The 70,220-nt window shown below is 48.1% G+C and overlaps 3 protein-coding genes across 3 annotated transcripts; all 3 read right to left on the bottom strand.

The window, feature by feature from the left end:
• Window positions 1-3,419: 3,419 nt before the first annotated feature.
• WDR73 (WD repeat domain 73) lies at window positions 3,420-10,367 on the bottom strand. Its single transcript, XM_075720572.1, has 8 exons — window positions 10,303-10,367; window positions 10,036-10,103; window positions 8,582-8,670; window positions 7,784-7,872; window positions 6,762-6,829; window positions 5,808-5,972; window positions 4,401-4,775; window positions 3,420-3,811 (listed from the first exon to the last, which is right to left on the bottom strand). Exons 1-8 carry the CDS (start codon window positions 10,365-10,367, stop codon window positions 3,573-3,575), a joined length of 1,158 nt encoding a protein of 385 aa, XP_075576687.1. The 3' UTR covers window positions 3,420-3,572.
• A 3,580-nt stretch (window positions 10,368-13,947) lies between these two features.
• LOC104027456 (disintegrin and metalloproteinase domain-containing protein 9) lies at window positions 13,948-47,912 on the bottom strand. Its single transcript, XM_075721730.1, has 21 exons — window positions 47,798-47,912; window positions 46,238-46,320; window positions 45,981-46,045; window positions 45,801-45,879; window positions 45,230-45,306; window positions 43,326-43,521; window positions 40,639-40,655; window positions 39,981-40,035; window positions 39,824-39,895; window positions 38,401-38,570; window positions 36,180-36,255; window positions 35,620-35,774; window positions 33,218-33,383; window positions 30,910-31,002; window positions 30,026-30,218; window positions 28,142-28,247; window positions 25,776-25,959; window positions 24,454-24,531; window positions 21,720-21,831; window positions 20,149-20,260; window positions 13,948-14,065 (listed from the first exon to the last, which is right to left on the bottom strand). The coding sequence occupies exons 1-21, from the start codon at window positions 47,910-47,912 to the stop codon at window positions 13,948-13,950; spliced, it is 2,322 nt and encodes a 773-aa protein (XP_075577845.1).
• Window positions 47,913-57,660: 9,748 nt separating this feature from the next.
• On the bottom strand, window positions 57,661-58,632 carry OR2AT4 (olfactory receptor family 2 subfamily AT member 4). Its single transcript, XM_009492142.2, has one exon. The coding sequence runs from the start codon at window positions 58,630-58,632 to the stop codon at window positions 57,661-57,663; it is 972 nt and encodes a 323-aa protein (XP_009490417.2).
• Window positions 58,633-70,220: the final 11,588 nt, after the last annotated feature.

Raw genomic sequence — 70,220 nt, 5'->3', positions numbered from 1 at the left:
TCCCGCTCTTGCCGTAGCAGAATAAAACCCAGACTCGTGCTCGGTTTGAAATCCCATCTTCCCAACAAAGGGCTGAGGAGGAGCCAGGGAGAGCAGCGAGGATGGAGGCCCCGAAACGCCCTTCTCCTCGGAAGGATGCAGCAATGCCTCTGTAGGCGATTCAAGCCCAGCCCTGCACTGGGTGGGCGTCCCAGGGAGGGTGGAGATGTCCGCGGAGCAGCGTGACGGCAGCTCCAGGGCTGGACCACCCCGCCTCGGTGCGCAGGCAGCGGGGAGCTGATGCTGCTGTGACCTTCGCGTCCCCCCTGGGAGCAGGAGGAGCCAGGAATAGGGGATGAACCAAATAACCCCCCCCCCCCTCTCCATTTCTGGGCTGTGGCTTGTCCCCTCCCAGGCAAGGCAGGAGAAACCCCAAAGCTTGCTCTGGCCAGCATCCACAGCACCATTCCGGATCCGCTCCCTGCTGGGAAACATCTCTCCAGCCCTGCCACATCCAGCCCACTCGCTCGCCCCGAGGTTAAAGCAGAGGGGAAAGCTCTGCGGCCAAATTGCCTCAGTGAAGATGGGGTCCTGGAGGACCTTTCCGTGGTCCCACGGACAGCAGAGGTTGGACGCGTGCGTGTCCAACGCAGCTGCTGAGCCGCCCCTTGCCGCACTGATGCTGTGGGGAAGGAGGGACCGTCCTTAAATCAGCCCGTCTCGGGGCCGTCAGCATTTGTCCTGGGGACAGGAGCCATCCCAACCTTCCCCACCGAGGGCAAATCTGGCTCCAGCAAAGCCAAGGTCCCCACAGTCACACAACCGGAGTCTCTGGTCAAACGTTCAGGTGATGCCCAAAGGTCTGCCGTGGGGCATTTCTGGGAGAAATGCCCTTACCGCCCGGTGCAAGTTCTCCAGCGTCACGTTTCAAGGGAGATCCCTCCTCTGTGCGTAATCCCTCTCTACGGCAGCTGCAAGTACTTAATATTTTGGACATCTCCAGTCCCCTGTCAAATCTGGTTCAAGCTGGACAAGACAGCCTAAGTTATTTTGGGGAAAAAAAAAAAAAAAAAAAAAAAAAAAAAAAAGAGAGAAGTTTAGATAAGTACAAACTGTGCTATTGCTTAAGCCTCGTTTCTTCTGAAAGCCAAGCAAGTTTGCTTCCCTGTCCTCTCCGCACTACCTGCATCACCGCGACGTGGGACGGGGCCAGGCTTGGCTCTGCTGCTTCTGCTTGCCAGCTCCTCCACTGCGTCCCTGCAAAGGAGACAGCGAGGAAGATGAAGCCTGGTTGCTGGGAAGGCTGCAGCGGTCATCTCTCCTCCTCAGAGCCCATCTCCCCCAGGGCCAGACCCTTGCCCTGGTTGGGTGTTCATGTCGTGGAGGAGCCAAGAGGAGCCGCAGCAGCTGAGCTGTGCGCCTCAATTTGCCAAATCTCCCACTCCCAAGGGTGCTCCAAAAAGATCCCTTGAGCGCTAGGATCCCACCCGGGGAACCTGCCATGTCTGCGTACCCCTCAGCCACACGCTGCCCTTGCTGGGGCTTAATCATGGAATCATGGAATGCTTTGGGTGGGAAGGGACCTTCAGGGATCACCCAGCCCAACCCCTGCAGCGAGCAGGGACAGCTTTAACCAGAGCAGGGTGCTCAGAGCCCCGTCCAACCTGGCCTGGGATGTTTCCAGGGATGGGGCCTCCACCGCCTCTCTGGGCAACCCCTTCCAGTGCTTCACCACCCTCAGCGTAAAAAATTTCTTCCTTATATTTCTTCCTTGTCCCATCTTGCACCAAAAATGCTGCCTCCTGAATTTGTGAAGCTGGTGGTCCCAGTGCAGGGGAAGGGCATGCTGTGCTCTCCCACAGCGGGCAGGAACACACTCAATAGCACACGGAAATAGAGGTTGGAAAGCCGGGAGCCCTCCTAGCTGCCCTTCACCGCGGCAGAAATCCTCCCAAGCCCCCGGCCAGAACCCAGTCACACCAGTCTGACATCAGCACAGCCGGACTGGTTTTACTGGGGACCCTTCGGGGGTGGAAAGGAGGACCAGGTGTTGCCGCACAAGCGCTCAGCTCCTCCTGGGCTCAAACAGGCTTTTTTTCTTCGCCACGGCTGCTGATGGTGACACAGACTTAGGGCTTTGGTAGGTGACAAAGCATCAAACCGCCCCCGGCCTCGGGCAGGACACGCTCCCTCCAATCTCACACACGGAGGCAGGGAGAGTTTTCAGGTGGGGAGTGGAAGAGCCCACACAGCTCGCGCTGGGAGAAGACCCACGAGCCGAGCAGTAACGTTATCGTTACTGCATGGACGGGAGCAGGTTTCAGCCGTAGCGGCGGCGGCGGCAGGCGAGCAGCTGTTGCCATGACACGGCGCAGCTCTCAGTACATCGCATTCCCAGCGCCAAGGTTTCTCCAGCTGCTTCGAGCACCCTCCTCCCGAAAGTACAGCCTTCACCCCAACTCACCCAGCCTTGCCTGTCCTCAACACCCCCCCTCCTTCACCTCAGCTTACACCCAGAAAAGCAGGGAGCCCTTCGTAACCCCTCCACCGAGGGAAGCGCCGCGGCGTTTCCCCCGACCGCAGAAATATCCGTGAAAAGGCAGACAGAAGCACGAGGGGACAGCGAAGGCTGGGCGCTGGGATGCGGAGCAGAGGGGACACAGCCTGGCAGGTCCTGCGCCCGCATTTGCACTGCGGGATCCAGGCCGGCTGCTCCAGCGCAAGCCAGGGTCCCCCCCGCTTTGCAGCCGAGCACCCCCTGCCCGCATCCCTCCCCTGCCCCGCTGCCGGGCTCGGCCACGGCTCTCGACTCTCTCCCTCGATGAAACATGCTGTTTTTCATGTTCAGGATAAGGAGCAGAGAGTTTATTTCCCCCCCCCACCCCCCGCCACCAAGTAACACCTTGGTAACAGCGTAGGCGTTGCAAGAGTCATCGCCTGGCTTCCTCAGGCCGAGGAAATCACATTAGCTCGACCGAATTTAAACTTTTCGGTTGGTGGGAAAAGAGCCAAAAGATACCAAGGCCTTTTCCTAGACTGGGCGCTCTCCAGTTACGCAGGGGGAGGGCAAAGCCCGGAGCAGGCTGGGGCTGAAAAGGTTGTTCCTGTTCCTTTTGCGGGCTGCAAACAAGCTGCGTTTGCAGCATGACTTCCTGAGCGGAGGCCGCCGCTCGTGACACACACACACGTGATGAAACGCCAACGCCCTGCAAGGGGTTCAGCCTCACCCCCCGTGCTTCGGGCCTGGAAAGCGGCGGGTTAAATATGCCCCAGCGTAGCCCATTTCCTCAAACCACGCTTTTTTGTCTGTTTTCTTCTGAAAAGTATGGCGCGGACACAACATGGGTCTACGATAAAATGATGGCAGGATGTTCTCTGCTAGCGGACACGACCAGAACGACAGGGTACTATTTCTTCTTCCACAGGAGAAGGAATAACAATCAAAATTTTTTACTCTATTAAAATAGCCCTCTTTACAGTTGGTTCTGTTCACTACAAGTGTCTCAAAACAGTATCCGCATGCAAACTGATACCTCGCAGCCTACGCAAACGTGAACACAGACAGGAAACACACATCTCGCCAAAAGTACGATCTACCCACACTTCCCACAAGACTGAACCCAGTCCCAAACGTGCAAGGAACCGTCGCTTGCTGCTGACAATAAAGTTCTTGGTTTCTGTGGATGCCACGTGTGTACCGTGACCAGGGGAGGGCTTCCGCTGCTACCCGGTCCGCCGAACGCGTGGCCTTTGTGAACAAAGATCGGCTCCGCTTCCCTGCCAGAGCTGTCCCAGCTCCGCGCGTCATGGACGTGCACAGTTCCATCAAAACCTTGAATAAAAGGGAATCAAACCATAGAAATAAATTGCTTGTTCTAGTCCCACTGGGCTCACGCTCACTTCCTGGCAGGGCTGCTGAGACAGAAAGGAGGACAAAGGCCCAAACCTGTGACAGCAGAGAATCCAAGCCCCCGAGGAGCTTCTCTCAAGCTGCCAGGGAGAACGCGGGCCAGATCCAAAAAGCCTGTAAGTTCACTAGCCTGAATTTGCAATGTTTTGGCCACGAGGCCGCCTTCCTGCCCAATCAGTCTTATCAGCGCAGTATCCCTGCGGCCAGGCTGTCACCGGCACTATCAGGGCAGTGTTTGATAAGAGCTTGGGGTTTTTGTTCTCCCGGGAGGGAAGGGGGAGTCCCCCAGAACCCATCCAGGCCCCTCCTGTAGCTGTTGGAGAGAGGCAGCTGCAGAGGACGATTAGCTCGCATCTCTGCTGGCTCCAAGCTCTGAACAACCACCGCTTAACCGGGGTGTTTAAAGTAAGGTGGGGTGAACCAGGCCTCGATAGAAATACAGATAAAAAAAAAAAAAACCCAAAACCCCAAAAAACATCAGGAAAAGGAGATCTCTGCCCAAAGCACATACCCGAAATGGCAAGGCAGCCTTCCAGAGCAGGAGCCCAGGAGACACACAGGAACTCCGCACCGGAGCTGGGAGAGGGAACTCTGCACTTTGCTGAGGCCAAGGACTCCGAGGTTTTTCTTAGGTCTGTTAGGGTGAGGTGCCCTCCGCTCGAGAGGCGAGCTACGGGCCGGGAGCTTGAGTCAGAGCCTTGAGGTCCGCGCCCGACTCCCATGCACCACCGCTCGCCACACAGCGCCGAGGGGACGGACGCAGCCTCCAAGGGACTCCGCGGCTGCCGAACGTCAGCCAGGCACAGCTGCCCCTTGGCACAGCAGAGGAGAAACGCGTTGCAATCCAGGAACGCCAAGCCACTGAGCTCCTCGCTGTTTCCGGAGGCTAGAAAAGAGAAGCAGATCTCAGATGCCACGAGGAGCGTTTGCATGATTTCTCCGCTGCAATCTTACCTGAGAAAGCAGATTTCTAGCCTTGTCCCTGGAAATGGCTTTCAAGCAAGGCTAATTAGTTCTTCCAGAGAGCCAGCAGCAGAGACTGACGCCCTGCTCGAGAATTATCTCTGCACAGGATCCACGCGGAGCGGGGACAGCCTGTACCCCTCAAAAGAGGAGAGAGGCAGGCCCACGACTAACGCCAGCTCTCTTTGAGCTCCCATGGGGGACCTGACACGGACCAGGGCTCCGACAGCAGATGCATCCAGCGCTACCCTTGCGGCAGCGGGAGCCGCATGAGTCCCTGTGGCACAGGGACACAGCAGAGCCCTGCAGTGACAAACAGATTTGCCCTTCCCTCCTTTTGCTCGGCACACCAGGTGAGAGCTGCTGGACACACACATTTGCCTCACCAGGGAATGAGGTGTGTGGGGACTGAGCGTTATTGTGTAGGTGAAGGCAGGTGGTCTCCAGGACCCCTTCAGGACTCCCAAAACCAGACCTGGATTCACCACCTCGATGTAAGGCAGGGCTGGTTTAACGAGGCTGGCGTGATCCCTCCTCTCACCCGCACGGACAGATGACAGAGTAACACACAGCTTGCTCAGAAGTTGACGCCGATTTCAACGACCCCAAGCGATGCGACTCCGGGGCCAGCACCTCCCTCGTTTGGGACAACACATACGGCAGCCCTCTGCTAACCCAATTCTTTGCACTGAAACCACCTATGGAGCTCTTGTAGGGCACGGATCTGGGGCAGAAGCCTGAGAAATCACTGTCATGGGAGTAGTGAGAAGCTGGAGATGGACCAGAGCATGTAACCTCTTTCCTCGATACAACGTACTTTCTGCAAATATCTTTATACCCTTTGGCGCACGTCTGAAAGCACCCACCCTGGGAAACGTTCGCCACTTGAGCAGTTACCCTTGCTTTAAGCAAACTCCAGCTTTCCAAAACCAGACATTCGACTTGGTTTGAATACCTGCCATGTAGACATTTTTCCTCGATTCAACCTCTGTAATTTGGACGCTGTCGAGTCTTGAGCCATGAAGGACCCACGGGGCTCTGGCCGAAATGGTTGCAATTTTAGCCCAAGGTTGCCCAGTGCCATTTTCGGTAGGTATGGCACTTACAGATTTAATAACATCTATTTGAAAGAGATGTAAGCAGTTGTAAAACACATCAGGAGTCAAGTAAGCCACAAGATTAAGCTGTTTCACAGAGGTGCCTCGCAAAGCTAAAAGTGACCTACTAAACCAGTAAGAAATCCAATTATGACTAACCCCCTCTCCAGAATAAAACCAATCTTTCCAACACATCCAGCAAGGATTGACAAGAAGCCATTTAAAAATCTAGCAAAACGCATGGGAAGTTGTGAACCAAGGCGCTTCTTTTCAATGCAGAAGAATAAGAAAACTTCTAATACCATTTTGCACTTCCTTTCTGGTGGCTTCAAAGTATTTCACAAGAGTAGACCAAGCAATGGCAATCCTTTTCTAGAAGCAGGCAGACATAGGCTTGGAGAACTGAGGTGGTTCCTGGTATATCCTGAAAGGTGATGTGTGGAGCTCTTTATTTCTAACCCTTGGAGGTATTAAGGGAACGTTGTGCTAACTGTACGATCAGGGTTTTTGTTTGTACGACTAAGAGCTCACAAATAAGTGGAAAGCCACTGTGACAGGCCTAAACCTACTAATTCCCTTAACGAGGTTTGTGCCATCGAGTCCGTTTCTTTCCAAGCCACCAGAATCGGGGCAGACGCTTGCCTTGCACCCTTCTCCAGCCCCTGCCACACAAGGGCAGTCACTCAGGGGGAGTATCACTCATGGGACCGGCACTCCTCTCCTCATTTTACACCCAGGAAGGGGAAGTTAGAGATGCTTGACGCAAGGACTACATTGAGAAACTACTCAAGCTCAGAAACACGTTCCCTTACCAGAGTCCTCTGCTGACACCTGCCAGACCTGGAGGGAGCTGTCTGGTGGTCCACTCGTCACCAGCAAGCTGAGGAAACAAAAATAACCCCACAAAACCCTTCAGGAGCAGAGAACGTCCTTTTTTTCCCCCAGCCTGGGACAAACTCGTTACGATAAGCACGGCTGTGCTCTGCCACTCCTCCTGTGCTCAGGAGCTCCTGGCTCCGTTTGGAGCAGACACGGAGCCATAAGGACCGTAACGCCAGAACTCCTCATGCCAGGGTGCTCTACACAGCCCAAGCAAACACAGTCCCAGGCAATGGCATTTAATTAGCACATTTTCCAAAAGCGCTAGACTAAGAACAGTGCAAAGAGCCCCAAAGTAGCAACAGGGGCTTGCGTAGGAGGAGAGCTGAGCGAGTGAAATGAATCAGCCAGAGGGAAGCGTGTTTGCCTGGTCTACAATCCACAGCAGGAAAAAAACCTTCTGAACCTGCATACGCAGGGACTTACGGAGCGGCGGCAGCAGCCACCAGCATCCTGCTCTGCCTGCTGAGCACCTCCACGCAGCGCCAAATGCAGAAGGAAGGGATGGAAAAGGCAGAGCAAGGAAGCTCTACTGGCCCCCGTTGCTCAGAAGCGGGGTGGGGAGGGATCCCTGGTGAGCCAGCATCAACATCAGCAGCCCCTGCAGCTCACTTCTAGAAGAAGCTGAGGATTCAAGTTATCCAGCAGCAGCTTCAGTTTTCCTGCCAGCTGCCCCAAAGACGCACCGCTGCAGCTTTCAGTACCGCAGCAGCGGGGCGCACCCCGTTTTGCTGAGCATCCTGATAGATGACTCCTCTCCAAACAGCACGGCAGGGTTCTGGGAGGACCACTACGTGTCACTGGCCAGCAAACCCCCACTCAGCGTCACACTGCTCTCAGAGCTGGCAGGATTGACCAGCTGGGTTGGGAAGCAGGCAAGGAAAAGGCACTCTCTCTCAGTGGACAAGCCCCCTCTCCACCTCCAGTACACCCTGGAAGGAGCCTGTGGCCATACCTGGTGTCCGGCACATATTTCAGGCTGTACACCGGGCGGTTTGAAAATCCACCACATTCCACCTTGAAATCTCTCTCTGGACACAAGCCCTAGAATCAGAGACAAAGTCATTTCTTCACACTTTGTGGTGCAGAACTTGGTGTGGTCACTCACCACGAAAAGAGAGACATGAGACACGCTCTCGCTTGGTAAAGCTGTTGCCTGTCCAGTAATGCCTATACCGATAGGAGCTACAGGATTGAAGCATCCCAAAATAGTTAGAGGAAAAAAAATATGGAGAAAGCTCCTGCCAAGAGCTCTGCCTGGGTTCGCTGCCATCCATGCACATCTGGCTCACGAGCTTTCTGCTTACCCAGTGACCAAACACCACCTTCTACTTTAGGGTAGAGGTCCCCCATGCAAGGACCAACATCGCTGTTCAGCAGCGCGGTGCCCCAGGCTTGGCCATCTCAGCCAGCCCCTTCTTCGTTTGCCTTGGTGTCCTCATCTGTCTTATTTCCCCACAAACTGCTTTCATCCATGCATCTGGAGATGAAATTTTCACGGCACAAGCTGCCCGGAGAGCAGCAGGATTACGTGACCGGACTGCCAGCCTGCGCTACCTCAACTGGACAGCAGCTGGGTGAATTACGTGCTTTACCTCTTGACCAAAGCTGCTTGAAACCCGGCCAAGTCCTTGTCAGAGCAACTGAGACCAGGTAACAGCTTGTGAAGCCCAGCACAGCACAGCCCGGTCTCTGAAGACACCAGACCATGGAGAACAGAGCGACCTGGTGCCACCCTAGCTGCAACACCCACCTGGGTCTCCTTCGCCTGCAGCGTCGGTGGTGGGAGCAGCTGCAGGATCTCCTGCCTGCCAGACTGTCCGTACCCGGCTACGCAGACACCTTGGAGGTGAGGATGAAAAACCAGGGACAAGGTAGGGATCAAGAACCAGGGACATGGTGAGGGATGCCCCACGGCCTGGCCCACTCTGCCTGAGCCAGACACCCGAGGCATAGAATCACAGAATCATAGAATCATTTAGGTTGGAAAAGACCTTTAAGATCATCCAGTCCAACCAGTAACCTAACACTACCAAGGCCACCACTAAACCAATTCAGGGCAGAGTAGCAATTTCATGTTTCCTGCCTTGGGGGGCTGGGTTATTTTTAATGAAAGTAAAAACCGGGAATCACTAAGGTTGGAAAGGACCTCTAAGATCATCAGTCCAACCATCAACCCAACACCACCATGCCCACTAAACCATCTCCCAAAGTGCCACCTCTGCCCGTTTTTTGAACTCTTCCAGGGATGGGGATTCCACCACCTCTCTGGGCAGCCTGTTCCAATGCTTGATCATTCTTTCCATGAAGAAATTTCTCCCGATATCCAATCTAAACATCCCCTGGTGGAGCATGGTATGGTCCACCCAGAACCCTGAACCCAGAGCCCCGGCTGAAGCCCGGCACAGCCCCAGCCTCTTGGCCCTGCTCCCGGGGTCCTGGCCCTGTACCTTGGCCTCCCCTCTGGGGCCCTGGCCTGGACTGACCCCATGGTCTCTCTTCTCCCTTCTCCATTGCCCTGGCCCGTCCCCGTGGCCATTTTCTCTACCCCTGTGGCCCCGTCCCTGTGGCCATTTTCCCTGTCCCCATGGCCCCAGCCCCATGGCCATCTTCCCTACCCCCGTGGCCATTTTCCCTGTCCCCATGGCCCCATCCCCATGGCTATTTTCCCCAACCCCCGTGGCCCCGGCACCATGGCCATTTTCCCTAACTCCATGGCCCCAGCCCGGTGGCCATTTTCCCTACCCCATGGCCATTTTCCCATCCCCCATGGCCCCAGGCCGGTGGCCATTTTCCCAACCCCTGTGGCCCTGGCCCCGTGGCCATCTTCCTGACCCCCGTGGCCCTGGCCCCGTGGCCATCTTCCTGACCCCCGTGGCCCTAGCCCCATGGCCATTTTCCTGACCCCCGTGGCCCCAGCCCCGTGGCCGTCTTCCTGACCCTCGTGGCCCAACCACTGTGGGCATTTTCCCTGTACCCATGGCCCCGTCCCCGTGGCCATTTTCCAGATCCCCGTGGCCCCAGCCTGGTGGCCATCTTCCCTACCCCCGTGGCCTCGGCCCCTGGCCCCCTCCTTTCCCCCGGTGCCCCGGCCCGGCCCAACCACCCTAACCCCCCATGGAAGCCGGGCCCAGCCCCTCTCCTCCCCTCAGCACCAACCAGCCCCGTCCCATCCCGTTCCCCTCCGCCCTGGCCCGCCGCACTCACGGTTCCCCCGGGCCCATTCGATAACGCGGGTGGGCGCCTGGAGCTCGAAGGTGTGCAGGTCCTTGTACCTGCGGGGAGAAGGAGAGAAGGGAGGTGAGCGGGGCCGGGGGGAGTGGGGCGGGGGGAGGCCGGGCCCGGGGGGAGGCCGGGCCCGGGGGGAGGCCGGGCCCGGGGGGAGGCCGGGGCAAGCGGGGCCGGGCCTGGGGGAGGCCGGGGCCGGGGCCAGCCCGGGGGAGGCCGGGGGAAGCGGGGCCGGGGCTCCCTCACAGGCGCAGGGACTGCAGCAGCCATTCGTCCGCCTCCGCCTCCTCCCCGGCGCCCACCGCCTCCATGGCAACGCCCGCCCGCCCGGCGCGCCTCTGACGTCATCGCGGCGGCGCGCAGCAGTGACGCCGCCGGGCGGGGCGGTTCAAAAGCCGGTCGCCGCCGGTTAGAACCGGTCGGCGCCGGCGGCTCTGAGGGGAAGGGCGGGTGGCGGTCGCCTCCCTGAGGGAAAAGGCGGCGGGACGCGGGGCGTAGGAGGGAAAGCCGCGTTATTCCCGCGGGGATCACCCCTGCGGCGGGGCTGTTGCGGGTGACCGTGGCCTCTAGGCCGCGGATGCTCCGTGGGCACCGCCTTACCGTGCCGGGGGCAGCGGAAGGTTGGGGAAGCACAGTCAGGTCACGTTGCAGTGTTGTCTTCGATCACACTTCTTATTTTAGCAATTAGAATACGAAAATAGAGGTAACAGTGCGGGCTTGCGTGCAGGTTTGTAAGTGTGGGACAGGTAATAGCGCAGCGCAGGTCTGTGCATCTTCTCAGCTATACAGAAATAGCCGTGTGCGGGTGCGGTGGTAAATTCAGAAGCCTCCCAAGTCTTTGTAAAAGCCAGCCTAACCTCTGCCCTTTATGCTAGTGCCTCCCTACAGCGTGGTGGTTACATGCTGGTTCCCAACCAACCCTTACATAGGCTTTGCTTTCTCATTTTTGGCAATTAAACGTGTCATTCTTAGGTACTTCGCTATTTTCCTGACAAGTGCTGTGCATCATCGCATCGACTCTGGTCCCCTCTGCCAAGAGGATGCTGCTCAAACTGCGATTGCAGGGCTGGGCCTCGCCGTGGGCCACGTGTACAGCAGATGATCCCTCTTTCAGTGATACGTTCCTCTCTGTTTCTCTCCAGCGTAGGCTCAGACCAGGTGCTGGAGGATCGGTGTGGCTAACTTGCTTCCAGCTGTGGGCTTGCTGCCTGTTAACAGTGATGCTTCAGGATCAGTGGTGATAACAGAGTTTATTACAGATTATTGTCCTTTTTCTGCCTTCTGGCTGGGTTTCGGCTGGCATGCACGGTGTTGTGAGGCAAGCTGTGTCTGTTTTCTGTTAACACTGCAAGGTGGCAGCCTACAACTTCTGAGGTGGCTCTGGAGTAATCAGAAAAACGACTTGTTTTTACAGAAATACATCTGAATGTGAATCTTTAGTCTGTGCAGTGTCTCCTATGTTATCTGATACTCAGTGCTTTTTATTTTTCCCTCGCTTTTCAGTGTGCTGTCAGTGTCAGTCTTTCAGAAGTTGTCAGAGAGGGATGGAGATGCTTTGGACAGTTTTGTAGGGTGGTTTCCCAGGCACCTGCAGTGCTTGGAGTGGTGGTAGGACATTCTGAGTGACGTGACGAGTTCAGACTTGGGCTGTGCTGTCTGAACTTCGTGCTTGGGGCTAATTCAGGGCTGTCAGTACAGAAGTGAGCGAGAAAGAAACAAGGGCAAAAGCAGGTACAGAGGCAGAAGTGCTGTGAAAACAGGGATGGAAAGCCGGACCCCTTCCTTCAGCCAAGAGGCTGCGCGCTGCTCTAGAAGCAGTAACTGGGGCTGGTTGAAGCACTTCTCCTCACCGGTGGTTGCTTTCCTGACATCTTCCACTTTGTTGCTTCAAGATGTGTTGGTATTAGAACTGTTCAGAGAAAGGATGGCAAGGATTCTCATGAAGAGGTGTTTCGTTCACGTTATTTTTATGAAATAGCTCAACAGTCTGAAATTCACTAAAAGGCTTCTCTTAACGATTCTTTCTATGTACTATGACTCAAAAAGAAAGTGTTGAGTAAACATCTTGTGAAAAATCTGAAACAAATGGCAGTTGTTTTTTTTTTTTAACGCAAACCGTATGATTTTTTTAATATCTTTGATTGTTAGAAACCTGTGAGGGAAGTTGGAGTGAGCCAGGAAGTAAAGCTGTGGCAGTACCAGTTGCATGTGAGAATGCAGTGGTGTGGCACTCCGTGAGCTCAGAGCTAGGTCAGCCTTTTGTCAGCTTCTCCCGTTAACTCTTTTCTCATCTGTGTGCATTAACTGCAGGACATGAGCTTAGCCTGAGGCAGACAAGTGGCAAGACAGCGCAAGGTGCTCCTCCAGCAAGGCGTGAGAACAGAGAGAAGGAGAAATACCAAAGGAAGGGCTGGGAGCCAGACGTTTGGCTGCGAGCTGTGCTGCAACCTTGCTCTGATACTGCCCTGCATGACTTATAATCCACAAAGGGACAGGTTGTGTCTCCCCTGAACTCCAGAGACTGGTTTAGTGGGTGGTAATAACTGTTTGGAAATTATCTCCTGGTGGCCACTGTCTGAGGAGAAGGAGCATGAGGCAGAACAGTGTGGGGAGTGGCTGGATGCTGTGGATGTCAGAAGAAAAGAGAGCCCGAAGAAAGCGTTTTTTTCTGCACATTCTCACCTTTTATTTAATCTTCCCTTTATCTTTCCAGTGTACTGAGGGAGCAAAGTGGGGGAACAGAGTAAAAGCCCTACAGTCCTACAGGTAATGCAGGGTGTTTTTTAAGCACCAAGGCCTGAATGAAGATAACTGAAATAACCATTGAAGTTCAAACAAAAGAAACATTTTAAGGCTTTTTCAGAATCTCTCCAGAAAAGAAATATTTTAATCTCAAAATCTTGAAGAGGAAAGAGTAAAGCATGGGAACATCTGTTATGGAGTTAAATACTAATGGGATGAGCTGTTTCATTACAGAATCATTGAATCGTTTAGGCTGGAAAAGACCTTTAAGATCACCAAGTCCAACCTTTAACCTAACGAACCTAACCTACGAAGTCCACCACTAAACCATATCCCTATGGCCTCAGCATGTGACTTTGACATACGTATTTTAAGAAAATACAAAACACTCTGCTGTTTTCAGCAGGTTCTCTCCATGCAGAGAGCCTGGCAAAGTGAAGGAGACTCAGAGTACTGCAGCCTTAGTTGTTTCTCTCTGCCCACTGGCTTTGCACTTGTATCTGGTTGTGGGCAGCCTTGGAGACGTGTATGTTGGGAAAGGAAAGTGAAGGAGCTAGCAATGGAAATCATCAGTTTGAGAACCGATGCACTCTTTCAATAAGGTGAAATGGTACTTGCCTGCCGGATGTCTGAGCAGTCTTCAGTCTGAATGTTACACAGTAGTTACAAGGATAAAAATAATATTTCTAGTTGCCATTTCTATAGCTGAGCTCCCCCTCAGAAGCTTGGAAAAAGGCTCCAGACATTATTTGGACTTACTTCACTGTAGCTTTTCTCCACAAACTGAAATCTGACCCCATATGGAATGGACATATGCATATGTGCAGCCCCACACAGGCCGATGTTATTGCTGTACCCCAGAAGTTACTTGAATAACCATGGGCGGCACTCCTCAGAAAACTCGGTTGTCGCAAGGTGAGTTACCCTTTCGTCTGTTACAGAAGCGTGGTCCTCTTGTGTTCCAGCTTTGGGGGCGGTGAAGCAATGACTCTGTGGGTAGGAGCGCTGGCAGTGCCACCTGAAGACTGTGTTTGCGGTGCAGATCTGCGTATCGCCTCTTCCTCAGAAGTGGAATAGCAAGGGACTAGATCATCGGCGCTCACAGCTAGGAAGGAACACTGCCAAAGTAAAACAAGCGGCTCTTGAGGTCTACCTGTTTGTGGGAAAACTCTTCCGGAGTTCAAGAGAGCCTGAGTCTGAAAAATCCTCACAACAGTTTAACAAGAAGAGTTCCCTGAGGATCTCTACTGTCACATACAGGTGGTATCTGTGGGCGGATACTCCATTTTATCACGCTTAAAGTGCGTATGGATGAAATTTGGCAAACCATAGAATACATGCTGGATGCTGGCCGACCTTGAAGTCCAAGGTGGACCAGCTCCACTGCTGGGAGCGTGAACCTGGCTGCTGAGACAGCCTGTTCTTGAACCTGTCCTGAAGTGCCAAGTCTTTGTTTTTGTGCAGTCTGTCCCTGTTCTTTTCAGCTCTGTTTCCTGAACTCATGAGAGAAATAATCTCATTTGTGATCCTTAATTGTCGTGTAGGGAGGACCTGTAAGATCTGGCAGAGCCCTTTGGCTACTCTCACAGTTTTTCTTCAGTTAATCAGTTACTGAGGTATGGGCATATTGCAGTCTTCAGAGATGAGTGACTATCACTGCTGAAAGCTTGCTGAAAGCTTAGAGCTGACGAAAGACTAGATGAAAGACTGTATTCATCAAAGAAATTTTACTAGGTGGATTTTCATAGGCTTTTTGTATGAAGGGTGAGCTTATCCGTGAAAATGTACTGCTCAGCCCTGAAGGTCTAAGAATGAAATTAGTGAAGGCTGAGGTTATCATTCCTCGTTCATGGCTGAAGGCACTTATCTGTTCATTTAGCCCCCATGTGGAAACAGTCCATTTGCTCTATATAAAGACAGCATTTGTATTTCTCCAAGATGCAGAAGCGAGTCTTTTTTATTCTATGATAATTTGTCACTGCAGAATCCCTGCAAGCATGGGGAGAAGGAGAACAGGGAGTGAGAAGGTTTTGAGGCAGCTTGGCGTGCCTCACAGAGATGGTATCTGAGACAAAATGATCTGAGAGCTTTTACAAAGGCTTCCGGGATGAGATGTGTGTGACTTCTGAATGCAGATGAAGGTACCTAGTATTTGGTTTCTTGAAGACACCATTGTTTTACCAGTTCCAATGCCTTATAGTAACAGAAAACTGTTTTTTTGGATGCTGATACAATTTGTCAAACACTTAAAGAATTTTTCCCCTTGCAGGTATCTTAAGAACATCCATTATTTGGTGAAGAAGTTTCTGAGCGTGTTATTGTCTTGGGCACGGTAGAGGTGGTGGTCAGTACTCCTTCTCTGAGGGGTATGATATGTGCTGAAATGAGCTGTTCCTCAGGCTGCAGATACTCTGCATTCTTTCATGTTCCTTTGGGCTGCACATGAAGAGTGATCACCCCTTGTACATTTATAGTAAACTTCAAAGTGATGTAGATGAATTCTTGGGAAGTTTGGTAGACCTGCCTTTCTTGCCGGGTGATTGCCCTGAAAACCCTGCCTTTTGGACCAAGTTAAAGAGTATTTCACTCTGGCCAAGACAGTGCCAGTCACAGTGACGTGTTGATGATAATCAGGGAGAAGGTGGTGGACAGTGGTGTTTTCAGGACCTCCCTGCAAGCAAAATGTAATTTTGGGACTATTGCATTTCCCTTGTAGTCATTGCTTATCTTCAGGTAGAGGTGGGAAGGCCGTTTCTTTGAGACTGTGTCTTGGAGTTTAGCTGGTTTGAGCCACAAGGATCTCCTATGCTCTTTGGGGGAAGATAGCTGAAAGTTAGAACAGGGATGGCTACCAAGAATTGGTGCCAGATCGTGTGTGGCAAACACGCCGATACAGTATTTTTTTCACATTCTTTGTTCTCATTCAGTGTTTGAATGCAGTAGACCTTGTGGGCATTTCTATGGCCACACAGCCCATCCAGCCCCATCCTCTGCTGTGACTCTGAAATCCAGACCCATACAAGGCAACTGCATGGCTTGGTATGTTCAGGGATGAGTATTTCAAACAGAAATGCACTTTTTTTTTTTTTTTTTTCTTTTATTACTTGAGAAGTCAAAGAAATTATGTGGCTGCCCTTTGGCCTACCAAGCAGGCAGTAGGGAACTGGGAGGTGGACTTTCCATCAGCCAGTCCAACAAAGGAGGCTGAGGAATCCTAAGGACTCTGAACCACTCATCCTTGCAATCTATCCATCCTTTCAGGTATACACTGGCTTGTAGCATTGAGCTTGCCCTGGCCACAGGCAAGGTCTGCGTTCTTAGGGTTGTGCGTTTGTAGTCAGTTGCTCTGGACTCACAAATCAAAACAGTCAGCCTAAAAATTTCCAAATGTGGAGATACAGGCTGCCACATGCCTGCCTGCAGAGTTTGCAAGGCCTGTGAAGTGATGACCTGGACTGCTGCCACAGCAGACATAAAATGCCGAGGAAGCAGAGATGGAAACCCTTGGAGGAGCCTGGAGTCCAGCTTCCTCCTAGACAAGAAAATATTTGCTGAAAACAGAAATAGCAAGAAAACCTGTTTATTTCAGTGAAGGTAACATTGCTATTTAAAGCTGAACAAAACCAAAACTAATGTGACCGGTTTGGGAAGCACAGCTTCCTGCAGTTCCTGCAGAGCCAGCGATGGGTGAGGCTGCTCTCAGAGCCGTGCACAGGCTGTTTGCAGCCCTCTGGGGTCTTGTGTCCTGCAAAGAGGCACTGCTCTGGCTTAATCCTTAGAAGGACTTTCCTCTTCCTCTGCTAGGTCCTCCTGAAAAATACAATTTTAAGGTTAGTACGGCATATTCTACTTAAATGGAGGTTATTTTGTTAGCATGCTGGTGGTACTGAGTCCAGTGTTTACAATTTTAAGGAATATATACTGGAACAGTGGAACTGTTTGGAAGGATGCACCTCCAGAGGGTGAAGACTTTTTGGTTTTTTGTGAAATTCACAGTCACAGGATCCTGGGGAGGCAGTAGGATAAGTAAGTTCAAAGGGATTGGATGCATTTGTGAAGGATGAGTCCAACAGGACCTTTAAATACAGTGGTCTGGATGCAAGCTGTGGCCATCAGCAGAACTTCAGGAGACGAGAATAAGCTCACCGTGTCCTGGTTATGATGCTTTCCCCAGTCTGTTACTGCATGCTGGGGATGAGATGCTGCTTTGGATGGATCTTGATCTGGGCCGGTTCATGTTGTGTTTATAACTCCTTTAGTTGTCATGGTATATTACATTTCTAGGCATATTACCTGCAAATGTAACCAAGGCACCTCCTCTCTTTGCTCCTGTTCCCTGGGCTGGAGTTTCCAACCTCTGCCCTGGTGTCTCGGTGCTTCCCTGGTATTCTTAATTAATATATGTTTTCTGTCTTCAACGGCTTTTCTCATTTACAGTGTTTGCAAAATTGTAGTGAAATTCTTAAATTGCATTGCCTCAATGGAATTAATTTACATGTGTTTTATCAAATCTGTCATTTCTAGACTCCTGTGGCATTTAGAGACCACACATGATGTATTAACAACAAAGATGGCAGACTTAGCATACCTTTCCTAGACTACCTCTTATGCTCTCCTCTTACTTATTTTGTGGGTTATGCTAATATTCTGTTAAAATTTTGATTCATCTTGTCATCTCTCCATGTGACTAATCTTTGCACTGAGGTGCTTGATTTCATCAGCATCTTGTGACAGCGACTGCCATACTTTAATTAACTATTGACAGAAAAAAGTAACTTTCCCCATCTGTCTCTTTAGGTTCACATGTTCTATGAGATGTGGTGGACCTCCTCAGTGCTATGTAAGAAGAAACACAGCATTTTTTACACTTCTTCCTAGCCAGAATTTCTTGTGTTGCAGTTCAGTCTCATCATTTTTTGTTCTGCCCACAATAAACCTAAAAAGCAAGGTCTGAATTGTGGTTGCCTTGAATGTATTTGGGGGTTATTATCCAATATCCCTTCAGTCACCTCTTCAAATTATAGAACCCACGTTGTCCAGTTTTTCCCTGAAGACTGTGAGTTTCTGACCCCAGGGCTCTTCTCTGGGCCTCCTGGATGTAGTTTAGATTAGCCAAATTCCTGGTGGTAGAGCTGCCTTGCTGAATAGCGACAGGCACGACAGAAAAGCTCCACAGCCAGGACCAGAACAGAGACTTGAACTTGACCTTCCTGCCTGGCAGCTCCCTGCCCGGACGCTATGATGTCTGCCATGTCATATTGCTCATTTTGGGAGAGATTTGTACTTTGTAGACAAAATTCTTAGTTTCTGACAAGGACTAGTATTTTGTCTGTGCTTTTTTTCAGCCGTGTCATCACACTAATGCCAGCTCTTGAAGCAGTCAGTCTGAATACACTTCTATTTAAAGGAACATGGTATTTTTACCCTAAACTGTCTTTTGCTGCACACCAAAACAGTTTTCTCCAGGTACGCTGCACATGCTCTTTGGGTGTGTCCTCGCTGGCAGCTTTTGACTTGCACTGAAAGAACTGGGGGAACAAGAATTACTGAGAAAGGGAAAAGATGTTTGGAAAGTACTGAGAAGTTACAGTTTTCCAAACCCCTTTGAGAATGTCATTTTTAAAGTGGGGATGGGAGAACACACTTCTTTTGGAGGAGGAGGAGTGGTATTACGTTTTTTTTTTCCTGTCTTCTAAGTTGCCACCTATAACATAAAGTGCTCAGTGAACATGAACTTTGGACAGTGATTTCATGCAGAATAAGATGCTCTAGCTTATGGACAAGTACCTTAGGAGAAATGCTGGGTGGTTTTGTTTTTGAAATTGTGTTCTCTGACATGGATATGTAAAATGGCAGGAAAACAGAACTATGAAGTAACTTAAATCCTGTCTCTTACCTGAGATCCAGACATACTACAGATCACTGTGGTAAGGGGAAAGCATTTATTATACCCTCTCTGGAGACTATAACGTAGGGTACGGATACCTACATTGGCAGTACATGAGGTAGCTGGGTACTACTCAGTCTTGCTGCAAGGAGCAGAACAAACCTCTATGTGGTTTTTCCTACTTCTTGGTGGAATAAATTAGCCCAGCAAATCTGAAGCATGTGGATGTGCAGAGGTCGTTGAGAGGAATGTCATCGTTCCTTTTCTGGTTTGGGGTTTTGAACATTCTCCCTGTCTACAGTCACATTCCCATATTCTTTCAGTTAAGCTTATAAACCCGTTTGACCTGGGAAAAATGTGCAAAACAGTAAGAGGATAATAGAGTGTTTATCCTCTGCACACTGTTTTAAAATCTTTCTTTTTTCAACTTTTGTTTGCAGTTTTCAGTGAATGAAAAAAGTGAAAATCGAAAGAAAAGGTAAAAAAAAAAAAAAAAAAATTAAATATTCCAAACGAGAAAAAAGGAAGAGCCATTTAGAAAAAGATGAACTTTACAAAAAATTATCCTGAAATTAGACAACAATTTTTGTTTCAAAATTTCTATGGAAAAATTTTAATAAGTGCTAGAAAGGATTAAAAACTATTAAGCTCTAGCTGCCATTTCTGGTTAAGAGGCAATTGTGACAAAGCTCTGTTCACAGACCAGAGCATGTTTGGTTGCATTACTGTCGTGGTTTAGCCCCAGCTGGCAACTCAGCACCACGCAGCCGCTCGCTCACTCCCCCTACCCCAATGGGATGGGGGAGAGAATTGGAGGAGTAAGAGTGAGAAACACTCCTGGGCTGAGATAAGAACAGTTTAATAATTGAAATAAAGTGAAATAGTAATGCTAATAGTAACAGTATAATAATGATAATAATAATAATATACGAAGCAAGTGATGCCCAATGCAATTGCTCACTACCTGCCGACCGATACCCAGCCAGTTCCCGAGCAGCGATCGCTGCTCCCCGGCCAACCTCCCCCAGTTTCTATACTGAGCATGACGTCATATGGTATGGAATAGCCCTTGGGCCAGTTTGGATCAACTATTCTGGCTGTGCCCCCTCCCAGTTTCTTGTGCGCCTGGCAGAGCATGGGAAGCTGAAAAAGTCCTTGACTAGCATAAGCAGTACTCAGCAACAACTAAAAACATCAGCGTGTTATCAACATTCTTCTCCTACTAAATCCAAAACACAGCACTATGCCTGCTACTAGGAAGAAAATTAACTCTATCCCAGCCGAAACCAGGACAATTACCCTGCAGGTTGTCTTTGAAGCAAGAGGAACTTGGTGGCCAGCATTGCACCATGAACTCATAATAAGACCCTTCGTGGAAAAGGATGCTGAGAACCTTGGTTAGAAGTCGTTAAATGTGCCTCAGTTTTGCCAGGTGATGTGAAGATTAGTGGAGCTTTACCTACCTTCGGATCCACTGAGCAATGGCAACCCTCTTGTACAGCAAAAAGGCCAAGATCAAGAAGAGTAAAAGAAGAATTCCAGCAGCTTTCCCCACATTCCTTGCAGCTCTGGACACTTGGAATGGAAGAGAGAAAGAGAGAACATCATGCTCTGTGCACATCAGACATTTCTGGCACAACAAAATGCTAGTAGAGACATCAGTTTGTCATACATGTTGAGATATTTTTGAGCGCACGCACTCAACCCCAGACGAGCAGATGCTCGCTGGCATGCTCCCTCCCTTCTGCTCTTGGGCTGGGTCTCCAAGGCACCTCCACCACTCCCTACTTAGGACCTACCAGTGTTCTTATCTTTCTGAAAAACAATAAAAAGCCTTGAGGTATACAGCGTAGAGGCTAAAGTATTGCTATATAGACCTGGAAACAGGGAGTCTTTGGGACTGCACAGTAAGGAATTTGAGGACATAATGAACGAGCGGGAAGGCTTCCCATGTAGTTCCCTGATAAGGACACGTGGGTGAAGAAATATCCAAATATGGCACTGAAGGATAAGTAGCATGAGCTGAACACCTACCTCAGCTAATGGCTGAGGCTTCACTGTGTAGTTATTGTATAGATAAATAAGTATGAGAGGTTTTTTTTATATTGGATGTGCCAAAAAAAAAAAAAAGACTCCTAAGAGAATCCTCCCAGCACACCTAAGCAACCACTAAGGAGACCCTACAGAAGCCTAAAACTTGGCATCGGCCTTTCTCCCTGAATTGAGAAGAGCAGAACGTTCCCTCCCCTCCACGCAGGCAGGTGAAATATCGCAATGGGTTGATATTTCAAGAGCAGCTGATTTGACATATAAACTGTTATCTGCTCAAAAGCGTTGTATTTCTGCAGTGCCAGTGGGCCCGTTACTGCCTGAGCAACTTGCCATTTGCCTGGTCAAAGAAACGGCAGAAAGATCTAGTAGCTCTTCACCAGTCGCAGAGCTAATGAGCGAAGAGGGTTGGGGAAGAGCCTGAAGGCTATCAGCTGTTGGGTGCTGATGGGTTTGTGGAGTACTGCTGAGTGACTGTGTGATATTTCTTAATCAGCAAGTTAGAACACCTAATGTATAGGAAGGCGAAAGTATATCTCTCAGAGGTGCCTGCTGGGATCATATTTATTTATGTCCTGTCCTCTCAGGATTGGAGCTCTGCAGGAGATCGCTGTTAAGAGGGGAGGAAGATTCTCCTAAGATGGTTTTGATGAGCTCAGAACGACACCCCTCATAAACCATCTTAATGAACTGTGTGCTGGCTGCTTGGCCCCTGTGCTTAATGGAATCGATCTGCACTTTGTGTGGGTGCCCTGGGAATAGTCTGATAGAGTCAGACAAGGCAAGCACAACTGGAATGATAGAAGGTGAGATAAGAGAAAAAAAGAAAATCTGACATGGCTAAATAGCAAGGGGCAAAATGATGCCTGAACATAGTCTAAAGTGATCTGAAAGTATAGGTGGAGAACTGCTGAACTTGTTGAAGAAAAAATAAAGCTAAGACAGGCAGTGCAATGTCAGAACGGTCCCACCCCACCGCACTTACTGTTAAAAGAAGGAGGTGGTCCACTGTCAACACTGCCTCCAAATCCTTCCAGCTTGCAGTCCGGAGGGGCCCATCCAAAATCGCAGTGACAATTTTTCTTATTGTTGCACACCTAAAAGAAACCAAATACTTTATGGCATGAAAAATAAATAAATCATGAGGTGGCCCTGCATTTCTCCAGGGAATAGGCTGCTAGCGCAGCTTATTGGCAGGCACAGCAGAGACAGGCTGGATGAAATCCATGTCCTAAGATAAATTTGTTACTCTGCTTTAGCTGCCGCTGTGGAAATGTTCAACCTGTTTTGTGCCAAGGTGATAGACTGGTGCCCCTGGTCACAGGCTGTCGTGGGCTGTGTGGCTCCTGCCGATCATTAGGTGTCTGCTACCTAGGTGAAGTGAAGGGTGGTGGGAGTTCCCAATCCATCACTGAGGTGATGGTCCTGTTGGAAGAGGCGCCACAAACGTAGCAGGGAAAGAGATGACAGCATATAGAAGGTGATAGATGGTTATATTTGCCTTTTTCCAACTTAGTAGTAGTGCTTTTTGCATTTCTCAAGCCATTGTTAATCTCAAAGTGGAAAGCGTTTTTGCAGTCTTTGTTAATTGTAGAGCTACTGTGCACTTGTGAATGCTTTGACTATGTCTGTTGTGACAACATATTTCACAAATATGTCCAAAATGAATTTGTCACCTTCATGTGATTCAAAAATTAAGGGTTTTCCTACAAGGTAGGACCGTGACTCCCTTGGTTGCACATTTATTTGTCCTGTCAAGGCTGGATTACTCAGCTCCTGCGTTCCTTGGTTCTTATTTATGGTCCATAACAGCTGAACGCCCAACGGGGTGCAGCGAGGGCTGCCGAACAGCCTGAGTATCCTCGCTGTGGACCAGGAGCAGAGTGAGGAGCTCCCCTGAGGCTATCCCCCTGATTTTGCGTCATGCTGCAGTGTGGGTCGGCGGCCAGCCTGTGTCAGTTGCACGCACTGAGGTGATGCAGAAGTGAGCCTCTCTAACCCTCTTTAGACGCTTGTTGGCTGATTTCCTATTATATGTTATTAGTCCAGGTTTGTGTTATTGTTTGGTAGCATGGACCCGTAGCTCTGCTCCCCCACATCTCAAATTTGCAGGCCCATGTAGGTAGTGACCATCTCCCACCCAAACATAGTGTCTCCGCTTTTGAGTAACATTTTTCTCTCCTCTTCTGGGGAGACAGGGTTGAGGCTGGCTTTGTTCACTCATTTGTGCAGCCCAAACCATATAGAGCAATAATTATTACTTTTCAAAAATGTGTGTTTAGTTTAGAGAACTGCTTCCCAAGGAAAAAAAAAAAAGGTGCATTTTTTGGATTATAAACTGTCTGTCTGGAGACAGCAAGAAGACATGATTATTCCAACTACTTTGAGAACACTGTTGCCAAGAACATAACTTCTGGTGGACTGTCTTGGTTTCGGCTGGGATAGAGTTAATTTTCTTCCTAGTAGCAGGCACAGTGCTGTGTTTTGGATTTAGGATGAGAAGAATGTTGATAACGCTCTGATGTTTTAGTTGTTGCTGAGTACTGCTTATGCTAGTCAAGGACTTTTCAGCTTCCCATGCTCTGCCAGGTGCACAAGAAACTGGGAGGGGGCACAGCCAGAATAGTTGATCCAAACTGGCCCAAGGGCTATTCCATACCATATGATGTCATGGGCAGTATAGAAACTGGGGGGGGTGGCCGGGGAGCAGCGATCGCTGCTCGGGAACTGTCTGGGTATCGGTCAGCAGGTGGTGAGCAATTGCATTGTGCATCACTTTGTGCTTTGTATATTATTATTACTGTTATTATTATATTGTTATTATTACTACTACTATTTTACTTTATTTCAATTATTAAACTGTTCTTATCTCAGCCCAGGAGTGTTTCTCACTCTTACTCCTCCTATTCTCTCCCCCATCCCACCGGGGCAGGGGGAGTGAGTTAGCGGCTGCGTGGTGCTGAGTTGCTGGCTGGGGTTAAACCACGACATGGACTCAGCCACCTACAGCTGGTGACAGAGCGGAAGAAAAGCAGACCTCAGACCCTTCCAATTACAGGTTGACAGACTGCCAGTAATTTTTCTTACTGGTCCTCAACAATATTGCAGATAATGGACAGACAATAGCAAATCTTCCCAATATTCTCCCTTAGCGTCCACACTAACACCCAGACAGATCTTCTGCTCATCTACAATAATATCTGTCTGGAAAGGGGCAGGTACCTTGGAAGCGATGTCATGAAAAAAAATCCACATGTGAAATAATTCTGCCAGTATTAATGACTAAAATGTAGCTTTTACGTCAGACTAAGTGCAGCCAATGTTGTACAAAATGTGCCATTTCTGTGGTATTTGTAAGGAAAGCAAAGTTCTAGAGCTGCACATGCATTTTTTAGAAGATGTCTCCAACTCCACCTAATTTAAATTCAGCAGCACTGACAGACGCAATGAAGCATGAAGTGTTATGATGTGGAAGTTGGTTTTCACAATATTTGAGGGAACAAAGAAGAAAAATGGTGAAAGTAATGCAGCAAGCACTGCTATGAAGAGCTGCGGCTGGCCAGAGCAGAATCTGGGAGGACAGTCATGGGTGAAAAACAAAATAATCTCTGTGCTGCTGCACTAGGAATGATTCTGGACTTCTAATACTGCTTTTGAGAGACAGATTTACACTTCATAATCTCTACTATTCAAAGGATACTTAGATGTTTTCTGCTTACCCCTCTGCCATTGCATTTTTTCTCCCTACAATCATCGTTGAGAAAAGTTGCGCTGACACATGTCCTGTTCATACATATCTGCAGAAAGAGGCAGATATATATTAGTGAAATGATAAAATATCAAATACTAGGAGAGGGCACTGGCTGGTCAATAGGGATCAAATTGGTGAAAACCAGCCTGGCAAGTCTTTTAATTAATTTCATTTCATTCAAGACTTTTCTTTCCCTCTCTCCAGACAAGCACTAGGGGAGCATAAAATGAAGATCTTGGGTTCCGTGTTCAAGACGAGCCAAAGACAAACCAACCTATTGAGCGTTACAAAATGCACAGAAACCACTATCACCCCAGGAACTGAGTAATTAAGAGCTGAAAATAATTGAAAGTAGTGCCAGTATTAGTAGGAAGTACCATTTCTGCCTGCTCTGTTCATACCCTTCCCTAGGTACCTGACCAAGATTGATAGAGGATTCGGCGGGCTCTTGGACTGACCCTGCACAACCATCCTGATCTTTGTACATACATGCAACGCTATTTCCCCAGCACGCTCTCCAGCTCCCAGCAGTTTGTGGCTCAGGAACTCCAGTCTTGTCCTGTCCAGTCCACAACGTGAACAACACTTTGGAACTACAGAAGATGTTTTGTTTGTTCAGTGAATAACTTGGAGCACCTTCCTAGCTCTAGGAGACACAAAGGCATCTCCTCTGTGCAGAAGGAGAATGAAGGAGAGATATTTTCAACTTTTTGCCTTGCAAATTATTTATTTTTGGAATTAATGTTTGCATTTGGTTCTGTGAAACCTGTATCTCCTGAAAGGAGAACTCTCCTGAAGCCGACACTGAACAACTCCTTCCCTTTTTGTGGAACTCGGCACCTCTGTTTTCTTTAGAAATATTTTTGCTGCCCTGTAATAGCAGGAAACTCATCCTTTAGTATGTCACCGGCTTGACAGGAATTTTGTCTTCTGCGTGGGTCAAAGGGAAGAAGTGAGTCCTGTTCTTGGAACAACACTTCAAATTCTTTTGTACAACATACACACTTTGACTTCGGTTAGTAGCTTCAAAAGAAGAGTACAATCTATTGCTTTTCCCTTCTAATGGGGGGGAAAAAAAAGCAGCTATTGTGTTAGCCCCTCAGTCTGAGGGAAGAAAACCCACAAAACTGATACAAGATGTTGCTGTTTTTCAGCTGGTAAAGGAGGCTTTAAGAGAAGGCACTATGGGGCTTATATCAGAGATCAAGAACATCTCCTTTAGGAACAAAATCCTTCCATTTAACCTCTGCCCTGTACTATTCGTGTATCGTCCTAGCTTTCTAAGGGTACCTTGTTTCTACCACACGATGTGCCATCTTTCACTGATCCCTCGTCGGGAGTGTCTGAAGCCAGGTGAAACTCGAGTCCCCAGCAGAGCTGATCTTTCACGGTAGTCTGAACCACGGTCTCGCCGTCTTGCCTGACTGGTACTCTTTTAATGTTAGCACACTGCAGTCTTCCACACAGGACGTTCCTGGGACAGACAGACTGCTGCAAGGTCTATAGAGACATCTGAAGATGTGGTGATCCACGGTGCTGGTACACAACCTGGTACAATTTGGCCCGTCCCAGTTTGGAGCAACCCTGGGCATGGTCAGAGGTTCCAGCTGCCCAGGACTAATCCTTTTAGGCAGTTTGCATCCAACCACCCCTTTTCTGAGGTTAAGACATTTAACTAGTATTGACACAAACTCTTTTATGCCAGTTGGTGTCAGTTCCTTGGGCATGTAGGCACAGCCCTTTGGTGTATCTCTCCAGAAACTGCAGAGACACTTCCATTTGACTTTTTGACCCTCACTTTTCATGCATTTTGCCCATTTTTTATACTGTATGAGAAATACCGCTGTTTATGCCAGGAGGAATGGGGTATAGCTCTTCAGAAACTCATCTCTCTGCCCAGAGATGACAACAGTGAATCTCAGCTGCTGTCTGTGTAGTGCTCAGTAGGAAAATAGGAAATAAGCTGAAATTCTGAATTTGCATCCTAGCGTCTCCTCTAATGACAGCAACGTCCCCCTCCTTGGTGCTGCCGAAGTGACGAGTTCAAAGGTTGAGGGACTGCACTCTACAACAGTGTCCTATCTAGAGATGTCTTTCGAGCTGTACTGACTGATGACTGCTGCACATGGCAGCAACATGAAAAGAATTAATGCTGAAGGAGAAAAAGGGTTAGAGAACCCATTTTCAAACTGAACTTTGATAATGCAAAGCCCTTGCCTGGTGATGGGATGACTGTGGGAAAGCTGGAAAGTATCATGCACTGAACCTCCATTAATGCTGGGAGATAAGATTTAGGGCTGGTCTGGACAAGCAAAGAAGAAAAATCTGTAAGTTCCTGTAAAAAAGTAAACCATCCTCACTTAACTTTCTGGGTTGAAAGTAAAGTACAAGAAGAACCCAACCTGAAGAAATGCTGTCTCAAATTCCTCCTGTTGCCATGTGCTTTTTTCCCCTACTTTGACTGTTATACAGGTAGGCTCTCAGCAATGCTTGTACAGCACTCCATCTATGGAAACCAACCAGAAAAGCCTAACAGAGCCTCCAAGTTGTAAAAAAACCCTGCACTCCTTTTCCCGATACCATTTTTGCTTTTGTCTCTCTTATTGTGCTTAATCCCAACTAAAATTCAAGTGGAAAAACTCTTAGAAACAGTGTTCTGTTTGTATGCCTTGTACAGCAAAGCACAAGAGTGGTGTCCCAGTCCTCCCTTTGCAGATGACACCAAGCTGACTGGTGTGGTTGACACTCCTGAGGGATGGGATGCCATCCAGAGGGACCTGGACAAGCTGGAGAGGTGGGGCTGTGTGAACATCATGAGGTTCAACAAGGCCAAGTGCAAGGTCCTGCACCTGGGACGGGGCAACCCCCGGTATCAGTACAGGTTGGGGGATGAAGGGATTGAGAGCAGCCCTGCGGAGAAGGACTTGGGGGTGCTGGGGGATGAAAAGCTGGACATGCGTCGGCAATGTGCGCTGGCAGCCCAGCAAGCCAACCCCATCCTGGGCTGCATCCCCAGCAGCGTGGGCAGCGGGGCGAGGGAGGGGATTCTGCCCCTCTGCTCCGCTCTGGGCAGACCCCACCTGCAGCCCTGCGCCCAGCTCTGGGGCCCTCAGCACAAGGAGGGCATGGAGCTGTTGGAGCGGGTCCAGAGGAGGCCACCAAAATGACCCAAGGGCTGGAGCCCCTCTGCTCCGAGGCCAGGCTGGGGGAGTTGGGGTTGTTCAGCCTGGAGAGGAGAAGGCTGCGGGGAGACCTTAGTGCGGCCCTGCAGTGCTGAAAGGGGGCCTACAGGAAGGGTGGGGAGAATCTTTATAGCAAGGCCTGTTGTGACAGGACAAGGAGTAATGGATTTAAACTAAAGAAGAATAGATTTAGACTGGATATAAGGAAGAAATGTTTTACAGTGAGGGTGGTGAAGCACTGGCACAGGTTGCCCAGAGAGGTGGTCGATGCCCCATCCCTGGGAACATCCCAGGCCAGGTTGGACGGGGCTCTGAGCACCCTGGGCTGGTTAAAGCTGTCCCTGCTCACTGCAGGGGGTTGGGCTGGGTGATCCCTAAAGGTCCCTTCCAACCCAAAGCATTCCGTGATTCTGTGATTATACCTGGCTACTGGCAGGACTGGGACATCGGTAATCACCAGTCACCATCACTTACTCTTCCAGGCATTTTGTGTAGTACGTCCCATTCCAGCCACAGTTCCCACACCGGTCGCCTCGAACGTTCACTTCCCTGAAGCAGCTCAGCGGGGCACGATGGGCGGCTGCAGGGCGAGAGAGCAAAGGTAGGTGTTCACGGAGAGGCAGGGGCTATACGCGCCCTCCGTAATCCCTCCAGATGATTTTTGTGATTTTTTTTCTGAAATGAAGTTCTAGTCAACCACAGCTTGCATTTGACCTGCCCTGTTTTATGGGCAATTTTTTTTTTTTCACCTCTTCTTTTGTTTCTGGTCCTCATTTGGACCAGAATAATCAGTGTGAGAATGAAGTGGCTAGATGAATGGATTTGCCACCAAGAGATCAACCAATGATCAGAGTAGACCATGGTCATTTATACAGAACAACATAGAGCATAAAATTGGATTAATAGTCTAAAATCTTTCCCAAACCTATTTTTTTATTTAATTCTAACTTGCTGTGTGTGACACAGGTCTTACCTTTACCCTGAAACCAGAATCACCACCATTATTTTCAGTATTAGCAACGCTAATTCCTGTTAGATGTCAGAAACTGCTTACAGATCTGGATTTCAGTACGGCAGAACCATTTCTAACCCAGGGGACTCCCAGTTTTTTCAGAACGTCTTTATATTCACCAAGTGTTGTGTAAGAGTAACAGAGCACTGAGGGAAAAGATGGAGAGCCTGTGGTCAATGCAGGACTCCCATCAGGTGTTTTTACAAGTTTTCAAGCATCCAAAATGTTCACAAAGTAAAACCAACTGCCAGGCTTCCCAGCGGTCCTGCAGAGGTGGCTGAGATCACTGTTGGCCACATGAGCACCATGTAGATGTTCGTGTGACAGTTACTTCATTGTCCCATGTCAAAATGATGACAAAAATATGCTGCCTTATCAAAATATTCTGCCTTATCAATATCCTTGCCTTCCTAGCAACGCCTTTGATGAGAAATGCTGCTGTCTTCATGTGCAGGGGTTCCCCGAGACTCCAAACTTCTCATGAATGTGGTAGATCACAGAGGAACTGTGGTTTTACTTAGAGAAGACTTTCATATGTTCATAAAGATACCTAGGACTAAGGTCATGATGGGCATCACTGCTATCATTAACGAGGGAGCGCAAAACAGATCTGCTGTGCCGCAGCTTCAGGACACATGCACTGGGGAAGTTTGGCTACTTCCTACAGAACTGAAATAATCTGAAAGAGGATGTGGGCACGTATTCAAAAAAAATTCACATGCACGCTTCAAGTTTGAACTGGGGGAAATATAAACGAACCAATTATTGGGTGTGGTTGCTTTCAGAGGCATAAAAGTGATCTCAGTGGCTGTCTCCAGCACATCTTTGTTTCTGGGACCCTCTACCGGCAAATGGATGAGGGTGGCCACGTCTGCCGTTCCTGTTGCGCACTGGGCATGGGATGTTCCTAAACAGCACTGCAACAGCTACTGCCCAAGAAAACCCCTTTTCTGTTACCCTAACTATTATAAATACATAGAATCGTAGAATCATGGAATCATTTAGGTTGGAAAAGACCCTTAAGATCATCAAGTCCAATCCTATTTTTTATATACGCATCGTTACATGTAGTTATATAGCTATTGTTATAAAATCATGGGGTATTTTAAAAGCGTTCTGTGGTATTTTTTATACAAGTGCTTAAATTCTTAAGTAACTGGCCCAGCTATCCAAGCCCGCCTGCCTTATAAAGAGTAAACAGTGAATCTTCAGTAACTGTGGAAAACCCGAACTTTTTTAAAGCAGAGGGCGGGAAAGGGGAGGAGACAGGAGATGAAGTGTTATCTGAAGGTGAGGGCTAATTCCATATGAGATCATCTGGTAGCTTCTGGGGTGAGATATCTTGCCTCTGCCAAATAAAGCTTTGCATTGTGCCTCGTGGCTGTGGCAGTGCCCGTCGTAGCAGCGGTCGTCGTCACCGCATGGGGTTCCGTCTTGCTTAAATACATCCATGGGGCAGGTCCCTGAAGAGCCGTTGCAGTACTCGGGGAGATCACACACACTCCTATCTTTTCTGCAGATTTTTCCTGCTGGCTGAAACTGTAAAGAAAAGCCCATAAAATGAGTTTTGAATGGGATTTTTTTCTGGAGCCGCTGGCCCAAATTACTGAAACCCATGTGGCAAAATCTTAGGGAATGCCCCAAAAGTGCAAGGTGAAGAGCAGCAACTTGAATTTGCAAAAAGTCAGGCAGAATAAGAACTGGAGGAGAGCATAAGGGACTAAAGTCCTTGCTGTCCTACAGAAATTGAGACATCGCAAATGATTGTTACTGGTATTCCAGCACAGAAACTCGTGGTTTTATTGTGCATTTCAGGTTGAATCTGAAATGCCTCTACAAATACAGTGTTGCTGGATTTTCCCTAAAAGCTCAAAATCAGCAGGAATGTAAATGAGGTTTTAAAATCTCTTTCCTTTCAGCCACACTTGTGATCATTGGACGTTTGGTCCATGACACCAATGTTTGTGTTGGGTTAGTCGGTTCTGTCTTTACACCCTCGCTTTGCTGTTCCTGCTGATGGTTTTTGTCTGACATAATTTCAGTGTTTCTAAACTATTTGTTTTCTACCTCAGCGTGAGCGCTTTCCAGTCAAGTTTATGCGTATTTTCTCACCAGATATACTGAGAAATGCAGGAAATGAACATAACACCTAACAGCTTTGAAAAACAATTAAGTCATTAGTTTACCCTACGTTACAAAGCCAATAGCAGTTGTTGCTGTTACAACTTACCTGACATTTGTGACAGCATTCACCTCTGTAACAAGAAGCCCCTGGTGCAAGCAAGCAGCTGGAGGAGAAGCAGCATCCTTCTTGGAGGCATGCCTGGAAGTAAATAATGCTGTACCATCTTGGCATGGGAGTTTCTTATTTGGATCATCTTTTCTAGCTTAAGAGACACAGAATCATAGAATCATAGAATCGTTTAGGTTGGAAAAGACCTTTAAGATCATCCAGTCCAACCATTAACCTACACTACCAAGTCCACACTAAACCAATCAAGGGTAGACTAGACTAAACCATGTCCCAAAGTGCCACCTCTGCCCGTTTTTTGAATGCTTCCAGGGATGGGGACTCCACCACCTCTCTGGGCAGCCTGTTCCAATGCTTGACTACCGTGAAGAAATTTTTCCTAATATCCAACCTAAACCTCCCCTGGCGCAGCTTGAGCCCATAATTAAAGGAAGTTAAGGGAAAACTGCTGTTTTCTGCTGCTCTTCAAATCCTGGACATTCTGGAGTTCTGCCTTGGGGGGAAATATGCCTCGTGTAGACACTTTTAAAACAATTTGCGTTTTTCTCTCAACACTAATACTACCATCTCATCTCCTCTGTTAATCAACCTACCTGCTTCACAGGGGTGCTTGAAGAATAGGTTCATTAATATTTCCAAAGTACTTCTGAGCACAATGGGAGAGATTAGTCTCCTTTTCTAGACTTTTTTTTTCCCTTCTTTCATACTTTCCTTCCTTCCCTTTAAAACTCTTTCAGCAATGATCCACCATTTCCTTAAAAGTTCAAATTCCCAATCCCAAATCATTCAAGGTGCTAGAGGTGGTGGACTTTGAACTTTGTCACATAAACAAAATTAGTTGCTCAAATTTTAAGGATACCTGTGATGTAAGGGTATCTGCTTTGTAAGGAGAGCTGGTTAATGGCTTTTTGGCGTAAAAACAAGGAAAGGAGATGGGAAGAATAATGAACTGATCACACAATGATGATGAAGAGGAGATAACAGGGACATTAGCAAAGACCAGAGCTCTCAGGTTGCTGATGGAAACCAAGATTTTCTCGGGTCTCCTGAAGAGACCAAGCTTATAATGTGGTATTTGAGAGGGAACGTAGGATTGTGTAAAACTTATTGTGGGATGTTTTAAGGCAAATGTGGGGATGTGCAAAGCTTTGTGGGGGATGGTTAGGGGAAGGACCCAAAGCAGGGAGAGATTAAGGTGGATTGGGGGGGAAGAATTGTGGGAAAATGGAAAAGAAGGGGGATAAAAGGGGCTGATAAAAAGGGTCTCCTGCTCAGGATGCTTGTATGGCTGAGCCCCGTGCCTGATTGAGGAGAAGGGGTCTGGGACCAGTTGTTGGAGAGACTGGGGGGCTGGGGGCTGCAGGTGGTAGGGTTGGGTTTTTCCTAACGTAATTTCTTAAAGTGAATCCTATTTATCAGCAAGGTGCAGGATGTTCAACCCAAGCCTGGATATCAAACATGTGCAAATCACTCTGCGTGGGAAATGTCAGTGCAAAGGCTGAGTTTCATCAAAGCTACAGAAACTTTGTACAAATAATGATTACACAAAACACAAACAAGAGTTTCCACTAGAAAACTCAAACTTTCCAAAGTGTCGCAACTGCATGGATCCCGGAATTAGAGCTGCGAAGATACCAACATGCAAGTACTTCAGAAAAACACTTTTTTCATGGACTTCAGGGTAAATATAACAGAAGAAAGAACAGAAATAGAAAAACTCATTTTATGGACAGGAAGATGCAAGTGCTCATAATGTCCTTGTATATAGATGGCTTGGAGGCAAAGACACGTCCCTTCTGCAGTCTCCCACTTTGACTGCAGCACCGTTCAGATACTTTTCTTCAGACCCCTCATTCTTACAAACGTTAGTACAGCCAGAAGGAAAACACCTTTCCCTGTGGATGAGGTGTGGAGAGGTCTTATCCCTGTCCCAACAGTGTGACTCCTTGTCAGACACTTGCAGACAGAGTCCACTGTTAGCTCTGCACAGTCTGCCACAAAAGGTCCCTCCGTAGCCATGGAAGAAAAACTGAATTTACCTCTAGATATGCTCTGTATATGTTTACACATATCATGCATATTTTGCCCATAAATAAAGCCATATTTGGGAAAATCCCCACTTCAAGGGAATTCACAGAAGTGGAAGCCAGTGGGCTTGTTTAAATGTATAACACTTCAAAGATCATTTCTTCCCATGAGTCAGGGAGCTTTTATGGTTGCAAAAGCACCACAGTTTTGTTAACACTACTCTAACATGTAGGTTGCAGTGAAATATTTAATTGCTAACCTCATCACTGCCACAATCACATTCTTCCTCTTTTTCCACGACACCGTTGCCGCAGAGTTCAAGAAGTGGCTTTAAAGATGGCATGTTGAGTAGACAAGGTAGATTTTTTCTTATTACTTCATCGTAATATTCTCCCATAGTGCAGTTACTGAATGCCAAGCAAGACCTGTAAGAAAAAAAATTATATATAACCATATCATATACATAAAGTAATTGATGGACTCAAAGAACAGATAGATTAACTAGCAAAGAGGAATTTGGGCAGTTTTAGGGGGAATAAGCCTTTTTTCTCTCCTTTTTTCATGTGTAAAGACATGGGAGGCAGGAATAGTTGCCTGGATGAGAAAAGGGGAAGACCACAAAGCAGCTTTGAAAGTGTTTTGGTTATTGTGGAAAGCTGAAGGTGGAGGACAGGACGCACTACAGACAACGTGAGATTAGGCATCATTCATTACAATGTACAATGTGGAGAGCAGATCACGGGGTGTGGAAGAGGGATCTACTTGATTTCATGTGAAGGCTACGAAAACTACCTGGAACTTGCAAAGTAACCAGGGGAGAAACAGGGTGGCTTCATGCCTAGCTGCTCAAATCAATGACAGCTACTATTGAACTGTGCAGGAGTGTGGGCATGAGAATTTCCAGATGTGAAGTTAAGTTATCTCTTATAGAGGATTTTAAAAGAGAAATTGAATGCAGTTTGTAATCATACAAATTAAGAAGAAAGCTGAAATAAGATGGTAATGTAGTGAGCATGAGGCAGATATCAAAGAAAATGTAGATGGTGCCCAAAATAAAATGAGAGCTTGCCCTCAGCTTTGGTAAGCATGATGTCGGGCAGCACTGATGGGACAACAAAGCAATTCACATAAGGAACAAGGCTGTGCAGACGTCCCTTAAAGTGCTGAGGGCTTACATACCCCTAGGGTGATATACGGACAGGACTGATGGGGAATAAAAATGGACATCATGGGATAGGTGAGAAGCAGCGGTGGATGGAAGGATGGATGAGTCAGAGATACAATTGCTGGTGTTGTGCATAAATATGGGCACAGAAATTACCGTAGCCAAAATGGAAGTGACTTGACTGAACATGTCAATGAATCGCCATTTAGTAATTCTGCAAGAACTATTGCCTAAAGCGAGAGGTTTGGGAGCAGGTAAATTTAATGAGTATGATAGGATAACAAGGTTACTATTTGAATGCATGGCAGCAAAAGCTGAAGGATCAGAGACCTATGCTGAGGTTTTCACCCCAGCACTTGTGTGCTGGGTCTTCTGTTACCTTGAGGTCACCGAGGAGGTGACTTCCAGGTGGACGGGATGGGAGGGACCATCTCGGAGTGAAGCAGGACTGCTGGTGACCGCACTGAAAGGGCTGTTTCAATGCTGATGTTATTGAAAGCGCAGACAAATCTGCTAGGAGACTTCAGTTTCTCAAATCTTTAACGTCTTCAGGGAGGCTTAGTTGGTCTCTGGTGAAGATAAGGGTCTAATATTACGCATGGAGCCTGTGTCCTTCTCATTGCTGCAGTATGAGCATCGCAGAGAGTGAAACAGAGATGAGGACTTCTTCACACCAAGAAAAGGATCTCAGGATTTGGAAGCAAACAAATCTGCAGTGAAGCAACCTTCACTGCCTGCTGAAATTCACTGCCTGTTGGGCAGACCTCTAAAGCTAACAGGAATGAGTCATTTTTAAAGACATTGTATTATCAGCAGTACTTGGAGCTGACCGCAGGGATGTTCCTGCAATATCGTATGGTTTCCTTGATGCTGAAACAAAGAACGTCTACCAAATGTTCTTCACAGGAGACATTAATTAATTACTGGAATTATTTTTCTTCACAATGGTCATATATTGAGAGAGCAGGTATAAGGAGCAGCTCCTTGTACACGACGCACCTTTTCTGGAAGATACATTTTCATGGGCAGCAATTGTAAACAACCGGTGCAAGAGGAGGGGATGCAGTAATGCATACATCTGCCTGAAGCATCAAAACACAGCTATGAAGACACCAAAAGCAAGCATCACTTGGAGAAAGCAGAGGAAAATAAATGAACAGTTACACTGTGACCAGTGGAGCCAAGGAAGCCAACTTTTCTGGGAGAACTGGTGTCTCTTGTATTATCTAAATAACTGTTTTCACTTGATAAAGCATTGTAGAGTAATATGGGTTGGAAGGGACCTCTGGAAGTCCCTGATCCAACCACCTGCACAAAGCAAGGGAAACTTAGATTCCCATTCCTCTGCCAAACTGAGCAGGAAGATTAAAAGATGCTGTGGAGGAATGGGTGTACACTCCCCCCTACAGAAACAGCGGTTGCTCAGAGGTGAAGAGCTGAAGGCAATGACCCAAATGTCACCCTCAGTGATGTAGGGAAAACCAAGTTTTACTTACCCTGGGGATGTTTGCATGATGCATCCGCTGTGGGTGCAGTTGCAGTTGCAAAATTTGTCGTGAAATTGTTTCGCATCGTCATGGCTGAAGCCTAAGCTGTGGCCTATCTCGTGGGCGAGTGTCATCACGTCACTGACGGGGTCGTGGCCAGGGAACTGCAGGTGGGAAGAAAAACCACAGGTCCAGGTTTTCTCAAGTCAGTGTATGTTGGTGTGGAGAACTTCGGATCTAGACTTCCAATGTTTTGCTCAGTAATTGTGAAATTTGTGCTAGCTGGGGACTTGCACTGGCAAACAACAAATTAGGGAAACGAAAGGATCCCTGACGAGTTGGTCTGGGGAAGCACTGGGGAATTGTTCTTTCACCATCTCATCTGCTATAAGAAACAGCGAAAACAAGACCAACATCACCTCCTTTAGATGCCCAGTTTAGACATTACCTGCTAATCAGTAAAAGCCTGAGCCCGGGAGTTATGTAGAATTAACTCCCAGAGTTCACAGGGAATATGAAAGGTTTATTTTTCCTTTCAGGCAGTGCAAACCCATGAGGTCTCCCCTTACCGAGACGACACCCATGGAGTTCATCTGGCACATTGTCCCCTTCCAGGCAAATCCCCGTTCCTTGTAGTGCTGGCCACTGCAGTGGGGAAGTTTCAACATTAAAGAAATGCAGAACAACTTTGTCTCAATAATGGGATGCATCACCTGAATTACAGCTGGAAAATAATGGGTTTTGGTAACAAGGAGCTCCTTTCTTGAAGAAAAACCCAGCATCACCTGTTTCTCCTATGGGAGCCCCATATGCCGCCAGGTGTGCAAGCACCAGCAATGCATCGTGCTAAGGAGGCAGAGCCATGGTTTATAAACTCATTGGCCTCCTCCCTGCTTTAAAGGGAAGAGTGGCCTGTAGGTTATTTCAATAAAATATAAATATTCAAAATTATTTTAAACAGATTTAGCAATACAATATGTTGAATTTGAAAAAAAAGAAGTATTCAATACATTTTGAGATATATCTAATTTACTGTGCAGAAGGTTTCTTTCCCCCAAAATAAAGGGAAGAGGAACAGACAAAACAGAAACAAGGTGCTGGGTCTTAAAAAGCAAATGAGTGAAATAAGTGATTAAACATCTTGCAGTTTGAGATCTAACTCCCTTGTTCTAGCAAAAAGGTTTAATTGAAATATTGAGTTGAAAACCATATAACAATGAATTATTACATCTTGAGTGGCTTGTCTATATAAAAACGAGTAAAAACTAAAAATGAGATTAAAATAATTCAGTTACAGATGACTATCAAAATTGGAAATAAGCTGTACACTCTGTGTGTGTACATGTGTGGAAAAATATAAAAGGTCCTGCTTGACCAACCTGATCTCCTTCTATGACAAGGTGACCTGCTTAGTGGCTGAGGGAAAGGCTGTGGATGTTGTCTGCCTGGACTTTAGTAAAGCCTTTGGCACCGTTTCCCACAGCATTCTCTTGGAGAAACTGGCTGCTCATGGCTTGGACGGGTGTACTCGTCGCTGGGTAAAAAACTGGCTGGATGGCTGGGCCCAAAGAGTGGTGGTGAATGGAGTGAAATCCAGCTGGTGGCTGGTCACGAGCGGTGTTCCCCAGGGCTCGGTATTGAGGCCAATTCTGTTTAATATCTTTATCAATGATCTGGATGAGGGGATTGAGTGCGCCCTCAGTAAGTGTGCAGATGGCACCAAACTGGGTGGGAGTGTCGATCTGCTGGAGGGTAGGATGGCCCTGCAGAGGGACCTGGACAGGCTGGACCGATGGGCCGAGGCCAACTGTAGGAGATTCATCAAGGCCAAGTGCCGGGTCCTGCACTTGGGTCACAACAACCCCATGCAGCGCTGCAGGCTTGGGGAAGAGTGGCTGGGAAGCTGCCTGGCCGAAAAGGACCTGGGGGTGTTGGTCGACAGGCGGCTGAACATGAGCCAGCAGTGTGCCCAGGTGGCCAAGGCGGCCAACAGCATCCTGGCTTGTGTCAGGAATAGTGTGGCCAGCAGGAGCAGGGCAGGGATCGTCCCCCTGTACGCGGCACTGGGGAGGCCACACCTGGAATGCTGTGTCCAGTTTTGGGCCCCTCAGTACAGGAAGGACATTGGGGTGCTGGAGCGTGTCCAGAGAAGGGCAACGAAGCTGGGGAAGGGTCTGGAGCACAGGGCTGGTGGGGAGCGGCTGAGGGAGCTGGGGGTGTTCAGCCTGGAGAAGAGGAGGCTGAGGGGAGACCTGATCGCTCTGCAGCTGCCTGACAGGAGGGGGCAGGGAGGGGGGTGTTGGGCTCTTCTCCCAAGTTACAAGTGATAGGATGAGAGGAAACAGCCTAAAGTTGTGCCAGGGAAGGTTTAGGTTGGAAATTAGGAAAAAATTATTTATGGAAAGGGTAGTCAAGCATTGGACCAGGCTGCCTAGGGAAGTGGTGGAGTCCCCATCCCTGGAGGTATTTAAAAGACATGTAGATGTGGCGCTTAGGGGGGACATGGTTTAGTGGTGGCCTTGGCAGTGCTAGATTAACGGTTGGACTTGATGATCTTAAGGGTCTTTTCCAACCTAAATGATTCTATGATTCTAAGACAAATATGTGCTGATTAGTACATGGACTGATTAAGCAGTCACATTTTTTTCCACAAGAGATCACCAGGAGAAAAGACTTATCAGCAAATATATGTAAAAATTAGAAGCAGAAATAGACAAAAATATTCTTGTTCCCTGCTTATCTCCCCACAGCCAGTATGTGAGCTGAGTGATTAAAACGCAGGACTCTTACAGCAGTAACTGGATATGGTCGTAATTAATGCGACCGACAGCATCCCTCTGACACCACGTGGCAAAAACCTGCAACGTCCGGGCCAGGCTGTGGGCGGTCATCACCTGGTCCGTCCTGGTCCACATCTCCACCGCGCTGATGACGATCTGCAGCTTCATGTGCTTGTAGACCTGGAAGACAGCAAGAGCTTGCATCCCCTGCAGCCCACAGGGCGTGCAGCGACCCTGTGCACCACGCTTGTCTCCACGTTATTCGTGCAAGAACCAGTTTCTTGCTAAAACTGAAAGAGCTGAGCATTTATTTTCATGCGTTATATTAATTTAATGGAGCTTTCTGCGTAGCTCATTTTTGAGTGCCTTGTGGCTGAGGCACTGGTGCCTTGTCAGTGTATTCACAGAGAAGCAGCAGCGGATAAAAACTCATGTCCTGTTTTGGAGGACTCAGAGCAAGGTTAACTGTGTCCAGTTTTGGGCCCCTCAGTACAGGAAGGACATTGGGGTGCTGGAGCGTGTCCAGAGAAGGGCAACGGAGCTGGGGAAGGGTCTGGAGCACAGGGCTGGTGGGGAGCGGCTGAGGGAGCTGGGGGTGTTCAGCCTGGAGAAGAGGAGGCTGAGGGGAGACCTTATTGCTCTCTACAACTACCTGAAAGGAGGTAGTGGTGAGGTGGGTGTTGGTCTCTTCTCCCAAGTAGCTAGTGATAGGACAAGAGGAAATGGGCTTAAGCTGCGCCAGGGGAAGTTTAGATTGGATATTAGGAAAAATTTCTTCATGGAAAGAGTGGTCAAGCGTTGGACCAGGCTGCCCAGAGAGGTGGTGGAGTCCCCATCCCTGGAAGAGTTCAAAAAACGGGCAGAGGTGGCACTTTGGGACATGGTTTAGTGGGCATGGGGGTGTTGGGTTGATGGTTGGACTGATGATCTTAGAGGTCATTTCCAATCTTAATGATTCCTGGTTTTTACTTTCATTATAAATGATCCAGCCACCAAGCCAGGAGGCATGGGGTTGCTACTCTCCCCTTAATTGGTTTAGTGGTGGACTTGGTAATGTTAGGTTACTGGTTGGACTGGATGATCTTAAAGGTCTTTTCCAACCTAAACGCTTCTATGATTCTGTGATTCTATTCTAAGGAGAGGATGAAGAGAAAGGGAGGTTGTAATCAGCTACCAGGAAGCATTTAATAACAATAATGCATATTCCAAATCAACCCTTTTATAGGGATGATTTCAAAATTATTTTTAAACTGACTTCACTCATATCTGAAGCAATTTTGTAACAGTTGAAGTGGGTTTTATAGCATTGAGGAACACATTGGTTCCTAGTAGAGTAGCTGCAGTCAGGCGCAGATCTTTCCCAGGGCTGTGGGTTAGACAGACAACCAACGGAGCAGAACGGCAGTCATAATTACCACATCATTAAAACTCACCATGTTCAGGAGGTTGCTTATCGAAATGAACAGATGTAGCATCAGCGTTTCGTTGTAGTTCTTAACTTTAAACTGAAAGGGGAGAAGGGCTGTGTTACAACGCTGAATGCCAATATAACACAATGGCCATAGCATGGTGATAATTCCTGGTGCTTACCAGCTCTTTGTTTGTGATCAGAGCCAGTTCCAAGTATCTGGTGGGCACGGGCAGGCTTTGAAGACCGGGAAACTCCTGGAAGCGAACAAATCACGCTGCGGTTATTGAGGTAGGTTCAGGAGCTTTAAGGCTTACGCCGCATTGGAAAAACCAAGGTGGTGTTACTCAAGCTAATCCAGAATTTCCCTTAAGTACGAGAACACAGAGCAATTATGCATTAGAGAAGGTTTAATGAGTGTAATGAGTAATCAGGGCGAGAGCGGAGAGATTGAGAGACAGAACACAGTTGTAGGTGGGGTTTTCTTGGTAGCAGGGGGATTACCTGGCATTGCTCATGTTAAATCAGCTCACTGTGAGCTGCAGACTTTTGCACGTGCTCAGACTGTTTTTTCTGGCACCCCAAAAACTGCGTCAAAGGGAGAATTGAGTGGGGTCAACACGAGCTGCCTGCATCAAGCAGCTCAATGCTAGAAACCAGGAGGGTAAACAGATGATTGCAGATAGAAACTGGTCCTGAAGTGAAAGGGTTCAAGCTGTATGAAAACCACAAAAATAACTCTTAGTTTTTCTTCATTTTATCCAGCACACCTGCGTAATACAGCAAATGGGAGCGTGCCCACTGAAAGACCCAGCCAGTGAGAGGCACCATGTACTGCGCCTGGGATCCAGCAGCCTCTGGAAATAAGGTTTTTAGTATTTCTTGCTTGTGCCCTTTGCACATTTACCTGTGCAGGGGCAGCTCCATAGTTAAAATCTGCTCTAAGTGCAATGCGCTCAGTCTTGGGCTGGGTAGAGCTCGTTGACTTCTACATTTTGTACATCCAGCACATTAACTGCTGGTAGAAATTGGTTAATGAGTAATCTGGGGGGTTATTCTTCTCCTCTGAGCACGGTACTGCTCAGTGGCAGCATCGTCCCATCTCTGATGGGGTGAGCGTACAGTGAGACTGTGAGGACATTCAAGATCTGCAGATTTGGTCAAGTAACGCGGAGAAAAAGAAGCTGATCCTACAAAAGCCTGGGTGGTAGCTTTGGCACTGGTTGAGATGGGGATGAGGAAGACATGTTAGCATTTCTCTTGAGTAGTTCCCAGGCGTTTTGGTGGTAGGAGAGAGGAGGAGGAGTTGTTCTCTCTCAGAAAGACAACTTTCTAAATGGTGTGGCTGTTGCAGAAGTATGCATGGCTAAAAAAATGCTATTGCTTAAGTAATTTTAAGCATGGGGACTCATCTCCCTTCTCTGTTGAACAAATACCACTTTATTATTATCATAAATTATCCTCTTCCCCTGGCAGGTTCTCAGTAAATTCAGTGAAATAGTAGCAATTTATAAAACTATATTTCTGCCATGGGAGCTGATAAGTAATTCTTTCATCTAAATGCTTCATATTATTATCAGGAGGCAGCATCTCTGAATGTCACTCTCTATTTCTTTCACCGAATGCAATCACAGTACGCTGGCATAGGCCAGCCTGTCACTATAAATAATCCACACTCGTAGGTACAAAAATAACACTTTATCTCAGCTCTTTTGAAAGCAGGCACGGCAATGACAAAAGTCCTCACAAGCTCTAAACGCATTCACAAATCAAAGCAAATAAGCTATTTTTCTAACGAAGGTGTTTCTGAAAACAACTGTATCAGTAACATCCAATATCAAGTGATGTCAGAACAAAGTAATTTCCTTTGATAACATGGGAACTGTGTTTCTGAACAGAAAAGAACCAGCAGATGTGTGCTTTTTGACATCGCTAGGGCTTTTTTATTATGTAATTTAAGCAAACTGGGGCAGTAGAGTTCAGATTTGCTTACTGTAAGGTGAATACTAACTAGAGACACAGAGAGAGCAGTTGCTGATCTTTATTGCCACGATGTAAAGATGCATTAAATGAAGTCCCAAGGGAGTCAGACCCAGAGCAGAAATTGCTCAGCATCTATCCCAGCAGCCTGTGGTTAGCACAGCGTGCTGGCAGATTTGTGAACAACTCTATCAGAGAAGTACGATGAACCGTGACGAGACTCAAAATTATTCTGCTACTCGATGAGGGAAAAGAAAAGCAAATGAATAGGATGTAGGAGCAGGAGTAGCATCAGTAAAGGCAGGTGCCATAACCTTCCCCCTTCCTCAGTGCTCACAAGACTTCAGCAAAAGTGACTGCGGGGGGAGAGGCACCCAGCCATGGCCCCGAAGACTTGCACCTCCAGGTGCAAGCACTGGAAGGTGTCCAGAGGTTTCTCTAGAAAACTAGAGCGAGCACTGGAAGGTGACCAGAGGTTTCTCTAGAAAAGGGGAATTACGTCCTCAGAGCATCTCTTTCTGGCACACTAATAAGGAAGATTCAAGCATGGCAGGAGGTTGCCCAGAGGGGTTGTGCAGTCTCCATCCTTGGAGGTCTTCAAGATCCGACTGGATAAAGCCCTGAGCAACCTGGTTTGACCTCAGAGCTGACTCTGCGTGGAGGAGGAGGCTGAACCTGAGCCCTCCTGTGGTCCCTTCCAACCTGGGTCATCCTATGATTCTATGAGATGGAGCTCAAGACTGTTGTCAGAGGGGCTGATAGCACCCACATCCCAGGAGCACATCCCACCCGCCAAGCTGTGTCCTTCCCAGGCTCCTTGGCTGGGCAGCCCTACAAGAAGAGGGTCTGGAGGGAAGAGCTCTGGATGCAGACCCCTGGTCCACGAGTCTACACTTTCCTTTCTGGAGTCAGGCAGTAAAATACTGGATTGTCAATAGATTATCTATAGTAGAAAGTCAATATTGATCAAAATCATTGCTTTTATAGTTTCTGATCGCAGCTTATTTAGAAATGTTATCTAACTGTCTTTAAAAATAATGAATAATTTCAGATTTGTTTATTGCAACCTTCAGCTGCTTTTACCTCTGGAGCTGACAGACATGTCAACTCCCTTCTTTATCACCGTCTTAAAAAAATTCTTGTTTGCTACTTCCACTTCCATTTCAACTACCATTTTTAAGACCTGAATATTTTTTGTGAGATGAACTGGCAAGCGGGAAGGGATCTCAAGAGAGAAGCAAACCCAGGGCAGGATGATCTGCACCCGACAAAGTGCTACCTAACACTCCTCCAGAACCAAAATGGGGGTCTTCATTTCACAGTGTGATGCTTAGGCATGGCTGTAGGTATGGTTTCCATATCATGTGAGGGTGCTTTGCTCATCATCGCTATACAGAAATCCTGTTTGCTTCCAGACCTGCAGATGCTTGTGTGAAACCCCTGTCATGCTTTTATGAATTTTCCCTATGGGCGGATCACTCCCAGCATTTAACATATGTATACACATGAGTGTGCAACATCGACATGAGTGGATGGGGAGTCCTTACTTCGATAATGAGGGTTTTACCACTCCTGTTCGCGGGTTCTCTGTCTTCGGGCAGATGGTCCTTATGCTCTTCGGGCACTTGGCACAGCTGACGTGAGCCGCTTTCCAACGCCCTTCGGTAAATAAGGTGTTGAAACGTCGAGGAGTTCTCCACGGGCTCAATTTCGTACCTCAGATCTCCGATTTGCAAAACTCCACTGCGAATTTTCAAACAGAGAAGTCAGAAAAAGAGGCGAACTAAATGACTTACTAAACTATTTAGTAAATACAAAAATAAACAAGGTGCAGGGTGCTCATCATAGCGTGGCTGGAGATGCGGGGCAGCCCTGTGCATCTCACCAACAGGTAGAAGCGCCAGGAGCCACCTCTGAGGTTCAGGGCTATTTGGATCAGCCCATATTTTATGGGTTTTTTTTTTTTTTTTTTGAAAGGGGGGATATGGAAAGATTTAGCTCTTTCATACCACTCCTTCTGTGGGCAGGGATCCCGTGAGAGGTTACAAGGAGCTCACCTAAAAGATCTTCTATGGAAAAAAAGTGTCATGCCCAAGGTTTAGGATATATAAGACAGCCTTGAGAGAGCAATCATGCAGCTTTGGGAAAAGCTGAAGAAGCTGCAGATGAATGCTATATATTAAATGAAGGTGAGAAGGCAATAAAAGCTCTGTGCTATGGCTCTTTCAAGGAGCATCCATCTTTAGGATCTGTTTATCCCTGCGTAGATACTGCAGCTAAGTAGGTTGCATCTGCTAATAAGTTTGCATCCTAAGAAAAGTCATTTAATTCAGAGACCTTTTGGGGTGCTTGTTTGAGAAAGAAGGTGCAGGTAGGTCTACCAAATCTCAATCTCATGCCTGGTCTTATAAAAGAGGCTCAATGGGTCTTAGTTTTGCCAGAGTTTGAGTTATTTAGTCCTAAAACATTCATAATTACTGGTTTGTGTATCACAATAGGAAGACGTGGCCTCATCAAACACTGAGCTGGAAACCCAGAAGGCTTTGCTAAAGCAGTTGTGCTGCGTGAGCATTTCTGCTGGATGCTGTAAGTCATGGACGGCTGCATGGAAGACTGAATAACTTCCTTCCACCAAAGCCAGTGAAAACAATACAAAATAAAATTAAACATTTTCAAAGTTAGGACAACTTCTTTAAAAAAAAAAAAAAAAAGCCACTCCGGCTCCCCAGGGCTGCTGCTTCTGGAGAAGATGGAAGGTTTGGGTTTGATAGCGTTGCAGAGGGATAGTGTAAGAAGACTGCTGAGCTATGCACGGTTCATTTAAATATCCTCTTAATCTTCAGAGGAGAGGTTATGCTGGTACTCCTTTTTGTTTGACTAATATTATAAAGGGAATAATTTCTACAGGAAGGACTTCAAGAGGGATGTTGGTGATGGTTGTGGGTGACCACCCGTATTTTGGGAAGTCTGATTTGCTGGAGGCTGTTATGCCCGTACAGATACCCTTTCTGTCTCATGTTCAGAGCTTGCACTATCAGAAATAAATATATCCCAGATGTGGAGTGTTCCTGAAGAGGAAAGTTTCTCGAGAAGGGCTTGTTCAGTTTACTGCCTTTTAAAGTAAGTCTTGGAGCTGTCTTGGCATGTCAAACCTGCTACCTGCTTAGAGGCTATATAAAGCACATTCTTTGGCCAAAAATTTCATTAAAAACTGTTTTTCTATGAAATATCTGCCTTTGAAATCTATACTGGAGGTGCTGTAAAATCTGTAATGCTAAAAAAAAAAAAATAGCTACGTTTGAAGATCTGAAAATCTGAAGATTTTAGTAGCAGGATGCAGCAGGAAGCATCGCACACAGAAGTGAGGGCACCCACTTTAAAAAGGGAAATAAATGCCCAGCCTGGTTAATTTGATACCAAACCCCTTGTTCTCCCCTGGGAAGAGCCCTACCTGATCCCAAAGCACGTGCTGAGGGAGACGATGGATCCCGGGGAGCCTTCCACAAACCCCTCGTAGTAGCAGTCATCCTGCAAGGTGCAAACGTGGCTTCAGGCTGCGGGAAAAGCTCCCATGCCCAGGTCAAAGCTCCCTGCATCAGTAAAGGGCCCCATAAAACTTCCCCAAATCCACCCTTCACCACTTTGGAAGGGGTATTTCATGTGCAAAAAAAAAAAAAAAATTAAGGCATAAAAGGTAAGCAGGGAAAAAGCAGGAGCCTGAGAGCTCATCATTGGATAATGATGAATTTTCAGGGGGTATTTTTTGATTTCTCGATTTTTTCTTTTGGTGGAGTAAAATTATTTTAAAAACTTTAAAAATCTGAAAGGGAACTCAAGCGTGCTGATCAATCTGAAATTGTTTTCCCAGTTTTTTTCAGTCTCTATACAATTTCCTTCCTTTTTTTAAACAAATGGTATAAAAATAATGGATTTTTTTTTTAGAAACAGAAAGCCATCCCTTGCTCAGATCCACTGGTGTCATTCTGGGTGTTGATGCATCCTTGACAGACGTCTGAGCTTACCTGAATATATGGAAACTCGGTTATCAGGTGTCCCTCCGGACTGTACGTGAAAACTGGGATGTCCTTGGCTATCAAATTTCTGAAAAGCAAAGCAGAAATCCTCGATGCGGGTTAATTAATTCCCCGTAATGGCCCTGCGTAAAAAATAGCAGAGGAAGGAAAATTGGGGAAGAGCCTTACTTTGCCTGCGTCAGACGGACGATGTGGTGGTTTCCTTCTGCCATTATTAAATAGGACGCGTCCCCCTGGAACGGCCGAGGCGCTGATTAATTTCAGAAATTAATCCGACAGTGGAAACACTATTTACAGGCTGATTTTGGCTGGGAAGCCAGAGCCGTCTCCTCGCGCCGCTCTCCCTTTGGCACCCACCCATGGCCCCTGAAGAGGCCGTGGTCTAGACCCGGGGTCTAAAAAGCGTTTCCTAAAAAGCAAATGACCTCTCTGAAGGTCCCGTCCTTTGCCTCCAGCCGCCTGGGCACTGTTACTTCGGAGTAGGCGATTCTCGATGCTTCAGTGAAACCTGAAAGAGATTCTGCGTTTAGGGAAAAGGGGCATTAATCACACCAGGCAATGAAGGATTTCCCACCCCTGCAGTGCAGAAGGAGGATTTTAAGTGGAAGTTTGAAAAATTTGGTGTGTGTAAATTTTGCAAGTCCATCTGTCTTCAAGGAGAGGTATAAAGGAGGTGGTTTGAGCAGCCCTCTGCTCTTAACGCGGGCTTCTGATGAAGCTTAGGGTACAAGAAACTCCGGAGAACGTTTTGTAAAAAGGGGAAAAATTAGATGACTTCTGTAATTACAAGATTCTGAGCCCAGCATGCATCCCCCTGCTCTGTCCCCAGCCCATGTTCCCCAGGCCATGTCCCCATCCTGTGTCCCCCATCTCACATCCCTCCACCCGTTGTCACCCATGTCCCTCCACACGTGTCCCCATGCCCGCAACCCCCAGCGCATGTCCTCCCGTGCATGTCCCCCACCCACATCACCCCGTGCATGTCCCCCATCCCATGTCACCCCATGCATGTCCCCCACCCACATCACCCCATGCATGTCCCTGACCCACATCACCCCATGCATATCCCCCACACACATCACCCCATGCGTGTCCCCCATCCCATGTCACCCCATGCATGTGACCCATCCCATGTCACCCCATGCGTGTCCCTGACCCACATCACCCCATGCATGACCCCCATCCCATGTCACCCCATGCATGTGACCCATTCCATGTCACCCCGTGCATGTCCCCCCCACACATCACCCCATGCATGTCCCTGACCCACATCACCCCATGCATGTCCCCCATCCCATGTCACCCCATGCATGTGACCCATCCCATGTCACCCCATGCATGTCCCTGACCATCACCCCATGCATGACCCCCATCCCATGTCACCCCATGCGTGTCCCTGACCCACATCACCCCATGCATGTCCCTGACCCACATCACCCCGTGCATGTCCCCCATCCCATGTCACCCCATGCATGTGACCCATCCCATGTCACCCCATGCATGTCCCTGACCCACATCACCCCATGCATGTCCCCCATCCCATGTCACCCCATGCATGTCCCCCACCCACATCACCCCATGCATATCCCCCATCCACATCACCCCATGCATATCCCCCATCCCATGTCACCCCATGCATGTCCCCCATCCCATGTCACCCCATGCATGTGACCCATCCCATGTCACCCCATGCATGTCCCTGACCCACATCACCCCATGCATGTCCCCCACACACATCACCCCATGCATGTCCCCCACCCACATCACCCCATGCATGGCCCCACACACATCACCCCATGCATATCCCCCACCCACATCACCCTGTGCATGTCCCCCATCCCATGTCACCCCATGCGTGTCCCCCCTACACCCCCCTGCCCACTTCCCATCCCAACTCCCTCCACCCACATCCCTCCCGTGCCCCTCCACCCTGCCCTTTGGGGTGCCCCAGCCCTGCTCCATCCCCCCATCTCCCTGCCCCTCACCTGGGCAGAGGAGCAGGATCAGTGCTGTGACCCACACGCCCCTCGGGGGTGGGCAGCGCCCCGTCCCCATCCCTGTGTCCCTCCAGGCCAGCCCAGCCCTGTGGGGACACTCCATCAGCGTGGCCCCCACCACAACCTCCCCGGCCTCGGCTCACCCTGGGGGGGGTTGTCACCCTGTTTCTGTCCCCACCACCTTGCTTGGCTGTGGCCCCATCCCAGCAGCCACCTGGCCCCGCTCCCCATCTCCCTCAGCCCCTTTTTGCCCCCCTCAAACTGCCTCCAGACCCTCCGGCTCCAAGCTGTGCCCAAGCCCCTGCTCTTGCCCTCATCCAGCTCCACTCCTGCACCTCCAGCTGGCACCAGGGGCCTCCATACCCTGTCCCCACCTGGACCCATCCTGCTCCCACCCCAACCCCTCACCCTGCTGCCACGCAGACCTGCCATCTTCCAACTGCCACCCGAGCTCCATCTGCCACCTCCCACCATCCCAAACCCCTTCTCCCTGCTTTCTGTCCCCTCCTCTCCCCTCCCTTCTGCTGCCTCCTCCAGTTGCCACCCATCTCATGCCATGCCATGCCATGCCATGCCATGCCATGCCATCTCATGCCATGCCATGCCATGCCATGCCATCCTTCCTCCAACTGCCCCCGTCCTTTCCCATCCCATCCCCATGCCTTGCCATGCCCTGCCATCCCCATCCCGTCCCCATTGCTCCTCCAGCTGCCACCTGGGCCTGTTCCGCCACCTTCCAGCACCCCAATCCCACTTCCAACTGCCACCATCCCTCCTCCACCTGCGGCCCATTCTGTCCCGTCCTGTCCTGTCCCACCTCCACCACCTGGGCCCTCTCCTCTCTCCTCCCACTGGCATCCAGCCCCCCCTGCCCTCCAGCCTGTGCCTTTCCCAGCAGCACGTCGCTGAATTCCAGAAATCAGGGGTCCGTTAATGCTGAAACTGTCATTCTTCCCATCCGAGCACTTAAACGGAAAATGCTGCATCACATGTGCTTGCCGTCTGTCCTTCGCCCCAGGGGCACGGCGCTGGGCAAGGGGTCATGGCCAAGCTCAGCCCATCTCTTGCCCATGGCACGAGGCTCTTCTGGGCACGGTGCGGTTCCCCTGGGATGGAGGCTCCCAGCTACCTGGGTCACCTGTGACTCCTCGGCTAAGGGCTGGCAGGTCCTTAAAGAAATCGTGTGGAGGGCATGGATGCAAAGCAGAGGCAGCTTACTGAAATGTAGAGGGAAGACAAAAAATGCAGGGAGAGGTCATAGAATCACAGAATGGTTTGGGTTGGAAGGGACATTTAGAGCTCACCCAGCCCAACCCCCTGCAGTGAGCAGGGACAGCTTTAACCAGCCCAGGGTGCTCAGAGCCCCGTCCAACCTGGCCTGGGATGTTGCCAGGGATGGGGCATCGACCACCTCTCTGGGCAACCTGTGCCAGTGCTTCACCACCCTCAGCGTAAAAAATTTCTTCCTTATATCCAGTCTAAATCTATTCTTCTTTAGTTTAAATCCATTACTCCTTGTCCTGTCACAACAGGCTTGCTAAAAAGATTCTCCCCATCATTCTTACAAGCCCCCTTTCAGCACTGCAAGGCCGCACTAAGGTGTCCCCGCAGCCTTTTGGGAGCCCTTAGTGATCCCCAGCAGAGGAGACAAAGCACAATGAACACGGTGTGAGACTGCAGGAGCAAAATTGGAGCAACACATGAAGGGTCAGAGCCAGCCTGGGCTGGGGCAAAGCTTCTGCGGGTGTGTTTGTGGCAGAAGAAACACGAAATAATCCATTTTGAGGTGGATGGGGAGATAAAATTGTTGGGTGCAGTATCTGAGGATTCAGGACACTGTGTGGGATAATGATGCTTTTGCTTTTGCTGTGTTTGCTTCCCAGTGTTCACGATTAGTTGCTCTGTTTCGGGGGCAGCTGATGGTGCTGCGTTGCTGTTTTCAGAGAGCTACCATGGTTGTCTTCATGCCCTTTCCCAAGTGGTAACACCTAATTTGCAACTCGTTAGTGCATGTTGTCGGTTTGTCTTTCTCCACATGCATTACCCTGTGTTCACCAACGCCAACACGCGACTGCTCCATCACCCAGCAATTCAGGATCATGGCATTTCTCTGCGGCTCTTCCCAGATCACGTTTACCTCCCTTCATAATTTGTGTCACGGGAAACTTTGCCGCTTCCCTGCTTACTCCTGTTCTCTCTCTTGGAAAAGCATGACAAATTATGTGGGACTCAAACCAGTCCCCAGCTGTTTCCCCTTTAATTTCCACCCTTGTGAATATCATCTCTATTAACTAGGTATTTATTTACAGGAGACATTTTCTTTTAACCCACGGTAGCTTTGTTCCTTTTTTGGATTTTTTTGGGGAGGGTAAGAGACAGAAAGTAAGGACTGTTCAAGCATAAGGGAGGAGGAACCATGTACAGAAATTGCTGGAGGGCAGGGAGTAATGTCGACAGGCTTCTGTAGGTCTCTGAAATAGAAATGCTAGCTAAGTTGTACAACACAACAGATTAAATTAAGCAAAACAGAGATGTCAGGGCAAGAATCAAAGGCAACGGCTACTATGAGAAGCTGTAACAGCAGTGACTCTTCCCAGCATGAGAACACACTGCTGAGGGTACCCAGGAGGTACGAAACAAGGTGGATCTCATCCACCAGAGAAAGGGTGATAAGTAGGGTGCAATAATAACGCAGCTTTGTGCATGTAATGAGGTAGGAAAGCATCATTGCCCCAAGGCACTGAGCTCATGCTGAGGTTCCAAGGCTGGGGCAGAAGCCTCCAACTTCCCTGCAAACTAAGACCTTGTGCAAGGGGCTGCTCATCTCTGTTTCTTAACATCTAAAAGGTAGAAAATAGCCAGCAAAGCAGAAGAATCCTGTGGGGATAGCATAGAATCATAGACTTGTTTAGGTTGGAAAAGACCTTTAAGATCATCCAGTCCAACCATTAACCTACACTACCAAGTCCACACTAAACCAATTAAGGGTAGACCAGACTAAACCATGTCCTGAAGTGCCACATCTGCCCGTTTTTTGAATGCTTCCAGGGATGGTGACTCCACCACCTCTCTGGGCAGCCTGGTCCAATGCTTGACTACCCTTTCTGTGAAGAAATTTCTCCCAATATCCAATCTAAACCTCCCCTGGCGCAGCTTGAGCCCATTTCCTCTTGTCCTATCGCTAACTACATGGGAGAAGAGCCCAACCCCCACCTCCCTGCCCCCTCCTGTCAGGCAGCTGTAGAGCGATAAGGTCTCCCCTCAGCCTCCTCTTCTCCAGACTAATGGAGATGTGCTGCTCCTGCCTTGCTCCAGCCCAGCAGCGGAGCTGCCACTGCCAGCAAGAGACAGGAGGGTCCTGTTCCTGCATTGCTGATGTTGCTAGAAAAGCAGTGAGGTTTGCTCGTGCTTTGTGCCATCCCTCCTCCTTCCTGGGCTTGCAGGGGATGAGGCTGGCTGAGCCCTGGCCATCCCACCCCAGTGCACCGCAGGGGCTGGAGAGGGCTGGCAGGAGGGAAGGAGGCACGAGGGGCAGTGGGGAACTGGTGAGGGTGGGAAAACTGGGTGCTCAGTCTCAGTTCCTCGAATCCCTCTTGGGTATGAACATCTGTAGATTCCTGTTCAAACCAGAAGCAGATTGATGCACGCGATGTGGACCTTTCCTCGCTGTCCTCTGCGCTGCAGGAGGAACCAGAGCAGCAGTGTCCAGTTTGTTCGAATGACCCACAGTCAGCAAATCCAACGGTTTGCATGCCAAAGGCTTCAGCGCTTTCCCTAGATGTTGTTTTGAATTCACCTTCATCCACCTTCCTTAGCAATGAAGTTGATAAACGTTAGTGAGTATGATTTACATATAAGTTGGGCAGCTACTCCTAAAACCATAAATGATACTATGAATAGGAAACGTATTTCATCAAAGACTGTCCTTGCATTTCTACCTCTCCAGCCTGTGCCTGAAGGGAATATTGCCTTTTAGTTCATAAAGCAGATTACAAAGCCAAACCAGCACAAGCACATCTATCAAGCTTTGGAACAGGCTGCCCAGAGAGGTGGTGGAGTCCCCATCCCTGGAGGGGTTCAAAAAACAGGCAGAGGTGGCACTTTGGGACATGGTTTATATAGTTTTATATAGTGGGCATGGTGGTGTTGGGTTGATGGTTGGACTGATGGTCTTAGAGGGCCTTTCCAACCTTAGTGACTCCTAGTTTTTACTTTCTTTAAAAAATAATCCAGCCCCCAAGGCAGGAAACATGAACTTAATTATTCCTCTCGCCTGCATTGGTTTAGTGGTGGACTTGGTAGTGTTGGGTTACTGGTTGGACTGGATGATCTTAAAGGTCTTTTCCAACCTAAATGATTTGATGATTCTATGATTCTATGACTTACCCCTGAATATGTCTCTTTTTTTCCCTTGTTGGCTATGGAGGAGCTCAGCTGGAGAGCTTGGCCCTGATGGATGAGAAGCAGGGGGACATCAGCTGGGGGGGATGGGGCGCAGCTTGCAGCGCTCCGGGGTTTCTTTGGAGGCTTTTGAGTGACCCCAGTGAGCATTGTGCTTTTGTGGGGGGCAAGGAGGTGCGTGGGGGTACCCTTGGGTGCCTTGTCCGTGGAGCACTGCAGTGGGTGAGGCTTTCACACCGTGTAAAAACAAACCAACCGAAAAATAATGAAAGCAAATGTATTCTGAAGTTCTTGTGTTCAACGATGAGCATGAAGGAACCGTGGAAAAAAGAATATCTGCTTTTACAAGAACTTTATGTAGAATTCAGATTGCAAAATAGATTGCATAAACTCTTATATCATTTTAAGCTATTATTATAATAACTTGAAACAATCTGGCCTTTGCTTCGCATCCGTGTATGCATAATTTGCACAACAGATAAGCTCATGACTCATTTGGGCAGGGCATCTTGGGCATGAAGAAGCAGGAGCAAGTCAAGGGGAGGAGGGCTCTCACGATGGAGGGGGAGACCAGCAGATTAATGTGGGCACCGATAAGCTCCTTGGGGTGCATATATTTTTATACGGATGCAAAACCTGACATCTTTTGATTTGATTTTCTGTTTTTCTTTCATTTTGAGATGGGGGGAGTGGGGAAATCAAATCATGGTTTTGCTGCAAGATTTCTCTGGAGAAAGGAGAGCGGTCTGAGCTGCTGGGATGTGGAGGGGCTGGAGAAGGGGAGTTGACATCCCCAAAGGCGAGGTAGAGAGCACTGGAGTAATTTAAGGACAATAATGAGTATTAGGTGAGAAAATTTGCTGCTTGGATGGAGAGTGTTACGCAGTGTCGTTCTGGCTGATGTACAAATCGGGTATGGGAAGGATTTGGGGGTTCATATTCATAAACAGACTGCAGCTCCTGGCTCAGAAATACCCAGCTACATCTGGAAGACTGGTGCTTGGAGTCTGCAGGTTCTTCTGCTCAATGTAATTCTTATTTATTTTTTGTTTAATGTAAGACTGAGATGAAGTTTTGGAGCAGAAAACGCATTATGTGAATGCAATGTCTTGTAAAAGGCAGCTGCATGACCCTCTGGATATTAGTATAATGCTATTGCTGCAGATGACAAATAATATTAGCTGGAAATGGTTTCTAGCTGTTAGGCAAAATTATTATATTGTCAAATGTGATGGATGAGGGAAGTGGAGAAGGCTTCAGCATCCTATCTTGGTAGTTATGTTCTGTAATGTTATTCTGAATGCTGGTTGCAAGCCTCTCTACCCTGCCTGCTCTAACCTTGCCCTTGAATGCGGATGTTGAGAGCCAGCCGAGGTCTTTGCTTCCCTCTTGAGCAGCCAACAGCGTCAGGCTTTCTACCCAGGTAAAAAAGTCCAGTTCCTCAAAGTAAATGAACAGCTCACATTGTACAAGGGGAAAATATTTAAAAACTACGTAAAATCCTTCGGTTAGATTTCTTTCTTTTATACAGTCATGCTGGCAATGAGGTGCAGCGCTAGGGCTTTGTTGCAGGCTCCGCTCCTCCTCGGGAGTCCTAGAACGGTCCCCTCCTCCTCAAGGCTAAGTCCCAGCATGACTGCAACGTGCAAGGCGGGCAGAAGTCCAAGTAATGAGTTTATATTAATAATTTCCGGAGATAAAGGTGCATGTGCTGGAATGATGCCTGCTGGGTGCAGCTCCTGTAGACAGCTCCTGTGAAGGACACAGAGGGGATACCTGCAGCTTGGGGGAGGTTTATTCCCTTATAATGAAACAAACTTCTAAGAAGTGACAGGTGATGTTCAGTTTTTGTTCATTTTTTTTGCTTTTTCACCCGTGGTTTGCCCATGGGTGTTGGAAGGGGAGGAGCAGTGCTGCTGGTGGGTCTCAGCATCTCACCCCTGTGGCTGCGGTGGCTGATTTCCCACTGCGGTTCGTGGTTACGAGCCATCACCCAAGACCACGATGGGATTTTTATGGCATCCTACCCGTTGGCACTGGGGGAAACCCAAATGCATCCTTCCTCCATGGCTTAATTTTTTTTTCTAATGACTAGTCAAGGGGAGAGCACAGCACACCCTGTTTCCTCATAGACCATGCTCCCTCTTTCTCCAGACTGCGTTGAATTTTGAATCCCTTTCCAGCATCCCATCCCAGGGCTCTGGGAGGAGTTTCCAAGTTGTGGATGAAAAAGCCATGCAAGCCCTGGTGGGTTGGGGGATACCTGTCTGGGCTGAGCACCTCCACGATGCCAGGCTCTGCACCGCTCCCTGCTCAATGTGCTGGCTGCTTCCCATCCTTGGGGCACTTGGAAAAATCCATGCAATCAAAACAGCTGCTAAAATCTGTACGTTTAGGACTTTTTTTCTCAGGAACGCTTGTCACTCTGCAAAATGACTTGTTGAGAGGAGTAAAACAATCCTATATGTATATTGGGGGGAGAATGCTGGAAGCATTAGGTAGTGATAATCTCTGATGATGGTGCAGCCAATGCAGGATTATTATATTGAGTTTTTATCATTATCCTTCAAGAAGAATGTTAAAACATAAAGAGGGTTGGGAGAAAAATCATAAGAACGGTTAAAAGTTGGGAAAATACATATTACAGTGAGAGCCTCTGGGCACTCATTTCATAAGGAAGAGTTTGATCATCTCGTAGTTGAATTTACATGAGCAACAGAGGTCTGGTGTCAGACAGCAAGTGAAACAAGGTCTTACGGCGGGAAATGAGTAACGTCAAAGTGGAAACAAGGCTTAGGTTTTTAACTGTGTGAGTAATACAGAAAGAACATTTTACTGGTTGTTATGAATGGTTCTTTGCTGCTAAACACTTTGTTAGGAGGGGATTTCAACTGAAAACTCTACTCTAGCTGAACTAAAGTGGTGGAGCTTTGTGCTACAAGGAGTACTGCGTCCAGCTCTGGGGTCCGCAGCACAAGGAGGGCACGGAGCTGTTGGAGCGGGTCCAGAGGAGGCCACCAAAATGATCCGAGGGCTGGAGCCCCTCTGCTCCGAGGCCAGGCTGGGGGAGTTGGGGTTGTTCAGCCTGGAGAGGAGAAGGCTGCGGGGAGACCTTAGTGCGGCCTTGCAGTGCTGAAAGGGGGCCTACAGGAAGGATGGGGAGATGGGGAGAATCTTTATAGCAAGGCCTGTTGTGACAGGACAAGGAGTAATGGATTTAAACTAAAGAAGAACAGATTTAGACTAGACATAAGAAAGAAATCCTTTACACTGAGGGTGGTGAGGCACTGGCACAGGTTGCCCAGAGAGGTGGTCGATGCCCCATCCCTGGGAACATCCCAGGCCAGGTTGGACGGGGCTCTGAGCACCCTGCTCTGGTTAAAGCTGTCCCTGCTCACTGCAGGGGGTTGGGCTGGGTGATCCCTAAATGTCCCTTCCAACCCAAAGCATTCCATGATTCGATGATTCTATGATTCTCCCAGACCCAAAGGCCACAGTCTGCAAAAGTTAGGACCGAGGAAAAATTAATGATCCATGGTACCCACTCTCTAACACAGTCTAATCCTGGAAGTCCCCAAAGCTCCTGGTCCCATGAATGCTCTCCAGGCACCTGAACTTGGTGTGCTTGTTAGTGAGTCTGCAAGATCCCTGGTGGAATCCTCTTTCTTAACATGTGTGCAGCTCTCCTCTCTTGTGAACAGGGGATCAGTGCTGAGTTTTCTGAGTTATGTCCCCATTCTCTTGTGGAAATCTCTGTGCTCCATCTCCTGGCAGCTTTTGCACTTTGGTGGGATGCATACAAACGAAGGCTAAAGACATGCAGAGGAACCACAATAGCTGGAAGGCCACTACATCTGAGAGGAAGACCTACTGCTTTTTATTTCCAGGATTTACTTAATTACTGCAGCTATCGTGCATATGTATGTGTATGCCCACGTATGTGTGCCTACGTGCTAACGAACACACGGGCATCTCTTGTTCCCTGTATGAATCCCATGGTGCCTCCTGATTTGGAGCAAGAGCCTATGCCCGAGCACGGTGGACACTTTTAGGCAACAGAGGTGATGCCATGCAAATGCCTTCGGTGACTTACTCACAAGCTTTCAGCTCCTGCTCGTACACTTGTGATAGAGAAGATGCTCTGCATGTTAGGGACTCAGTGTAGTGGGAAACACCAAAAGTTTAAAAAACATTTTAAAAAAGAACATATTCTGCCAAAATTGACTGCTGTGTTTACACATACTTTTTCTTTACTCTCTTTCAATTAATCCCTGATCTACCTGTACATTTTTGGTGGTGGACAGTGCAGGAGAGCGGCCGTTGTCACCTCCTCACCCACCTGGCAGGGTCTCCACCTCTCCAGCCCTCCTTGGCTCGAGGTCCTCTGCTCAGAGGCAGCCAAGAGCATTGAAGGTTGGTCACAGGAAGGTAAATGTGTTTGTAGACTGGAAACAGAGACCCTTCTAATCTTACATGGGCTACCAAAGCAATAGGTTGAATCTGGGTTGAATCAGTGTCTCAAGTTAAAAATGTTAGTGGAAGAATGAGTGAGGAGATAGCCCAAGCCTTCCCCCAGATCTGTACTGCAGACCCCAGCACCTTTAATGAGCTTTGAAAGGCTCCGTTAAACAAATGCCGTAGGAAAGACGTATTTCAGTATGGTAGTCACAGAAAAAATCAGGCATGTCTCAAAAAGTCAGAGGTGCTCATTTGCACCCAACTATCTGCCTACTCTGGAGAAAAAAAGGAATTAAATAAGGTCCAGATAGGTAATCACACTTTCTGATGCTTGATAGCATCTGTCTAAAATTTGCAGTTTATGGTGTTTTATTGACTGTTGCTTCGCATTAGCTGTCCTAGTGCAGGAACCTGTGGATTGGACTGTTGGATATAAGAGGGATTTGACGGCACCGTATTGCACACGGGCGTCATTTCATCCAGCCGTACAAGCTGCATTTTTAATTTATCTTTAACTTTTCCCACAGTTCTGCAGTCCTGTAAAGTGATTTTGTAGTTTCCTCACCCAGGAGTAACAGTCCAGGGTCACCTCTGTCATTTGTAGGGAAAATAACTCCTACTACCCTGGAAACTCTTAAATGGAGGAATTAAAATAATGCATCCTCCACGGTGCAATGTGGAGGGAAAAGTGTAAAGCAATGTGGTACGGCTCTAGTTCAGCTTTATTTAGTGCATTTTCAGCTTTATTTAGTGCATTCACAGCTTTATTTAGTGCCTCTGTGATTTAGTCACTGAAGGATAGAAACCAAACTAGAAAATTATAAATATTACAGCAAGTGGACTAAAAACTTTACAGAAACAGGCTGAAATACATTAACACAGGGTATACTACAGTTCAGGGGAACCAAACAGAACTCCAAAGGCAATGATGTCTTAATTAACCAGAGGACTGAAATAATAAATAGCATGAGGCTTCTGCACTGCTGTAAATTTTACCCAAATAAATTAATTTTTTCAGAAAGGTGAAAGATTTTCACAAAAATAGACTTTTTAACTGCAGATTTTACTTCCTTGTTCCGTAAAGTGTAAATAATAGGGTTTAACAAGGGAGTTAAAATAGAGAAGACAACGTTGCTCATGACATGGACATCAACAGGGATGTCTGCTCTGTACGACATGTATGCCACAACGATGGAGGAGTAGTAAGTGCCCACCACAAGCAGATGGGAAGTACATGTTGAAAAAGCTTTCATGCGTCCTTCTTTGGAGTTGATCTTTAGTATGGAGAGGATGATGTGGACGTATGAGAGAGTGACAAGCAACAGGGGGACGACCGACACTGACATAGCGATGAAGAACCCCAAGAAAGTCTGGAAATCGGCGCTGAAGTCCGAGCATGCGGCTTGTACCACGGCCAGGTGGTCGCAAAAGCAGTGGTGAACCCTGGTTGTGTCCCTGTAAGCTAGCCGAGAGGTCTGCGTGATGACGGGCACAGGTATTAGCAGCGCGGTGATCCAGGCGCTCGCTGCCAGCTGGATGTTCACTCTTCTTGTCATCTTGGCCGGGTAATGGAGGGGGTTGCAGATGGCTTCGTAGCGGTCGTAAGCCATGACCACCAGGAGAAGCGCCTCGGTTACCGTCAACCCGTGAAAACTGTACATCTGCAGAAAACAGCCCCAAAACGAGATGGTTTTAGCGTTGGCCAGGAACATTGCCAGCATTTTGGGGATGGTGGTGGTTGTGAATAGCACGTCTAACACAGAGAGGTTAATCAGGAAAAAGTACATGGGTTTGTGGAGCGTACGGTCGACCACAACCACGGTGATGATGATGGCATTACCAACCAGGATCAGCAGGTAGAATAGCAAGAACACAACGAAGAGAGGGGTCTGGAAATCCTGGAGAGCTGGAAACCCCACCAAGAAAAATACTTTAGTGGAAGCGTTGCTGCTGCAGCTTTCCATGGTGGGGGTGGTCAAAACACCTGCAAGGATGAAGAGGGAGTAAGGAAACGGGCTGGCATGCAGGAAGACATTTTTCTAAGAAGCTTTGCAGAGGTTCTGCAAGGAAAACGTACGTCGGATGAAATCTGGCAGAGACGAGCACATTGCAAGACACAGCTTGGCCCCTCTTGTCTCTAACCTGCAATTAAGATGATTTGGATTCTCTGTTGATGATGTGGATTACGTCTATAGATGGCATGCTCTTCAGCTTTGGGCACGAAGGGCTAGGGTTTGTCTCACCTAGCTTTGGGTGCTCTCCATGCAGAGTGCCCCCCCATCTACACTGGTCTTCCTGGGTCCCTTTTCTGGTCCGTGGGGAAAAGGGGCATTTTGGGGGATGCACTTTCTCTGCCCCATTCTGCACCGAGGAGGAGACGAGCCGCATTACGGAAGTGCCCATTTCTTTTCTCTAAGGGAATTCAGGGAATTAGCTCAGAAACAGTCAATCATCCAGCTCTCTTTTGCTAGGTTATTACAATCTTTGCTACCCAAAGCCATTCTCACCACCGTTTTTCATGCCCATGTTACCTCTGGTTGGCTACTTGCAGCTCGCTGCATTTCCCACGGTCATTGCAGCACGCAGTCAATTTCTGCTGCTGTTGCTGAAATTCAGACAAAAATGTAGAATTTCTTTTGACTTCCAGGTCATTTCCTAGTACATAAAAGCAAAGGAATGTTCACGGTAATTTTTTTTGGCTGATGTAGGTCACCATCATGTCTTTTACCATAGTAAGAAATGTTTTAGAGATTCATGAAGTTCAAAGACACTGTAATAAAAAATTAGGAATAAGTATCCGTCAGTGATTTCATCTCAGATGGCGGGGGACACAAAGTGTGACAGCTTACAGCCTTTACATGTCTTTATGTTACATAATATAGCTCTACAATTGCATTATTCATGTAAACTTGTGATACTTTTTGGATTTCTCGAGGAAGGGTAAGAAAGAGCATGCCGTACTTTTCCATTTATTTTACATTATGAGCTTTCAAGATTCCTGAGTTACAAAGATTTTCTTTCCTCTCGATAGAAATACTTCCTTTGTTTCTCGTAAAGATTTAATGCAGATTGGGAAGGATTATTCTGCCCAAACCCTATGGAATATGCTTCTCTGCTGTGGCAAAATAAAGCAGCGTTTTGGAAACTTCCAGCATCTTCTATTCAAGCTGCGAAACAGCTGCTGCACTTTCACAGGCACTAATTCCTTTGGAATTTATCTATTTTCTCTACCACTGGGTAAATCAAAACTAAGATAATGTTCAGAAGACAAACCACCTTGTTTTCATTAGGTTTATGCTAAAAAAAGAAGGCGAAATGAAGCTTAATTAAGTTTTTATGCCTTTTCTTGGTTTCCTTATCCCAATTTAAGTGAGGAGAAATAAAGCTCTCTTGGAAATGTTTTGTGCTTGGCCACAAGTAGTTGAGAGTGATGGTTGGTCTCATGCAATTTCCTAACATTATTAAATCTCTGGTAATTTTCAGATCGTTTTACCTTTCACCCAGAAAGTCATCTCTATAACCATATAGGTTAGATCCATTTAATATTAAAAATAAATAGATTTACTACAGCACTGAGATTTAAATACAATTGATATTTCGTTTACTCTATCTCTCATCTAATCGACCCTTTTCCATTTCTCCTTCTTCTTATTTTTTCCAAACTGATAAGCTTTGAGGATGTAATTTGTATAAACAATGCCATGCTATTAAAATATCCCAAGATAATTTATTGTATTGAATTAAAATTGCCAACATGTAATGTCCTTAAAATTAGCATTGATTTGAAGTTGTTTTCAGACTTAGTAGATCGAATTCTCATTCTTTGGAGCCTGTTGACATGTATTACAGTCATATTTTTCCATCCTGGACACCACGAGAAAAAAGTAAATAAAAATGAAACACTTAATTAGTCTGAAAATTATTATCATATTAACAGAATATGATCCACAATAACTCACTTGCACTTTGAAGTTATAGCAAGGTCTTCCCCTTCCTTAAAGTTATCCTTAGTGGGAAGTGCAAAACTCCTGCAATAAATCAACAGGCAAAGCCGCTACTGGTGTTGAACATATTTGAACGTGCTGCCCGGCTCCCCACCCAGAGATGCTCCCCAGAGATGCTCTCCCTGGTGTTTTCTTGCCTTGAGCTGGGAGACCCACACGTTATTTTCCCGATAGAGCATCTCAACAGTTTTGAATCCCCTTGTTGCGTGCCGCAGTTCACAGCAGGTGGAGATCGTACAACAGATTTGTGTAGTCAAGAGCAGCAAAGGAAGAGTTTTCACTCCCTGAAGTTTGTCGTGTGATGGAAGTGGGCTGTTGTGTCGAGGCCAGTGGAGAAACACTGGAGGAAGACCGGTCTTTTCTTCCCAGATCTGGAGGAGCTTTCCATGGTTCAATATTGGTCCTTCCTTTGGGATTTCCTTTCCAATGCCTGGGTCATGCTCTGGAGGGTGCAAAAGTCTCCATCTCCCCCTTTATAGCACCCGAGGCATACACCGAAGATGTAGTGCACGGCCAAGGCAGAGGAGCAGCTCTCAGGTAGGGCCAGCAGCAGCTCTCCCAAATGTGGACACAGCCCAAATGCAAACACAACCACAGAGGATCCTGACCTGTATCTGTTCTAGCTCCATCTCCTTTCTCCAGGATTTTCAGGTCAAGCCTGGTACGTGGCTCAGCTGGTGCAGGAGGAGTGGACAATTGCAAAGACAACGTGCCTGGGGACTGGGCTGAGCAATATTTCTGGCTGCTCAGGAGTTTCTTTGGGTGTCATCCCTTCAAGTTGGCCTCTGGTTCTAAATTCCACCTTGGACAGGAGCCCAGAACTGCCTCATGCACCATGCCTAGGTATGTTTAGGTATTTTGGCTAACACGTCCTTTACGTGGACAACCAAGGTGACTACTTCAGCCATCCCTGGGCCACTTCTGTGAGCAGCCCATCTCCTTGCCCTCTCCGTCCCTGAGACCATCGCCTCTATACCTCACAGCTTCTTCTTTTGGAGGCTTTGTCAAGCGTGGCTGAGGTCAAGGGGAAAAAATGACAGCCCTTGAGAGCTGTGTGGACTGGGAAATCCAGGCATGCGGCATGAGAAGACATTGCCAACCTGGCTCTGTAATCAATGGCAGGAGACATTCCTTTTGTGGGTAATTCATAGCTACTAATCTAAACTCCTTCTCCAAATGTCCTCCCAGACAAACGTCCTCTTGGTCCAGATCCCTACATAAATATCTTCACTGTTCCCTAACCATCTTAAGCAAAAGCTGTTGGATGGCAATTAGAAAGGGTTAAATCCTGTCCTGTGTAAATAGGTTCTGATGCACTCAGGCTTCTGTGGTGCAGGATGTGTCCATGGATACCATACAGAAAAGTAGAGATTTGACTACAATATTAGCAATTCATGAATAATGCACCCACTTGCATCTCAGAGGCATCTAGATCATAACAAAAACTCAAACTGGTCTCATTTCCATTGCTCCAACCCAATTGTTCCTCCAAATTGCAGTCATGTCTTTGATGAATGAAAGAGCTGGAGACCTCTGCCAGGTGGTGGGATGTGATGGTGCTCCTGGAGTGTGTCCTCAAAGTCATTTTGCCCAGGATGATCCCTGGGAGGAGAAGTCAAGCCAGAATATAGGTGGGGTTTAGGTACCAGTTCCTTGGGTGCAATGTCCTGGGGCTGAATCCTCAGACTGGGGGAGATGGGGTCAGCAGAGCATTGCTGGGGGCTTGGCAAGAGGTTGAGATCTTTTGGGGAACCTGAGGACACAAAGATGGATCCCAGCTTGGTTTTACTGGTAAAGCGTGAGATGGGATTCATGCCAGATTGGGCCAGCTAGTTTTTAAACAGAATCTTTGAAATAAACTTTTATTGCAGTGGGTGGTTTGCATGCGTCTTTGAATCCTCAGTATAGTTTCATGATTATCTTGCCCCCTGCCATTATCTAGTCATGTTCTGACCAAAAGCCATCGCATCCAGAAACAGTAATATGGTGGAGTTGTGCAAAGTCCCTCCTGAATGGACTTAGTGTCCTTGATAGCCCCCAAGTGCTCATGACACTTGTTGAGGTTTTGGTGTGAGGTTCACACCTTCTCCATCACGTTTCTGCTGTGGATGTTGTCCTGCAGTCCACATCTCACTCCAGGGACAGGCAGGGGGACACCAGCTATGTTTGCAAGCAGACAAACCCACATAACTGTGGTTTCCTGAGCTTCGACTGTGGATGAGAAAAATCTCCCCTACCTTTAGTCACCTGAAAATTTAGTTCTAATAGTCTTCTAGGAAAACAGGCAATAAAATACCTCTTGCGTGGCACAAAGGAGGAACTCATTGCTGATTATAAACCATTCAAGCTGTGATCTTGCCTTGTCAGTTGTAATTTAAGTTTTAATTAAAACAGGTAGCTTCAGATACACCCGCTATAGGTGGTCCTGGGATTATCTAGCTTCATTCTCAACAAATTGGTGGAAAAATGCATTACAGGACAACAGGCCCTCCTTCAGGATGGCAGTTTTATTAAACTACCCAATTCTGTGAAACACCCACACACTCAGGACGAAGAGCTACTCTGCCTTAAAATGTCATTGCTGGCTTCCCTGGGGACAGGACAGAGATGCTCAAGGTGTCAGTTGGTTCACAACAGTCTGCTAGCCCTGAATGTTGTATGGTCTTGAGCACAGCAATATCTGGTGGTAGCTGAGATATCTCCTGCCAGGAGTGCAGCTCTGTAGGACCCTGGTGCTGCCACCACCATGGTGTCTGCAGCTGTCCCAGCTGGGAAGGCCATGGTGGGGGGAGGATGGAGAGGTCAGCACAAACATTTACACAGTGGATCTGAGGTCCCTGTTCCTGCTGCAGGCCATGGCGGGTGAGATGCTCCTCTGGGGAAGCTCGTCTCATTCATTCTAGCTGCGCCAGGGGAGGTTTAGACTGGAAATTAGGAAAAATTTCTTTACGGAAGGGGTGGTCAAGAATTGGAACAGGCTGCCCAGAGAGGTGGTGGAGTCCCCATCCCTGGAAGTGTTCAAAAAACGGGTAGATGTGGCACTTTGGGACATGGTTTAGTCTAGTCTACCCTTGATTGGCTTAGAGTAGACTTGGTAGTGTAGGTTAATGGTTGGACTGGATGATCTTAAAGGTCTTTTCCAACCTAAACGATTCTATGATTCTATGATTCTATGATTCAGAAGCAGATGTCTGGCATGGCTGGAGAAATTGCACCATGAAAATGCAACACATGAAGCTGCAGGGACTTGCTCAAGTGTGACTAGCAGATATCAGCAAAGGAGGCTGCTAAATGCTCTAGGACAAATGACCGCATCGCAGAATTGTTGAGGTCGGAAGGCACCTCTTGAGATCATCTCAATCATCTACAGCAAGTTGTCCAGGACTGTGTCCAGTCGGGTTTTGAATATCTCCACCAATGGAGACTCCATGACTTTTCTGAGCAACCTGTGCTGGTGTTTGGGCATCCCTGCACTGTCCCCCCTTTCCTGAGGACATCTGGCCAGGCGTGGGGCAGGGCAGCAGAGCTGTCAGATGGAAGCCAACCAGACCTTCCTGAATGAGACCACGGTTTCTCTTGAAGGCCAAGCCCTTTCACCTGGGAGCTCCCACTCTTCCTGGCTGGGATGACCCATTGGGATGGCAGAAGAGCCAAGCTCCATGCTAGTTCAGCTCAGTTCATTACTTACAACCAATAAGATATTTCTTTTCATCTCCTTTTCTTCTACCTCCTTCCCTTTGCCCTCAGACTTGTCTAGCTACCTTCTCCCACTACCACGTCCTCCTCCTCCAGCTCATGAATCGCTTCTCCTCTTCCATCTGCCATTGCGTGTGTCTCACTGGTGCTCCCTATGGTTTCCTCCCCATGCCTGCAGTCCAAACCCCGCTGTCCCACCCTCAATCCCCTCAATCTTTAAAGCTGCAAAATTTTTTTGCAAATTTGCAAACATTGTACCTGGAGTACTGCATCCAGCTCTGGAGCCCTCAGCACAAGGAGGACATGGGGATGTTGGAGCGGGGCCAGAGGAGGCCACCAAAATGATCCGAGGGCTGGAGCCCCTCTGCTCCGAGGCCAGGCTGGGGGAGTTGGGGTTGTTCAGCCTGGAGAGGAGAAGGCTGCGGGGAGACCTTAGTGCGGCCTTGCAGTGCTGAAAGGGGGCCTACAGGAAGGATGGGGAGAATCTTTATAGCAAGGCCTGTTGTGACAGGACAAGGAGTAATGGATTTAAACTAAAGAAGAATAGATTTAGACTGGATATAAGGAAGAAATGTTTTACAGTGAGGGTGGTGAAGCACTGGCACAGGTTGCCCAGAGAGGTGGTCGATGCCCCATCCCTGGGAACATCCCAGGCCAGGTTGGACGGGGCTCTGAGCACCCTGCTCTGGTTAAAGCTGTCCCTGCTCACTGCAGGGGGTTGGGCTGGATGATCCCTAAATGTCCCTTCCCACCCAAAGCATTCTATGATTCTAATTTGCAAATCAACACTGCTACCACTCCTACTGACTTTAGTCCTTCCCTGTCCCCCTTTGCATGCTCATCTCTGGTCATCTGGTTTCTGTGGTCATTTCTTGGAGCACCTCTTGGTGCAAGAAGATCTAGGGCATGTGTCCCCTCTTCCCTGTGCTGGAGACAGGATCTGGCCCTGCTCCATGGACATGAAAGCAAGTAACGTCAATGCTAAGCCATGATCATGCTCAGTGCAAACAGGACAGGTAATGACTCTGCTCGTTTCCATGCATTTTCTAACATACGCCGTCTCCAGCAATTTCCCACTTGAATTTCTGATTGCATCTGAGTAGACGAGGTGCCCCAACAGCAGAGCTCCCAGGTGCTCATGTTAAAAATACTCCCCATAAACATTCGGAAGACGTTTGATTTCCAAACATGTTTGTTTCGAAACACTAATTCTTACACTCGGGTGGCGACGCCACTGAAAACAGCGCAAATTGGTCTCTCAGTGGCTTGCAGATCTTTGGGGCTTTAGAAATGTTTTTCAGCATAATTAATATCCAGGGATGGAGTAATCAGGGCTTGCATGGCTGGTGCTGGAGTGTTCTGAAACCTCGGGGAGCCCGAGCCTCAGATTGCATGGCTCCCGGTGAGCATGCAGTAGGACTTTTAAAGGTCTTAAACCCCGTAAACTGTTCTTTTTTTTGCAGTCCTGACATGTTAAGGAGCTCTGGGTGACTTGTCTATGGAGAGAGGTTACGCTTCGGCTGCTCTGCAGCTGTGGGGCGTCATCCTGGAGCTGCTTTTTGTTCTCCCATAAGTAAACTCATGAACACTGCTGTACCCTGCGTGTGTCCCTGAGTAGCGCAAGTCCTTTCATTCTCTTAATTACGACTTGCTGGAAAATACTTTCATTTTCACATATATGCTAGATTTAAAGAGACAAGGTCCAGTGAAGAATTCATTTATGTCAAAATTTCTTACATTGATGCCATCTGAAATAACTTTCTCTTTTTTTCATTCTTCCTTTTTTTTTTAAAAAAAAAAAAAGAAAATAAAAATAACATGTCTATGTAAAAATTAGCTGTGCTTGGCCAAGAACATAAGAGCACAGCTGATGCCCAGCCATGTCAGACCATGGCCCAGCTCACCCCATCTGCTGTCCGCAGTGGAGATGCTAACGGGGAGAGCCCCTTCCTGGGCTCCATTGCATTCGCACTACCCCAGCAGCCAAAACTCTCACACCATCCCTTCGCCATCTGTTCACGGACCTGTTGTCCGTCAACTTGACCTGCTGGTCCTCTGCATCTCTACAACCTTGTGGGCTGCAAATCCCTGAGATGCACTGCCTGCTGCAGAAAGCCAGGGCTTTCCTGTTTTAAACCATTCCTCTGCTGGTTTCGGTGAGCATCCCCTGGTCCTACTGTTGGGGGGTGGTTCAAAGTCAGATCTGCACTCACCTTATCTCCATCCTCTCCACCCTGCTCCCTGCTCAAGTGGGGAGTGATCCTATCAGTTCAGCTGCATCAAAAGAAGCGTGGCCAGCAGGTTGAGGGAGGGGATTCTGCCCCTCTGCTCCGCTCTGGGCAGACCCCACCTGCAGCCCTGCGCCCAGCTCTGGGGCCATCAGCACAAGGAGGACACGGAGCTGTTGGAGCAGGTCCAGAGGAGGCCACCAAAATGATCCGAGGGCTGGAGCCCCTCTGCTCCGAGGCCAGGCTGGGGGAGTTGGGGTTGTTCAGCCTGGAGAGGAGAAGGCTGCGGGGAGACCTTAGTGCAGCCTTGCAGTGCTGAAAGGGGGCTACAGGAAGGATGGGGGCAATCGTTTTAGCAAGGTCCTGTCGCAACAGGACAGGAGTAATGGATTTAAACTAAAGAAGAATAGATTTAGACTGGATATAAGGATGAAATGTTTTACGCTGAGGGTGGTGAAGCACTGGCACAGGTTGCCCAGAGAGGTGGTCGATGCCCCATCCCTGGGAACATCCCAGGCCAGGTTGGACGGGGCTCTGAGCACCCTGGGCTGGTTAAAGCTGTCCCTGCTCACTGCAGGGGGTTGGGCTGGGTGATCCCTAAAGGTCCCTTCCAACCCAAAGCATTCCGTGATTCTATGAGTCTATGAGTCTATATAGGAGCAAACTAATGCTTTTGGAATAATGAACCCAACTTGCCCCAGCTTAAAAGATTATTGACCACACCATTGATTTTGAATTTCAGAAGTTCTGGGGAGAGAAATGCTTATTTCTCTTTGTGTGCCTAAAACACTGGATGTCACTCTTCAGCTGCCCAGTTTCACCGAGCGTGCACGATCAATAATTAATAAAATAGCTGAATAAGGGAAGATTAATAAATTGATATGCTATGAACATGGTGAGTGACACAGCTAGATCTAATTGGTATTTGGATCCCATAAAAACGCGTTTCCCTACAGCACGTGAATTCTGTATAAATCACCCCCATAGCTCAAGTTGCAAAAACAAGAACAGAGAGGGGTATTGGGGCAGGGTGAGGTTGACACCTTCCTCCCATTGTGCTTGTGTTTTTTCTGTGCACGGGACATGTGCCATCCCCCTAAAAAGGAGTGAAGGACTCAGCGATTCCCCAAAGCACGGCTGGTCTCATGCAGCTCGTACCCCACAGCCTCCAGGATGCTCTTTGGGTGAGCAGCCCCAAATTTATAGGCAGGGCTAGGGGTCCTCTGTGCAGCGGGTTGAGAGGTGGGTGGCAGCAACTTGATTCACTGGGAAATTTGTCTGAACAGCCTTGACTTTCCAGACAGGGAAACTGAGGCTGACAGGAAGCTGGGGTGTCCCTAGGACCCGCTCAAGATGCAGGTGGGTGTAATCCTCGCTCACACAAAACTGTGATCATCAGGAACCCAGAACTTCTGTTTGGTTTTTCCTTTTGCCTAGCTAAAAATTGTCAGTTAAATTCATTATTTTTTTATTTCAGTGCTTTGCCCAGAGATATGCAGAGAAATAAAATTGATCCCCAGCCCCAGGACTCTCTGGAGAGCTGCCGGGCTGCGGGGTGAAGGATGAGCAGGGCTCAGAGCATCTGGACTCCGGGACTTTGCAGGCTCCCTGCTTGCATGGAGGGAGTGTCCTCCTTCTCTGCTCTAACACTGCCACCGCCCGGCACACTGGCACACAGCTCCCCGGCCTTGGGGGGCCCAGTGTCCCCAGGACCTGCCAGACTCCTCCTCTTCTCTGCCAGTGGCAGAAGAGGTCATCCATCCATCCATCCATCCATCCACCCACCCATCCCTTCCATCATCCATCTCCATCCTGAGCTGTGGTGGTAACTACCAGCTGACGGCTCTTCATGTTCCTACCAGCTTATCAGCAAGCAAATAACCCCCAGCTAGTTATTTTGGGGGGGTACATGGCTCAAGTGACTGGCATTTGGGGAGAGTCCCTCCTGCCTTACCTCCTTGCAGTGCCCATGCAGGTCCCACAGCCAGTTTCTGTATACGGCATTCAGGTTTTCACCTACAGTGAGCGATGGACATGCTTTTTAATACTCCCTAGCACAGTGCTATAAGACAATAAAGGATTTGGGATTATATCAGCACAACCATGCCTAGGCCAGGGACTTGGACTTGCTGGTGGAGCAAGGGTTTGCACAAGGGTTTGCGCAAGGGTTTGCGATATCTGCCCTGGACCCACGGTGCAGACTCTGGAAAGGTTGGCTGGAAAAACCTTCATGGCCACCAATCCAACCTCCCCCTCCAAGCAGGACAGTCACCTGCATGGGTCAAGGCACCACATCCTCAGAGCATCCAGGTTTTTTTCTGTTGAGGCCAGAGGAGCTACCTGGAGGTGGAAATCTCTGCTTGGTCAGGTGAAGCCCTACCATGAGACATGGGCTGGTCAGGGCCCTGCAAACCTTATGTTAGAATCATAAAATCATAGAATCGCAGGAGCGTTTCGGTTGGAAGGGACCTTTAAAGGTCATCCAGTCCAACCCCCTGCCATGAGCAGGGACATCTTCAACTAGATCAGGTTGCTCTGAGCCCCATCCAACCTGACCTTGAATGTTTCCAGGGATGGGGCATTGACCACCTCTCTCGGCAACCTAAATGCCTGAATTTGCACTGTGACTGCAGGGACATCCAATGAAACCACCAGTGGGTGCATCAAAGCAAACAAGAGGAGATGGCTTTTCACACGGGGTCCCATCCATCATGTCGTGAAGCTCCCTCCCATGGGATACTACGAGATAAAGCTGACACAAGTTCAAGGAAGGACCTGGGATGTCAGTGGAAGAGAAATTCAGGGTTGCTAAATAGTTAATGACTGTCCTGACTCAAGGAAACATTGAGTTGTAAATGGTTATGCTCTTGGGGCCACTGTTGGACCAGCACATGGATGAGGTAGGCTGCCGGCCACCTGGACATGGGTGTCCTCCTCTTAATTGCTCCTGCAACCTTTGAGAGTTCCTCACAAGCAGGACAATTGCTCAGATGTGGACATTTTCCTCTCCTATTTAGAAAATCCAATTAACCTGGCTTAATGAGAAGGTGCCATGGTGCCTGGGAGGTATTCTTCTGATGTTGCCACAGCTGAGCTCAGCCCTTTGGAGAGGTGGCCAAGTGTCCTACTCATGGGAGGCTCTCTTGGTGTAAAAGAGAGATCAGTGATGGAGCATGTCAGCTTTGCTGTGAGACCTGATCATCACTTGGAAATCAAGCAAAAAAAAAAGTTAAATTTTAATACTTTGAGGCTATTCTGTGTCATCCTGCTCAGGCAGAGGCTCTGACGGGGAGGACTTTGGAGCTTGGTGAATGTCACCGTGGTGCTGCCCATGCTGTCCCTCCTTGGCTGTCAGCAATAGCTGGCTCTAAGCTCGGCTTATCTCCACATGCAGCTGACACGGCAGGGCTTAGCGTGGCTCCTGCTTGTTTTCTCAGCTGCTTTCACTCTGCGCTCTTCCAGATTTACAGCCTCTCGCCGTGACTTTCCAAAGCCAGCACTGGAAATGACCCTGTCCTTAAGTCCTCCAAAATAAGGCCCAAGCAATTTTAGAATATTGAGATTATCTAAGCACTCCCAGGACTCCTCTTTCGCCATTTTTGGCTCTGTCCGTTCCCCTCCACT

The sequence above is a fragment of the Pelecanus crispus genome, chromosome 1 (genome assembly GCF_030463565.1).
Source record: "Pelecanus crispus isolate bPelCri1 chromosome 1, bPelCri1.pri, whole genome shotgun sequence".
NCBI classification, from domain to species: domain Eukaryota; kingdom Metazoa; phylum Chordata; class Aves; order Pelecaniformes; family Pelecanidae; genus Pelecanus; species Pelecanus crispus.
The sequence above is the reverse complement of the archived record's forward strand: the minus strand, read 5'-3'. Positions and strand labels throughout refer to the sequence as shown.

Excerpts from the sequence above, each read along its gene's own strand:
- WDR73 (XM_075720572.1), bottom strand. The coding sequence starts at position 10,367 with ATGGAGGCGGTGGGCGCCGGGGAGGAGGCGGAGGCGGACGAATGGCTG. Across the intron at positions 10,104-10,302 it reads CTGCTGCAGTCCCTGCGCCT|GTACAAGGACCTGCACACCT; the intron begins GTGAGGGAGCCC and ends TTCTCCCCGCAG. Across the intron at positions 8,671-10,035 it reads CGAATGGGCCCGGGGGAACC|GTGTCTGCGTAGCCGGGTAC; the intron begins GTGAGTGCGGCG and ends CTCACCTCCAAG.
- LOC104027456 (XM_075721730.1), bottom strand. The coding sequence starts at position 47,912 with ATGGAGTGTCCCCACAGGGCTGGGCTGGCCTGGAGGGACACAGGGATG. Across the intron at positions 43,522-45,229 it reads AGCACGTGCTTTGGGATCAG|TGGAGTTTTGCAAATCGGAG; the intron begins GTAGGGCTCTTC and ends GAAAATTCGCAG. Across the intron at positions 36,256-38,400 it reads GACCATATCCAGTTACTGCT|TGGCCAGCACTACAAGGAAC; the intron begins GTAAGAGTCCTG and ends TCCCCACTGCAG.
- OR2AT4 (XM_009492142.2), bottom strand. The coding sequence starts at position 58,632 with ATGGAAAGCTGCAGCAGCAACGCTTCCACTAAAGTATTTTTCTTGGTG.